General features: G+C 34.2%; 2 protein-coding genes and 1 long non-coding RNA gene across 3 annotated transcripts; 2 read left to right on the forward strand and 1 right to left on the reverse strand.

Annotated features, from left to right (window-relative positions):
* Positions 1-8,904: 8,904 nt before the first annotated feature.
* On the reverse strand, positions 8,905-14,770 carry LOC136275805 (uncharacterized). Its single transcript, XM_066085822.1, has 5 exons — positions 13,856-14,770; positions 13,626-13,751; positions 13,345-13,485; positions 13,090-13,132; positions 8,905-9,222 (listed from the first exon to the last, which is right to left on the reverse strand). The coding sequence occupies exons 1-5, from the start codon at positions 14,119-14,121 to the stop codon at positions 8,905-8,907; spliced, it is 894 nt and encodes a 297-aa protein (XP_065941894.1). The 5' UTR covers positions 14,122-14,770.
* Positions 14,771-34,283: 19,513 nt separating this feature from the next.
* LOC109617414 (uncharacterized) lies at positions 34,284-38,147 on the forward strand. The gene is made up of 5 exons (XR_010707534.1): positions 34,284-34,576; positions 35,486-35,661; positions 36,072-36,505; positions 37,164-37,571; positions 37,925-38,147. It is a non-coding gene; the product is annotated as an uncharacterized lncRNA (long non-coding RNA).
* Positions 38,148-49,903: 11,756 nt separating this feature from the next.
* Positions 49,904-58,615, forward strand: LOC105337274 (uncharacterized). Its single transcript, XM_020071045.3, has 5 exons — positions 49,904-50,161; positions 55,710-56,117; positions 56,342-56,551; positions 56,651-56,807; positions 56,953-58,615. Exons 1-5 carry the CDS (start codon positions 50,159-50,161, stop codon positions 57,165-57,167), a joined length of 993 nt encoding a protein of 330 aa, XP_019926604.3. The 5' UTR covers positions 49,904-50,158; the 3' UTR covers positions 57,168-58,615.
* Positions 58,616-72,089: the final 13,474 nt, after the last annotated feature.

Genomic DNA, 72,089 nt, shown 5'->3' on the forward strand with positions numbered 1-72,089 from the left:
CTCTTAAAATAGAGAGACGTTAACAAGCGCTCGCGAGGAAATCTTGGTCAGGCGTCCATAGACGCTACTGCGGTAATTTAATTTTGGGCGTCGAGAGACGCTAGCGCGGAAATCCTGACTGGGCGTCCACAGACGCTAGTGAGTGGGAAAGAGTTGAAAATATATTTACACTAATTTTTAACCGGGTTTTCCAACGGAAAAATCCGGTTATTAAAATGGTGAAAATGGCGGGCGGGCGGGCGGCTGCCAAAAGGGTACCCTCATTGTACGGATAACTCCTCCTACAGTTTTCAAGATAGGAAGTTGTTCTTTTGCAGATCAATTGTACATATATTAGAGGTGTGCATATTGCTAGGATTTTGATTTCCGATAATTTATCAAAAAAATACAAGCTTTTGAACTTAGTCATTTTTTGGCAAAATATTGCATATAGGGTACCCTCATTGTACGGATAACTCCTCCTACAGTTCTCAAGATAGGAAGTTGTTCTTTTGCAGATCAATTGTACATATATCAGAGGTATGCATATTGCCAGGAATTTGATTTCCGATAATTTATCGAAAAAATACCAGCTTTTGAACTTAGTCATTTTTTGGCAAAATGTTGCATATAGGGTACCCTCATTGTACGGATAACTTCTCCTACAGTTCTCAAGATAGGAAGTTGTTCTTTTGCAAATCAATTGTACATATATCAGAGGTGTGCATATTGCTAGGAATTTGATTTCCATTTATTTATCGATAAAATACCAGCTTTTGAACTTAGTCATTTTTTGGCAAAATGTTGCATATAGGGTAACCTTATTGTACGGATAACTCCTCCTACAGTTCTCAAGATAGGAAGTTGTTCTTTTGCAGATCAATTGTACATATATCAGAGGTGTGCATATTGCTAGGATTTTGATTTCCGATAATTTATGAAAAAATTATTAGCTTTTGAACTTAGCCATTTTTTGGCAAAATGTTGCATATGCATGTAGGGTACTCCATTTCACTGGATACAGGTTGACATGGATTATGGATACAGTTTACATAAAAGAAAACCCGGTTTGCTGTCACATTGACAGCTTTTCACTTGTATTACATTTTTCGAAATAAACAATATGTTCTAATGCAACATCTGGAAAAGATTTACAATCAGAATTTATTTCACTTTGACGGGATCGGTTATATTTCACCCATTTTTATGATTGCTCTGCTGCTGTCTGTCGGTCGGTCGGTCCACCAACAGTTTCCGTTCATTTTCTTAGCAGAGGATGAACACATTGTAATGAAATATGGTATACAGGTTTATTATGATAATATCTAGGTCAAGTTCGATATTGGGTACGATCGAGCCATTTTCGACAGAGTTATGGGCCTTGGACGTGTACAAATTCCAGTTATTTGCAGTTTCCGCTCATTTTCTTCGCAGGGGATGAACATATTGAAATGAAATTTAGTGTACAGGTTTATCATGATAATATCTCGGTCAAGTTCGATATTGGGTACGAGAGCGCAATTTTCGACAGATTTATGGCCCTTGGACGTAGAAAAATTCCAGTTATATGTTGTTTACCTGAATCTTTGAATTACGTGTTGTGTTAGGACTTCTGTGTAGTTTCCATTCATTAGGCATGCAGTGTGAAATTGACAAATATCTTCCTCTGCCATATCCCGTCACAGTGTGACATCGATTTTTTTTCTTCCATTTTTAGTCTTCTATACTAATTGTTCTGATAACTGTGTCAGTTACATTCACTTTCAACGTTTTAGTAGATTCAATCATCCCTAGTTGGTTTTGATGATCTTCCTGTAAAAAACAGGGTTTAGTGTTTTCCAGTTCGGAAACGGCTTTTTCAATGTTACTCAGATGTGATATTAGATTTAAGTATTCGAGAGGACGAAGGCAAATCCCCTTCTTGGTGGGTACGAGGTTTTCTCCATTCTCTGGTTTTCAGTATCTTCTTATGCCAACACAGAAACTGTCTTCTTTGACCGTTACGAATATATTTGCACCGATATGATAGTTCAGATCTTCTTGTTGGTTAGGGCTGTATTGATCAAATCAATGGAGAGAGTTAGGGTTTTAAAAAGCTGCAAGTTTAAACTGATGCCTTTCTTAGTTGGGAACTGACGATTTTCCGTTGATTTCCATTCCTGTATGTCGACTCAACGTTCACCATTGCCTAATGTACATGTTTTAATGTATCGTCAGTTTTTCTATCTAAATGAATGAACCTATACCTATACTAGAGTTAAATCAGAAATACTGTCATTTCCGAAAATTTGTCTGATTGGTTTATAACATTTAAATGATTTCATCTTATAAAACAATAACACATCAAACGGACGTTTGTCTAATGAACCATATAATAATTACATTAAACTGTATTCAAACAAGGATGTGAAATAATAAGATACAACTACACATCCTCATGAAAGGTAATCATTTCCGATTTATGTTTATAGCATTGATACATGTACACATCCTTCAAATAATTTTATTCTAAAACGTATTTTAAATGTATCTTAAATAGAAAACGTGGGTCTTTTCTGAGATTTATTTACGGAAAGTTCGAAATTTTACGTAGTTTTAATATTGTTTCATCATTAAACATTGCATGAATAATTTAATTTATATGAAACTTAAACGTTTTTCAAGTATTGGTTCGAGGATTTGTAATAAACAATTAATCCGTGTCCGAAAACGACATCGGTCCACGACCATTATCATCCATTCCCCCTTACGATCTTCATAAGGATTGTTAATTATTGTATCATCACCTTTAAATCTTACAGTCTTTTTCATGTTTGTATAATTTTCTTTTTTGAGCGAACGATGGTGTTTTATTAATCCAAAAGAATTTGGCGGAATCTTTTTTTTTTGTATTCATTTACAAAGAAAGATCTAGAATTTGACTCCTCGGATTTCAATTCAAATCTATTGTAATAACAACAAGATATCTGTGAGCCAATGCTCACTAGTAATACCCCCGCTCTGATGTGAATATGCAAAATAAACAAAGTCGACATTTAACAGAAAGCTGGCATCCGATTGGTACAGAAATATATCCCACAATATGGCATGCCTAAACAAATAGTGTGTTAAAATTTCAAGCATCTGCGATAAATAGCTGCTGAGAAATCTTTGACGAAAATTGGTTTGAAAATTTTGGCTAAAATAAACAAAGTACTCATTTAACAGGAAGATGACGTCTGATTGGTACAGAAATATATCACACAATATGGCATGCCTAAACAAACACTGTGTAAAAATTTCAAGCATCTCCGATAAATAGCTGCTGAGAAATCTTTGACGAAAATTTGTTTGAAAATTTTGTCAAAAAATAAACAAAGTCATTATTTAACAGGAAGTTGACGTCCGAGTGATACAAAAATATATCCCTAAATATGGCATGCCAAAACAAATAGTGTGTTAAAATTTCAAGCATCTGCGATAAATAGCTGCCGAGAAATCTTTGACGAAAATTGGTTTGAAAATTTTGGCTAAAAATAAACAAAGTCGTCATTTAACAGGAAGTTGACGTCTGATTGGTACAGAAATATATCCCACGATATGGCATGCCTATACAAATATTGTGTAAAAATTTCAAGCATCTGCGATAAACAGTTGCTGAGAATTCTTTGACGAAAATTGGTTTGAAAATTTTGGTTAAAAAATAAGCAAAATCGCAATTTAACAGGAAGTTGACGTCCGATTGGTACAAAAATATATCCCACGATATGGCATGCCTATACAAATATTGTGTAAAAATTTCAAGCATCTGCGATAAACAGTTGCTGAGAATTCTTTGACGAAAATTGGTTTGAAAATTTTGGTTAAAAAATAAGCAAAGTCGTCATTTAACAGGAAGTTGACGTCCGATTGGTACAAAAATATATCCCACGATATGGCATGCCTTAACAAACACTGTGTTAAAATTTCAAGCATCTGCGATAAATAGTTGCTGAGATAAATGCGACAGAAATTTTTGTTACGGACGGACAGACAGACGGACAGACAGACAGACGGACGGACGGACGGACAGACAGACAGACACACAAGGGTAAAACAGTATACCCCCTCTCCTTCGGAGCGGGGGTATAAATATATTTTCCCTTGACTTTATTATACTTCATACATATTCTCGGAATTCAGATTAATGCATTAGTTTTATGAAACATGTTCTTACGAACCAACTTATTGCAATATAAATTATACAACATCCGTCGCGAGAAGAAATGGCCCTTATAATATGTTGTCAAAATATTTTAATATGTAATTATTTGTGTATTGATGAACAAATTAAGTTGTTAAAAGAATTAAAACTTTCGTGTTATTGATCTATTCATATCCGATTTGGACTTCCTGAACTTGCTATCTTGGTATAATACACTTCCATGATCTATCGTCGTTGCCTCAAATTTGTTGGAACTTCAAATTAGCACGAAAAGACCCACTCTATATTACTACTTCCTATTTTGAAAACGGAGGAGTTATTCGTGCAATGAGGGTACCCTTTTGGCAACTGCCTGCCATTTTCACCATTTCAATAACCGGATATTTTCGTTGGAAAATCTGTTCAAAAAGGAAAAGTAACTGCAAATGATCTGAATCTTTAACTCTTGCAAAAACACAGGATGAAGCTCTGCCATTCAGTCAACTGAATAGTCTAGAAGGTGACTGAATGGCACAAATATGCCATTCAGTCACTTTTCAGTGACCTTTGTCACTTCTCAGTGACCTTTCAATTGACTGAACGGCAGAGATTCATCCTGTGAAATTATTCAATCGTACCCAACGTAGTATGTACTTAGCGCAAGCAGTCTGACTATAGTTTTTTTCCACAGTTTTTGCAATTCATGTATCGACTGGATTCAGCAGGACTAAGTTTAGTGTTGTTACATGAAGGGGTAGGACAGGCAAGGTAGGGAACACGGCGCTAATTGTTCCACTCTTGAAATCCATAGTTGGAGTGTTTCCCCAATTTCAATCATTGTCCACCTCATCGTCAAACACCAACAGCAAGGTTTCATCATAAGCAAGTTCCTACAATTTAATAAAAGTGGTGAGAAGTATCTGATTTACCTGATGATTACTGTTATTTTATTGTTATTGCCACATGGTATCACTTAAAATATCTAAAAAATATAAATTTTTGATATTAAATATAAATGTTTAAATGAATTATTTCACTTGTGTCACTATTATATACCCACCAGGGTTCGAACCTGGATCTCTTGTTAAAAAGACAAGTATGCTTTTGTTGCATCATGAGAATTTTAAGTGACAGAAAGCAAAGTAAATTTTCAAAGACCTAATTAAGCATTATTAAAGATACCATAAAACTTTCTCTCTGCTTTATGAGACATACAGTATTCTTACTATATGTCTCTAAGGGCTTGGGACATTCTAGTTAAGCAGTTAGCTAAACTAGGCAGCATTAAACGTATTTTTACAATGTCTTTTGGTTTTTTTTTTTTAATTTTGGTTTCGGTGAAGACTCTCACTTGTCATCTGAAGAGAGATCTCCTTTTGCAGTCTTGTCTGCCTTCGCTTTCCTCTTGCCATATCCTTTTTCTCTCAACTCCGTCTTCCAAGCATCATAGGATATGGCAGTCTTTGAGGGACAGTAAATGTTTCCAAAGTACTGCTGATGGCCTCCTCCTGACTTGTCCTCTCCACATTTACCACAAGAAGTGACAAGGGCCTTCCAAACATAGGGTCTTTTGAGGTTCCCTTTCTCCACTGACTGCTGTTTCATCTTCTGGTAGTGCTTGATAGAGTATGGTATTAAGAGAACCTGAGATGGCACTTGGTCTATTTTCACTGGAGGAATGTTGGCGATTGGCACGGGTTGGTCAAACACTGGTTGCTCTGGAAAAACCCTCCGTCTTCCTTTGGTGCTTTGTCCAACAGTGGATAGCTTCACAGTGAATCCATGGGGTCTGCTGTTCCAGTCTCCAAGGCCTTTAGTTTTAGCATTGGAAGAGGCAGTGACTGGGCCGCAACAGACGGGGCTCCTTGAAGTTTCAGACCCTGCTCCAATGTCTCCATCTCCCTTCTTGTCCTCTTGCTCTATACCTGCATTTTAAAAAGGAAAAAGTTAGTTCTTGCATAGCTGATACTTTGAATGATTGCAAATAAACTTTTTAACTACATATAAAAATGGCATACCATGCAGTCAGAGTGCGCTGGTTAACATCTGGCTGTTGAAGGTTTGTTTCTGCCAGTATTTTCCCATCGTGAATATCACGCACTCTGTTGTAGGCGTCCACAACTGCTTTCCACCTTGGTTGGCGTCTTCCATCCTTGGAAGTTGAGGACGGACAACCCATACAGAGCCGTGAGATGAAGGCCTCCTGATACCTGTTTGTATCTGGCCAGCTGTTTTAAGAACGGAGATTTGATCAAAATTTGATTATATTAAATTATTTTATTATTGCAACTCTAAAAATCAAAATAAAGAATAAACACATAAATAATTACCGCTTTACACTTTGCACTCCAGGTACAAGGTCCACTCTGGTTGATTTTGGGGCTTTAAATCTCACTTTGATCAACTGCTGCTTTAAGTTGTCTCTAAACTTATATGGCGCTTGGTCAAAGGGAGCAAGACTGTTCCACAACCTGATCACTTTGTCAGCATCAGCATTTGAATGACTGGTGGCTCTTTATTCCTTAAATGGTAAAGGCAATCTGCCAGCGCAGCCACATGCTGATAGCCTCCAACATTGTCAGGTCAGACGGCCTCCTATTGATAAGATTTTGATTATAGTACATGTACATATCATTTAAGGAGTCTCGGGGGAGAAAGTTCCAAAAATACGATTTTTATAAAATTGTCTACAGTGAAGGGATAGCTTATGATTGATTTATATGCAAAATTTAAAAAAAATGACCTGATGGTTTATCTGTTTACCGCACTCAAAGTTTGGTCTAATCTCTCATCCCCGCCGATTTACAATGGGTTATATAGGGAAAACGGTATCTGAACTTTAACAGACAGACGGTCGGAAGCCGGACATAAAGTGATCAGAAAAGCTCACTTGAGTTTTTAGCTGAGGTGAGCTATAAATTGCAAGAAATAGCTAATGTACAACGTACCTTGCATATGTACATGTAACATGACTAAAGACATGTACCACTGTTCTCAGCATTCCCGAGTCAGGAAAACAAAAATCTTCTTGATAACTTTGCAGCAGGATGTTACTCTTGGTTTACCAGATTTCGTAGGTTCAGATATCAAGGCATGTAATCCATCAATTCCATCTCTTTCAACTGCTAGTCTCAAGTGGAGAATTTCAAGTTTGAACGTGCAGCTTAAGTAGCTATTGCTTTGGAATTGGCCTTAGCATTAATGGCTTCTGAAAATGTTTCTAAATTTTTTTGTTCAAGTTGAAAGTCACTACAATATGAGCACGGAAAGCTGAATTGTTTAACCCTGGCTTCGTTAAGCTGACTCTTTTCCTCAATAAGCTAGAGAAGTGTTGAAGCATTATCATTGAAATTGTGAGCCATGAAACTCTGACCAGGTAGAAGTGCTTGTACAAGTGAAGTTTGGCTATAGGAACTAAGCCCTGGGTGAGTTTCTTTAAATAATCCAAAGTGTCCAAAAAACCACACACATGATTAGAGAATTCATTCCACATGTGTCGTGATTTTAGTGCGTTGTACAGAACATGACAGTCCAAACGTTTAATGTTGTGTCCAACAAACAATGGCTTCTCCGGAAAGGTGGACATGAATGAAATAAAGTCTTCCAAAGCATTGTGTGGAAGCTTATAATTAACTTCCTTACTCTGGAAGAACATTTTATTCCCTAACACGTGAATTTGCGTTTTATCTATTGCCTCCTTTGATATTGATTGGTTTGGAAAGACATGTGTTAAAGGTATTGTAATGTGTGGAGTGTGCAGCAATCTGGATTATATCAGCTGACCTACCTGTAAAGATGTTTATAATGTCATATCAATAGCAATGAATAATATACACTGAAAAGAAATTAAAACTGCTCATGCACCCTTGCACAAGCAATTTTTCAAATTTCAAAATATTCTCAAGATAAATACTTCACTCACTCAGTCCAGTTGTTTCCAGATCAAACACTACAACTGGAGCATTGGAAACAACATATAAATCAATGTTAGTTGTACATGTAATTGCAGAAATTTTCACATCAACATTCTGGTCTTCACAATCCATTCCTAAATAAATGTAATGTAACTCACAGACTTTTTACTTCCATTAGATGAATCAAATATCCAAATATTTATTTCAAAGTTTGCTCTGAGAATGCATGATGTCAACTTATTTAGAACTAGACATAGTTAAGATGGTAATACATTGTTTTACCTTGATTATTGACCTATAAAGTTGGTTCATATTATATCTCAAACTTGGTTTGAGAGATAATCTTCAGAAAAATGATATGATAGATATTATATAAGTGATCTACAATGGACAGATTGATGGACAGACATACTATAATCAATATAGATCACTCATAGAGTAATGCCCTAGTTAAACATTATGGTATGTATGGGTGTATATATTACCCATACACATACACACACACACACATTGCTAAAACTCTGAAATTGACACATAATGTGGAATCATTGCAATTCGTGGGGGTCAATTTTGGTGGATTGTTGGTTTTTTGCTTATTTGTGGAGATGTAATTTCGTGAATTCGTCAGTTTTCAGTTTCAGTAAGAAAGAATACTCTTTCTAAACTTTTTTTCGTTGAGGATGTAAATTCGTGGGGAAGGGCTAAATTATTTACTTACTGAAACAATCCGTCCTACGACTGTCGCAATCGTTTTAACTGGTAAAATTCATACCCGCACTAACGGAACTTCTAGGGCAGGCATGGGACATGCAATCAGCTTTGCTAGCCTTTGCAAGTCCTCTGGGACTTCTAGACCCCCGATCTCCTCAGAACTGTTTCCTTTGTGATAACTAGCCTCTCTGGGTCACTCATAACGATGGCATTGCTGATAAGAAGGCAGTGACCAACTACGCATTTTTTGAGATGTTCCTCATGGTTGAGCACCCCCTTAATGTTCATCGACTCGTCCGCTAAACCAACAATCCACATTTTGTTGTCTGGTTTTCTTTCATTCCTGTAGTGGAACACATCCGACACCCCGCAGACAACAACCTTTACTGGCTTGGCATAGGGAGCACTCCCATTCTTAACACTGTGCAACTTAAGAATTGAATGGAGGGTCAGCATCTATATCAATAAAGTGAAATAAAATATATAATTCGATTAAGTGAATGTCCTGTCAATTTAAGTTTTAAAAAATTGTGTATAAAAAACTGATATTCCCTTTTATAAAGTAAAGTTTTGCGGTTTTATTAGAGTCTTATTTGATCATTTTTCTTGTCCATTAGAAAATACAAGCTTATATTGCACTATTATTTTGAGCTATGATAATAAACACAGGCTTGTGATCAGAATAGTACGATTCCAGTGTTCCACTAAGTAATTTTTTTTCAGTTGCAATTTTAGTGTGCACATGATCTAATATAGTTCCATAATCAGCTGTTGGTTGGACAATTAGTTGTTTGAAAGAATAAGTTGTGCTGAAGAAGTTATTGAGAATAAAGATGTCCTGTATGTCAACATTAAAATCCCCCATTATTAATACAGGTTCTTTCAAATCAATACAAATGCTTAACTTTTTAAAGAAAAGTTTCAACTTTGATAAAGATGCTTCTATAGGGGGACAATAAATAAAACAAACATGTATTCTCGTATCTAAAAATGGTACGTTTCCAATGACTATTTCTATAATAGTATAAATGGTATACAGGTTTATCATGATAATATCTAGGTCAAATTTGATATTCGGTACGATTGAGCCATTTTCGACAGAGTTATGGCCCTTGGACGTAGAAAAATTCCAGTTATTTGCAGTTTCCGCTCATTTTTTTCGCAGAGGATAAACATATTAAAATGAAATTTAAGTATACAGGTTTATCATGATAATATCTAGGTCAAGTTCGATATTGGGTACCATCGAGCCATTTTCGACAGAGTACTGTGAAATCATTATATTTCGTGGTGGCTCAATTTTCGTGGAATTCGTAGGTACCTCTCATCCACGAATTATTATCCCCCACGAATTAATAAATTAGAGCTATAAAGTCATATTCCTCTTGAATTTCGTCCCCACGAACCAATCCACAAAAATTGGCTCCGACGAATTTTAATGATTCCACAGTAATGGTCCTTTGACTTAGAACAATTCCAGTTATATGCAGTTTCCGCTCATTTTATTCGTAGAGGATAATCATATTGAAATGAAATATGGTATACAGGTTTATCAGGATAATGTCTAGGTCAAGTATGATATTGGGTACAAACGAGCCATTTTCGACAGAGTAATGGCCCTTGGACGTAGAAAAATTCTAGTTATTTGCAGTTTCTGCTCATTTTCTACGCAGAGGATAAACATATCGAAATGAAATTTAGTATAATGGTTTATCATGATAATATCTAGGTAAAGTTCGCTATTGGGTATGATCGAGCCATTTTCGACAGAGTAATGGCCCTTGGACGTAGAAAATTCCAGTTATTTGCAGTTTCCGCTCATTTTCCTCGCATATTCAGTGATTTTTTTTTACATTTTTGATATAGGGCCTAGACCTTTACATTTTGGAAAAATCATCGACATTTTCACCATTTTGGGAAAAATTAATGATATTGTTTTTCAACCTTATTGAGTGCAAAATACAATACATACAAGAAATTAATAACCTTTCATAAATTTGCTATTAAAATAACACATTTTCATGATTCACCACATACAATTCTATATTTGTAATTATACCCCCGCTCCGAAGGAGAGGGGGTATACTGTTTTACCCTTGTGTGTCTGTCTGTCCGTCCGTCTGTCCGTCTGTCTGTCTGTCTGTCCGTCTGTCTGTCCGTCCGTAACAAAAATTTCTGTCGCATTTATCTCAGCAACTATTTATCGCAGATGCTTGAAATTTTAACACAGTGTTTGTTAAGGCATGCCATATCGTGGGATATATTTTTGTACCAATCGGACGCCAACTTCCTGTTAAATGACGACTTTGCTTATTTTTTAAGGAAAATTTTCAAACAAATTTTCGTCAAAGAATTCTCAGCAACTATTTATCGCAGATGCTTGAAATTTTAACACAGTGTTTGTTAAGGCATGCCATATCGTGGGATATATTTTTGTACCAATCGGACGCCAACTTCCTGTTAAATGACGACTTTGCTTATTTTTTAAGGAAAATTTTCAAACAAATTTTCGTCAAAGAATTCTCAGCAACTGTTTATAGCAGATGCTTGAAATTTTTACACAGTATTTGTATAGGCATGCCATATCGTGGGATATATTTTTGTACCAATCGGACGCCAACTTCCTGTTAAATGACGACTTTGCTTATTTTTTAACCAAAATTTTCAAACAAATTTTCGTCAAAGAATTCTCAGCAACTGTTTATCGCAGATGCTTGAAATTTTTACACAGTATTTGTATAGGCATGCCATATCGTGGGATATATTTTTGTACCAATCAGACGTCAACTTCCTGTTAAATGACGACTTTGCTTATTTTTTAAGGAAAATTTTCAAACAAATTTTCGTCAAAGATTTCTCAGCAAATATTTATTGCAGATGCTTGAAATTTTAACACACTATTTGTATAGGCATGCCATATCGTGGGATATATTTTTGTACCAATCGGCGTCAACTTCCTGTTAAATGACGACTTTGTTTATTTTTAGCCAAAATTTTCAAACATATTTCGTCAAAGATTTCTCAGCAAATATTTATTGCAGATGCTTGAAATTTTAACACACTATTTGTATAGGCATGCCATATCGTGGGATATATTTTTGTACCAATCGGCGTCAACTTCCTGTTAAATGACGACTTTGTTTATTTTTAGCCAAAATTTTCAAACAAATTTCCGTCAAAGATTTCTCAGCAACCATTTATCACAGATGCTTGAAATTTTAACACACTATTTGTATAGGCATGCCATATTGTGGGATATATTTTTGACTCAATCGGACGTCAAACTTCCTGTGAAATGATGACTTTGTTTATTTTTAGCCAAAATTTTCAAACAAATTTCCGTCAAAGATTTCTCAGCAGCTATTTATCGCAGATGCTTGAAATTTCAACACAGTGTTTGTTAAGGCATGCCATATCGTGGGATATATTTTTGTACCAATCGGATGCCAACTTCCTGTTAAATGACGACTTTGCTTATTTGTTAACCAAAATTTTCAAACAAATTTTCGTCAAAGAATTCTCAGCAACTGTTTATCGCAGATGCTTGAAATTTTTACACAGTATTTGTATAGGCATGCCATATCGAGGGATATATTTTTGTACCAATCGGACGCCAACTTCCTGTTAAATGACGACTTTGCTTATTTTGCATATTCACATCAGAGCGGGGGTATCACTAGTGAGCATTGGCTCACAGATATCTTGTTTTCTTTTTCTTAATCCTTCGAAGTTGTCAGCAAGTTTCTCTACATTTTCACTGCATAACCCTTGTTCCGGTGACAAATCCTCATTAAGGCAGCTGTGTTTTGTTCAGTGAGCCTATTTCTTTTTGTTGTGACAATATTTGACATGAGCGAAAATCCCCTTTCTACCAGAGCTGTTGATGATGGAATAATCAAAGCCAGGTAATAAAGATGATATATCAGAGGAAACAGTCTTTCAAGACAATATCCTGACAGAACGAACTCCTTATATATGCTTTGAAATGTTGTGCATCCTCTTCTCCTGAAAAAAAAGTATATTGCTGATATTTCTCATTGAAACCAAACACAAAAATGAAATATATATTTTGCAAATGAATAATAAATGATAATTCAATCCTAATTACATTTGAAAAATACTTTAAAAATAATTTAAAAATGTTTCCAATCATTTAATTTTGCTTTTTGCTTTTTTTTTTAAACGAAAAAAAAATTATATTAGATAATTGATTTAATAATCCATCAGCAATAAAAATTAAGCTTATGAATATTTGGATTTCAAAGATTTTGAGTGTGAATAAACATTAAATTCATTTACCGGTAAATACACATTAGTTTTTACCTTTATTTTCTTTGAGTCGAATTGATCAATATCTCCTCCAATACTAACTAAACATTGAAAAAAGAACTCAGAAAACATAACATTCCCTTCAGAACTCCTTTAGAAAAAAAAATAAGTTGAAAACAAATAAATGTTAAAAATCTTCTTTTAAAAAAAGTAGGTTAAAATCAAATAAATGTTAAAAACCTCAACTCAAGAGTAAAAAAAATATATCAAGTCAATGAAGAACAATAACTGCAGAGCATTGAAATTTACCTCAACATGAAATGGTGTCGCTTAAAATTTTCAAGCTCTGTCCTGAGGGCCACAGGGTCAAACTGTGCTCGAACCTGGACTCTGTGTCCCTGGAATGTGTCACCTTTTGCAGTTCCATAAAACTCAACTAATCTGTTTATGCTCTCCTGAAAAAAAACAACAAAGTTTAACAAAAAATTGAAACTATTTTTAAAGTATTTCTAAAATTAAAATCATGCTGTAAGACAGTAAAACCAATTTTATTATTTGGATTGGATTGGTTACAATGACAAATTAATGGCTATAATTGATTGTAATCCAATAGTTCCTGCACAGTGTCAGGTAAGTTTTGTGGATCCAGTATTCCAAATGATGGTAGGACAGAAGATCCCGTACAGAACGCATCCTCAATTTCCTGTATCAGATCAGTGGAATTCCTACAATAAAATATAATTATCAAATGTTATAAATCATTATAAAAATCCTAACCTGGTAATCATAGTAATTGCAAATAAAAGATTTTAATTAGGATTAAAAGAAAATACCTGTTTGTTCAAGGAAGGATTCTGGTGTCAATTCATGTGCTGCACCTCTCATTCTCCTTGCAAGGTTGGTTCTATCATCCACCTCTAAGAACAAATCACCACATTTCTGATACTCTGTGTCTTGTAACTGCTTTCTTTGATAGTTTTCAACCAGTAGATGAAGCAAGTCAATGGTTTCTTTGACGTGGGTTGGAAGCATTGTAAAGTTTATGTCTTTATGTTGAAGATAGAGAGAAAGCATATGTACCGACATCAGAAAATTTAACTAATTCATGTCATTGTGTCATAAAATCAAGTACTGTTCTTTCACTATCCCTTTATTTCTTATTAATAATATTTAATATTTATAAATTAATGAGAACAATGTTATGTACACTACAGTGTCTAGAATGGATTGCAATAAATATGAACTAATTAAATGTCAATGTCTATATGACAAAAGCAAAAATATGTTAACCACAAAGTCCATGGATGTTGAAGAAAGGCCACACTGTCCTTGCTCTGCTATGGAAGGTCGGGGGGTCCACCGAAATAGCAACACGCAAAAGGGGCATAACGGGCAAGACAGGGGCCTTGTGTTGATTACAAGTGCCAGAGATGTCCCATGCTTGATAAATGACATGTGGACGGGGATGACTCGAGACATGACTGTTTACCCAGTTTTCCGGTAATTGCTTCCTGGTATATACTCGTACTTGCTAACCTTGAGTACCCCCGGTGAGTCTCCTCTCCGTTGTAAGAAGGTGGAGGGGGTCCCAAGTATGGCGTACTACTTGTGAACCCCAATCATTAGCACATAGGATGCCAATTTCCCAACACATTTACACCGGCCCTCCGCCTCATTGACAGATGGGGGAAACGCACAGGCCAGACATGTCCCGAAAAGACCTCCCATTACGTCCCCCATGACCCGCCACGAACATTGATATAATGATCTCCATTACCCCCCCCCCCCCCCCCCCCCACCCACACACACACACACACACACAAACCAGAAAAGAAACAATTACATCCCCCCATGAGATGCGTTCTTTAACTCCAAAATTGTCTTGGGGGAATTTCCTGTCCGTGTTGGATAAAGATGTGAACAATCTCCCTGCCAAGTTTTTGATGTACAGTTCATTCCCTGTTCGTGACAGGTGTGTGCCGTCACGTCTAAATAATTGCGTTAACTTTGCTAAAATGTTTCGGAGTGAAATAAAAGCCCCTCCCAAATCTAATACAATTGATAGTGTGGCCTGGGTTTTTGAGGAACAGGCTGCTGGGAGAGATACAATTAGTTGTCTCAGAAGGGGGCGAGTGATGGACCACGAGTGGCAACTGTCTTGTCCTTGCTAAGTTTAAGACTTTTGATTGCTTTGGATACAAGCAAAAACTTAGTAGTGTCGTGTTGTGCCTAGTTTATGATTGAATGAAAAGGCACATAAATAGGGTTCCACTGTCTTAGCCGAGTATTTTTGAATGGACAGGTATGCAATGAATTTGAGTAATGTGTCAGTAGGTATGGGCAAGATGTCTGCGAGGTTATAGAGATCAAGGGAAAGGTGATATTTTTTGTAAGCTGTACTGTAGGCTAGTTTGAGTTGTGTGACAGTGATGTGTAAATTAATCGCAGTTGATTGGTGCGTGGGTTCCGTCACAATACTTGCAGCTGTGTTTAAACCTGCAATTTGGGTAAAAACGACATTGTTCACCGCTGTTGTACAAGTTGCAGTGGTAGTTATTGCTTAGGGTATTTGGCCGATGTTGATATTTGATGGGAGGGGTGTATGGATTTTGAGGCTGGTCAGAATTTAACTGTGACATGTCGTTACTGACAAACAGCAGCCACAATTCGGCGTTGATTTGACCCCATGGTGTGTGGGGGTCTGACGCTTTCCTCAGTCTAAATTGTTCATCGTACTTGTACCAACCAGAGGGTTTAGATGCCGCAATGTGGATATCCCGCATATACATCAACAGTTCCTGTGCTCTTGTACGATATTTCTCCAGCATAACGCTGGAAAAAAATATAAAAGCAGTTCCCTTACAGAACAGTGATGTTTGCTGCAGACTTGCTGCAAATTTGCAGCAAGTCTGCAGCAAACAAATTTGTTTGCAGGAAGAAATAAGTCATGTTCGCAGCTAGCTGCATCCTTTCTGCGAACATTGCAGCTTTTTGCAGCAAGCTTGCTGCAAATTCGCAAAAAATTGCCTCTTCGTTGAAAGCTTGCAGGAAATTTCCGCCATCAGAAATTGTTTGCAGGTAGCTTGCAGGAAACTTTAACAATCATATCTTTTTCGCAAGAAGCTTGCAGGAAACTTCAACCATCAGAAATTGTTTGCAAGAAGATTGCTAGTATCTTCTTTACTGGGTATTTCTGAAAGAAGTTTTCACAAAGATCAGGTTTATAAAGCTCATTGGGTGCTTGAATTTAAAGGCATAAACACTTTGAATAATTTAAGTAATAGGTTTTATTAACCAAATCATGTCAACTGACACAAAACACATTCATAAGGCCTAGAAAAAAGTGATTTTGCTTTCAAGCAAAAACAAATTATGGTAGGTTTTTCCCTTCAAAATGACATTGGCGCATCAATTTGTGCTTACCTGAGATATAAAATCACTATCTAGTGATGAACAGTTTAAAAAAAAAACTATAGTTCAATGTTCAAAGAGTATAAATTGTGATAAAAAAACTAAGATTTCTTTACACTATTTTAAAATGGTCAGGGAAAAAACTTCAAAATTTTAACACATACAAAAATTGAAATACATATTGTCACTGAAACAACTTTAAATAAAATTACGGTATGTGCTATAAATTATGTTTATTTCTGGGAAGCAGAAACAAACATTTTTTCTAGGCCTAATGTTATAAGTCACCTTATTAAAGAAATCTAAAGTAGAACAATTCTACTCTACCTATTTATTCATAAAACCTTCAAAATTTGTGAAAACACAAGTTTAAAACCTAATAATTATATTTAAAAAGTTTTGTAAACATATCAAAAGATATAAATTGAAGGTGAAATTAAATACTGGTTCAAACAACAGTTTAAACTGTTTTAATGACATTGATCCTGTTCTATGACTGACATGTGTACTAGGTAGTAAATGGAAAATAATTTGGAACCCTAGTTAAGTTCTAATAACAGAGTTTTGTACAAATACATGAATGATGTGTGTTTTCAGTCAGATTCTACAACATTTGGGAAATTGCAAAGAAACATTTTCTCTTTGTTGAATTTGTCTGTCATACTCAAATATACAACAACATTCAAAATTTTTGACACATCTACAACTTGAATAATATCTGTTTTCATTGCCAATTTGATATGCGATACATCAGCCTGTAAGAAGTTGTCCTCAATAATTGATTGTTCTTTACATTTTAATTCATGAACAATGGCAAACAATTCTGAATTACACAGACACAAGTCTTCAATACAATCGCAAGATTTTGCCAATACATAACTCTCTATTTGACCATAGTGTATCTACCATGTCAAAATAACTTACAGTAAATGTATTTCTCATATAAACCCTGGTGTATTCCATTGAATGTATTATTCTTCCTCTTAGTGATATTCTTTTATAAGTTAATAGCTTTACTGGTTTGAATTTGCATCCTTCAATAATTTTGCTGTATATATCATCTGTCAGAAAAGCAGTTTTACTCATGCCAATAGGAAAAGATCATGACTATGTCCCTACTACAGATTTAATACAATGGCGCTTATGAGTAAGTTTGTTTGCAAATTCTATAAGTCTCTGATCATCAAATTCTTCAATCATACTTGTCATATTCTGAAGTACATTTAAACCACACAAAGTTTTAATTCAACATTTTGCGTACCATGGAAACGTACCCTTAATATTTTCAAATGGAAAGCACGAATAGACCCAAAGAGGGCCTAATTCGGTTACACATTGTGGTAAATGCAGCAGTGAATGCATATTTAAAGTAATGTATCTTTCCCCATACAAGGAAGGAAACATGTGCACAAAATAAGACAATAGCTTAGAACTCTTCTCTATGTCTGTAGAGGTTACACTATCTGTACACAATAAAAAAAAACCTTCAACAAAACAAGCAAAATGCAACAAGTATTTCCCAGATAAAATATCATGTAGAATAGGTAATGAATAAAAAAAACATCCAAGACCTCAATTATGAGGCCTTCCAATATTTAAAATGGTCAGACAATGATATCGGAACTCTTGTGATAATAGATGGTGGTCTAATTTGCAGAAGTCTTTGATCTATAATTTCAACATAGTTAGATATTAAGAAAATTTCTTTACTGTGAGTGCTGCTGATCCACAGATTTATTAAAAGTTTACCTATTCCTAGAAGTACACCATGCATGTAATCTATTGAGGTTGACTACACAAAATCATATGACTTTAGAGTCATCAAAAATGAGGGTCCTTTTATTCAATTGACTGTTTTTCTGTTTTCTGTTGCCAGAACTGCATCTCTCAGGCAGTTTTCAGTTGTTTTTACTTCATGTTTAGGCATAGATGCATCATATGGAAAGGTGTGGACGCTTCCGCCTTTTTGTGTTCTATACGTTTCCCCTGGATGTAAGCACGACATACAACTTAACTGGCCGTTAAATTGGTTACAATTTAAAACTATGCTTTTGGCTGGTATATCAGCTGTTCCACAGATTAGAAAGCCTTTAGTGCAGATCTTCTCGCTGTCCACTTCATTGTGAATTCCATTACTTTCTAAAATTTTGAGAGATTTCATAAGCGGTTTTGTAAAAATACTCATAAATGGCTTTGACTCACCAAACGAAAGTCCGCAATGGATCATATTTTGTTTCAAAAATCTTTGTTTAAATGGAAGTTCATTAATGACTAGATAGAGGGGCCAAAGGGAAAACTTTGAACTTTTGAAAACAGGAATTCCATCAGTGTTCCATGTAAATGATACGTTTGTAGGGTTTTCTGAAATTCAGAAAACCTTTTGTATACAGCACCATCATATATGTCTTCAATTCCACTGAACTGCCTCTTTTTTCTGTTAAATCTTGATTTAATTAAATTCACAATTTCAGGCCTCTTCATTATTTTCTTTAACTGTTCTTCCAATGGTAATTCGATGAAATAGTCTTTGTTTTTAACTCCTAATTGTATTCCACAGTCTTTAGAAGGGCAACTGGTGTCATTTTCTTTCACACTTGTCATGCACTGCTTAAAAAAATAATGTTTCACTAGTGGAGAATGCATATCTGCAAAATACTTTTTAAAAGTATAGATGCTCTTTAGACCTGGATGTGAATGTAAGCAGTGTAGACTAACAAGAGATAATGTATCTGCCATTTGAGCTCCACTGATAGTATGGCAAATAGCGTAAAGAAGAAGTAATACCATACTATGATGTACACTCATAAAATGACCTGGATAAATTGGGGTATCTTTTGGGAAAATTTCCCCAGAGTCACTTGCCTGATTTTCGTCAACTTGTCCCATTAAAGGATCTTCATTATTGTCCTCAATAACGTGAATTTTATTATCTGGAATCAAGTTTTCAAATGAAAAATCATCCCCTTCACAGATTTATGTAACAACACAATTCAATAACAATTTCATAAAACTCTTTTCTTATGGGTAATTGTGGATTGGAAGGACAGTCCTCATGTTTTTCAGAGTCTGTGTTGAATTGAGTACTTGAGTGAGAGTCTATAGTTGGTAAAGAGACGGTTTCAGAACTTTCCAGTTCAGGGGGCTGTTTCTTTGTTGATTTTGGTTTTCTTGCATCACTTTTAGCATATGATTTGGGCCGAACTCTTCCAGGATTGGAGGTCTGCAAAAAAATTGATCAAAATATAAAAACTACTAAATTTTTCATTCTGACTGAAACTTGTGAACTAAAAAGTACAACCACAAAACTAACTAATGTATATTAGTTTTAATGCATAATTGAAGCTTTTATGAAACATGTTGTCATAGTGCATACAGTTATTATTTACCTTGTTTCTCCTCATCATGCTCATTTGTAGAGTACATGTAATTATTAGACTAATATTCAATCTCCTCTTCATGTACATCTCCAACGCATACCTCATCTGTACATACATTATCGTCTGTAAAAGAAAAAAATAGAAGAAGTTAAGAAATGAGTATGGCAATTATTGCCTGGTCATAAACACAGTACTAGTCTGTCTATATAAATATAAGGAAGCTACTTGTGTCTATAACTTTCACGTTTCATACTCTATATAGTAAAGTTATTCAAGAACCTATTGACTTTTGCAGACCCTTTAGGACATTTTGAATGCATAACTTAGATCAGAATCCCTTAAAAAAATGAAACTTTAACTGTTAATTTTCATTCTTCTTTGTTTTTCTCCATGTATAGATGGTGTATAAATGGTGTTTAGATTATATCTATTTGGACATATTTTATTATTTGTATCAAATTTGGTTTTTTATTTGAAAGGGGGGGGGGTGACTTCCTTGATTGATTAAGCTATTTTATCACACTTTTTTCTCAAATGTGTTATTTTCCAAGTATGCACAAAACCTCGCACATTGGTGCAGTGATGATATTCAACCTTGAACGTTTAGGAAAATAATGCATGTATAAAAATCACTCATCAAATTGCGTCTCCTTAAAAGACTTTGTACTCAAAGTTCTAAAAGTTTTGGGGCTATATAAAGCAATTGATACAGTTACTTCTTCAATGAAATATTATAAAGGAGGCCAACATGGTCAACAAGATATTGATTGGAAATAATTCGATACTGATCAGTACAATGAGAAGCAATCATACTTATCCATGCCTCAATGCACATAAGGTAGTGCAGTGTACAGTTACCCAATCAATGGAAATTCATCTTTTGCTTAAATTTATTCAAATACTGCAATGTTAGAACTTTCTTTGATTTGCGTTGTTGATTTGATAACCCCTATTACATAAATGAATAGTAAAATACTTGCGACTTTACGTCTATTTTGTACAAATAACATTTGTGCTGGGCCTGTTTATGAATAATGAAGAATGACGTAAGTTGCAAATGTTAATGTCTGAATTCTATGACGTTCGTAGGCTATTGTGCTGGTTCAAGCCTCACTAATTGTTTCCCCATCTGATATATGGTAACAATATATATTTGGAAAATGTATATATTACAATAACATACCATTATCTGCAAAAATAGGAGTCCCGTTGTTTTCCTTATCTTCATGGGTAGCCATGCTGGTTAAACCGGATGTAAATAAAAGGCTGATGGGTAATTTTGATATTTGTGATTCGAAAACAAATACCGAATGTTTAAATTTGTGTATTTTAGATAATTGGACCACTTTATATTGATTAAATCAAAGTACTGAAAGTACTGTTAGACGGTGGCGCTGTTTGAAAGTGGCAAATTACATGTATGGTAATAACTGTTGTCGAAAATCCACAGCCAGTATCTCATACATGTACTAATACTTAACGCATACTCGCACAACTGGTCGTGAGTTTCCTACATGAATAATTCTGTGGAAATCGTAGTTGTGATCATAATCCACACTTTACAAATGTTGTGTCTCTTTATCGTCATCTTTTGGGGAAAACCCATAGATTTATCACAGTAGCCCTTGTAGTATAGAAGTTTGTATCTATATGTTTGTATCTATATGTTTGTATCTATAATTATGTTTGTATCTATATCAGTTGACATTTAAACTCCGTTTTCGGTAATACATGTAATACGTATTATGTATTTTTATTACCCCAGAATGACTCATTAAATATGTGGGTTGACATCACATATTGAATGAATAAATCAAATCCAAAGCGATTTCATCACAGTACTGCCAAATTGTATAAAGAAGGGGAATTTTGGTTTTTTCCCTTTTGACCTTTGGGTTGACACCGCAAAAGGGAACAACTTTTGAAAAGTGTGGATTGGACTATTGTGCTTTAAAGATATTGTAGATTTATCAAAGTAACGAGAACAAATAAAGCTTTGGTATGATAAAATACTTATCAGGTTTTTACAAACTATTTGGGCATACATGTAGTACGTTTATTGTCCACCTCGACAGCATTTTCCCTCAATTTCTTCACGGGGAAAAAGTTGCAGTCTTGTGGACCATCACACTTGCTTTTGTCCTCATAGTCAGTTAATACATTTAGGTGTGGTTTGGTACGGAATGGTTTACAGGGACCTGTTTGATAAAACTGGTATTGCTTTTGGAATGCACGTCATCATGAAACAGAAGAGTCAATCAATATTTTATCTTCGACTTTAGTGATGGATTATTTCCATTTGCTCACAACAAAAGTGAATAAAAATTTGAAAAAAAACCCATACAATATTCAGTCGCGACAGTTTCATTAATCAGCGTTTTCAAGTACATTTGTCCTATTGTATTTAGCTATAGATTTATTCAAATCATGAATCATGAATGAATTTGGTAAAGTCGCGTGTATATTTTATCGCTTCTCAGTACACTTTAACACGCATAATTTACTTGCTACATTAAACTTTTCTAGTTATTCAAACTTAGTTTTTAAAAACACCAAACAAACAAAATCCAAGTTGAACGCATATTTTTTTGACCGAACATCTGTGTATATAAATTTCATTTTATTCTTTGCATGTACTATACAATAGATCTAAAGCTAGAGTTCGAAAATCCCGGCAATATTTCCGGAAAGCTATAGTTCTGTAGCTTAGCAGAATACTACAGTCATCTATGAAGCACATTTGTTGCCTTCATGTTTCATTATTTATCGCAAATATAGCATGGATGTATACGCTACGGCCGATGTAGCATTTCGTTGAGTGATGACACTTTCTGACTGGTGTGTATTTCGATTGCGAGTCGCAACAAACTGACGCATTTATATAGGCCCGCCTATTTGTAAATGGAAAAGCTCATAATAGAGTTGTACTCGCGAGTTAAAAATTATTTGAGAACAAAAGGGGCGATATTTACGTACATGTGTAAATAATGTTATCTGATAGTGAAAAAATCCCCCAAAACCAAAGAAAAGGTTCTCTAATAGCAGAGACGGGCGCATATGGATTGTACTTCGCTCATCAAATTGCGTTATTCAGTTTATTGTGAAAAATTCGTCAGAAACTGTTTAGTGAACAAAATTATTATATCTTACATTACCGTTCACAATGTACCATAAATGTATATGGGATATTGCACGAGTTGAACCAATTGTTTTTTTTTTCACAAAAAAGCTAGCGTTTGCTGCAAACTAGAGATACGGGAGCTGACACGCCGTGAAATCCATAAGACGTTTTACAGCATATGTCTTTAATCCCTTATTTCTTTGAAACATCGTAAATGTGGTTTGTTTTTACATGTATACATGTAAAATTGTAAAATGGCGACTCGATTTGCACGTGAATTTACAATCCGAGGTCGATCGATTAGCGTGTTTGAGAGAAAGTCAGCAGCAAGTAAAGCGTTAACATCAGTAGTAAATAATGCCTGATGAATATTGAGGTGCCTGTAATAAAATTAATGTTCCTACAGACTGAATGGGTTACAAAATTAGGTAAATAACAGGTCAGTCCAAAATTAAACACATTTGTAACGTAAATTTCAATTTTTTTGTAAGTTAAAAAAAAAACCATGTGCACTTGTAAAAGAAAGCGTGCCATTGGTCGGTTAAAGTTCAATAAAATGTAATTTATGTGATATTCATTGATATTGTCAGTGTCTGTTGTGAATTCTTTGGAATAAGCTACATAAATAAATATTCTTCCTCAACTAAAATTAATTCGTTGAAAATGACTGAATTTATCGATGATCGAAGCATAATTGCTGAAATATGAAATGGCAAACCTGTTTAAATAGTGTGTTTCTGACAATTGTTTACATCATTAAAAAAAGAAGCGATTATTGTGAGATATCTCTTAGCCAATTATCGCAGTGATATAGTTTATGCAGTCCTGATACAGAGTTTAACGTCACAAGTGGCAGTTGGTGCATAAATTATCGATACCGCGTAAGCAGACAGGGTAACGGCTCATTTAAAATAAAACACAATTTCATAAATTATTTAGATATATGTACAAAATAATTAGCAGCTATTATGCTTAAAACATCTGATAAGATTAAAATTAGTTCTCATACTGACATCGACACATAGATAAAACATTGCGTGTAACACTGCATACCTAACAGAGTTATCGTTCCTTATCCGCTAGGGTCCCCGTGAGAAATACTCTTCCGGTCAGGACCGTAGCAATAGACCGTGGCTATTTATAGCCACCGTCTAAAAATTAAAGTAAATTCTGTAAACATATTTTTATTATTTAGCTTGTATTATATGCAAACTAAAAAGGATTTTGAAGATTGATTTCGTTTTGTTAACTACCATTTCGTGTTTGTCGATAACAGCTCGACCAATCAACGATCTTGGCGCAAATATTGTATTGAGAATTCGAGACCGGCATTGTGAACGTACGTACTAGTGTCTGCGGTAATATTTCTCCCAGCTACTATAAAGTGATTCCGTAACATGTCAGGAAGAAGAAGAGTCCGACTTCCTGGAAGATTTCTAGAAGGCACAATAAGTAAGTATATAATGATTAGAGTAGAAAAAAATCTGACTTTGTGACCAGTAGACCTTTTGGACTTGTAGAAAATTGTAAAATATAGATAGATAATAGATACAAAAAATGAAGTAAAATATTTGAGACTTTAATTTTATTCTGAATAAGTCCGTAATAAAAATTGTTTAATTGCTATATTAATTAAAAAAACATGGGGGGGGGGGGGTAGGTATATAGTTTGTTTAAAAAAAAATTGGGATGGACGACTGTGTCTGACACGTACGAGCGGTGTTCCAATCATCGAATATAATTAATCGAAAATCAGCTGATTGCTGGCATAATCCAGGCGCTAGATTACAATATTTTAATTCCGATTAATGAGCTTTTTTTTTTATTTACAAGCATAATAGTTTTTAAGCTGAATATTCCAGCCACGAGTTATCTACTAGCTTATTTTTGTATTGTTATGGTGCAGATGATCAGACAGATGTATTCATACCCGGGTAACAACACTCGTTCCCAGGTATATGAACGCGTACTTTGGATTTTTACGAAATGAACTAGCTGGACCATCACAGAAAGTTGTTATTCACCCATTCGTACCATTTAATATACTAAATTGACAGACTTTGTAAATGTCCGATTATAATTGATAATTAGTAACAGTAGCTACATGTACATCATCGATTATGAAATTCTTACTGATTTTTATCACTATCTGACACCCATTGAAAAGTATGAATATATGTATATAATATATATAACGAAAGCAATATTTCGAATCACAAACCTGTGAGACCAACTTCAAAAATGCTCAGTAGGAAAGATTGTCATTTGCAAGAAAAATTGAGGAATATCCCTTGACAATGTCAAAAAATAAACCAGTTTAATACTGTTAATTTTCATTCTTCTTTGTTTTTCTCCATGTATAGATGGTGTATAAATGGTGTTTAGATTATATCTATTTGGACATATTTTATTATTTGTATCAAATTTGGTTTTTTATTTGAAAGGGGGGGGGGGGGGTGACTTCCTTGATTGATTAAGCTATTTTATCACACTTTTTTCTCAAATGTGTTATTTTCCAAGTATGCACAAAACCTCGCACATTGGTGCAGTGATGATATTCAACCTTGAACGTTTAGGAAAATAATGCATGTATAAAAATCACTCATCAAATTGCGTCTCCTTAAAAGACTTTGTACTCAAAGTTCTAAAAGTTTTGGGGCTATATAAAGCAATTGATACAGTTACTTCTTCAATGAAATATTATAAAGGAGGCCAACATGGTCAACAAGATATTGATTGGAAATAATTCGATACTGATCAGTACAATGAGAAGCAATCATACTTATCCATGCCTCAATGCACATAAGGTAGTGCAGTGTACAGTTACCCAATCAATGGAAATTCATCTTTTGCTTAAATTTATTCAAATACTGCAATGTTAGAACTTTCTTTGATTTGCGTTGTTGATTTGATAACCCCTATTACATAAATGAATAGTAAAATACTTGCGACTTTACGTCTATTTTGTACAAATAACATTTGTGCTGGGCCTGTTTATGAATAATGAAGAATGACGTAAGTTGCAAATGTTAATGTCTGAATTCTATGACGTTCGTAGGCTATTGTGCTGGTTCAAGCCTCACTAATTGTTTCCCCATCTGATATATGGTAACAATATATATTTGGAAAATGTATATATTACAATAACATACCATTATCTGCAAAAATAGGAGTCCCGTTGTTTTCCTTATCTTCATGGGTAGCCATGCTGGTTAAACCGGATGTAAATAAAAGGCTGATGGGTAATTTTGATATTTGTGATTCGAAAACAAATACCGAATGTTTAAATTTGTGTATTTTAGATAATTGGACCACTTTATATTGATTAAATCAAAGTACTGAAAGTACTGTTAGACGGTGGCGCTGTTTGAAAGTGGCAAATTACATGTATGGTAATAACTGTTGTCGAAAATCCACAGCCAGTATCTCATACATGTACTAATACTTAACGCATACTCGCACAACTGGTCGTGAGTTTCCTACATGAATAATTCTGTGGAAATCGTAGTTGTGATCATAATCCACACTTTACAAATGTTGTGTCTCTTTATCGTCATCTTTTGGGGAAAACCCATAGATTTATCACAGTAGCCCTTGTAGTATAGAAGTTTGTATCTATATGTTTGTATCTATATGTTTGTATCTATAATTATGTTTGTATCTATATCAGTTGACATTTAAACTCCGTTTTCGGTAATACATGTAATACGTATTATGTATTTTTATTACCCCAGAATGACTCATTAAATATGTGGGTTGACATCACATATTGAATGAATAAATCAAATCCAAAGCGATTTCATCACAGTACTGCCAAATTGTATAAAGAAGGGGAATTTTGGTTTTTTCCCTTTTGACCTTTGGGTTGACACCGCAAAAGGGAACAACTTTTGAAAAGTGTGGATTGGACTATTGTGCTTTAAAGATATTGTAGATTTATCAAAGTAACGAGAACAAATAAAGCTTTGGTATGATAAAATACTTATCAGGTTTTTACAAACTATTTGGGCATACATGTAGTACGTTTATTGTCCACCTCGACAGCATTTTCCCTCAATTTCTTCACGGGGAAAAAGTTGCAGTCTTGTGGACCATCACACTTGCTTTTGTCCTCATAGTCAGTTAATACATTTAGGTGTGGTTTGGTACGGAATGGTTTACAGGGACCTGTTTGATAAAACTGGTATTGCTTTTGGAATGCACGTCATCATGAAACAGAAGAGTCAATCAATATTTTATCTTCGACTTTAGTGATGGATTATTTCCATTTGCTCACAACAAAAGTGAATAAAAATTTGAAAAAAAACCCATACAATATTCAGTCGCGACAGTTTCATTAATCAGCGTTTTCAAGTACATTTGTCCTATTGTATTTAGCTATAGATTTATTCAAATCATGAATCATGAATGAATTTGGTAAAGTCGCGTGTATATTTTATCGCTTCTCAGTACACTTTAACACGCATAATTTACTTGCTACATTAAACTTTTCTAGTTATTCAAACTTAGTTTTTAAAAACACCAAACAAACAAAATCCAAGTTGAACGCATATTTTTTTGACCGAACATCTGTGTATATAAATTTCATTTTATTCTTTGCATGTACTATACAATAGATCTAAAGCTAGAGTTCGAAAATCCCGGCAATATTTCCGGAAAGCTATAGTTCTGTAGCTTAGCAGAATACTACAGTCATCTATGAAGCACATTTGTTGCCTTCATGTTTCATTATTTATCGCAAATATAGCATGGATGTATACGCTACGGCCGATGTAGCATTTCGTTGAGTGATGACACTTTCTGACTGGTGTGTATTTCGATTGCGAGTCGCAACAAACTGACGCATTTATATAGGCCCGCCTATTTGTAAATGGAAAAGCTCATAATAGAGTTGTACTCGCGAGTTAAAAATTATTTGAGAACAAAAGGGGCGATATTTACGTACATGTGTAAATAATGTTATCTGATAGTGAAAAAATCCCCCAAAACCAAAGAAAAGGTTCTCTAATAGCAGAGACGGGCGCATATGGATTGTACTTCGCTCATCAAATTGCGTTATTCAGTTTATTGTGAAAAATTCGTCAGAAACTGTTTAGTGAACAAAATTATTATATCTTACATTACCGTTCACAATGTACCATAAATGTATATGGGATATTGCACGAGTTGAACCAATTGTTTTTTTTTTCACAAAAAAGCTAGCGTTTGCTGCAAACTAGAGATACGGGAGCTGACACGCCGTGAAATCCATAAGACGTTTTACAGCATATGTCTTTAATCCCTTATTTCTTTGAAACATCGTAAATGTGGTTTGTTTTTACATGTATACATGTAAAATTGTAAAATGGCGACTCGATTTGCACGTGAATTTACAATCCGAGGTCGATCGATTAGCGTGTTTGAGAGAAAGTCAGCAGCAAGTAAAGCGTTAACATCAGTAGTAAATAATGCCTGATGAATATTGAGGTGCCTGTAATAAAATTAATGTTCCTACAGACTGAATGGGTTACAAAATTAGGTAAATAACAGGTCAGTCCAAAATTAAACACATTTGTAACGTAAATTTCAATTTTTTTGTAAGTTAAAAAAAAAACCATGTGCACTTGTAAAAGAAAGCGTGCCATTGGTCGGTTAAAGTTCAATAAAATGTAATTTATGTGATATTCATTGATATTGTCAGTGTCTGTTGTGAATTCTTTGGAATAAGCTACATAAATAAATATTCTTCCTCAACTAAAATTAATTCGTTGAAAATGACTGAATTTATCGATGATCGAAGCATAATTGCTGAAATATGAAATGGCAAACCTGTTTAAATAGTGTGTTTCTGACAATTGTTTACATCATTAAAAAAAGAAGCGATTATTGTGAGATATCTCTTAGCCAATTATCGCAGTGATATAGTTTATGCAGTCCTGATACAGAGTTTAACGTCACAAGTGGCAGTTGGTGCATAAATTATCGATACCGCGTAAGCAGACAGGGTAACGGCTCATTTAAAATAAAACACAATTTCATAAATTATTTAGATATATGTACAAAATAATTAGCAGCTATTATGCTTAAAACATCTGATAAGATTAAAATTAGTTCTCATACTGACATCGACACATAGATAAAACATTGCGTGTAACACTGCATACCTAACAGAGTTATCGTTCCTTATCCGCTAGGGTCCCCGTGAGAAATACTCTTCCGGTCAGGACCGTAGCAATAGACCGTGGCTATTTATAGCCACCGTCTAAAAATTAAAGTAAATTCTGTAAACATATTTTTATTATTTAGCTTGTATTATATGCAAACTAAAAAGGATTTTGAAGATTGATTTCGTTTTGTTAACTACCATTTCGTGTTTGTCGATAACAGCTCGACCAATCAACGATCTTGGCGCAAATATTGTATTGAGAATTCGAGACCGGCATTGTGAACGTACGTACTAGTGTCTGCGGTAATATTTCTCCCAGCTACTATAAAGTGATTCCGTAACATGTCAGGAAGAAGAAGAGTCCGACTTCCTGGAAGATTTCTAGAAGGCACAATAAGTAAGTATATAATGATTAGAGTAGAAAAAAATCTGACTTTGTGACCAGTAGACCTTTTGGACTTGTAGAAAATTGTAAAATATAGATAGATAATAGATACAAAAAATGAAGTAAAATATTTGAGACTTTAATTTTATTCTGAATAAGTCCGTAATAAAAATTGTTTAATTGCTATATTAATTAAAAAAACATGGGGGGGGGGGGGTAGGTATATAGTTTGTTTAAAAAAAAATTGGGATGGACGACTGTGTCTGACACGTACGAGCGGTGTTCCAATCATCGAATATAATTAATCGAAAATCAGCTGATTGCTGGCATAATCCAGGCGCTAGATTACAATATTTTAATTCCGATTAATGAGCTTTTTTTTTTATTTACAAGCATAATAGTTTTTAAGCTGAATATTCCAGCCACGAGTTATCTACTAGCTTATTTTTGTATTGTTATGGTGCAGATGATCAGACAGATGTATTCATACCCGGGTAACAACACTCGTTCCCAGGTATATGAACGCGTACTTTGGATTTTTACGAAATGAACTAGCTGGACCATCACAGAAAGTTGTTATTCACCCATTCGTACCATTTAATATACTAAATTGACAGACTTTGTAAATGTCCGATTATAATTGATAATTAGTAACAGTAGCTACATGTACATCATCGATTATGAAATTCTTACTGATTTTTATCACTATCTGACACCCATTGAAAAGTATGAATATATGTATATAATATATATAACGAAAGCAATATTTCGAATCACAAACCTGTGAGACCAACTTCAAAAATGCTCAGTAGGAAAGATTGTCATTTGCAAGAAAAATTGAGGAATATCCCTTGACAATGTCAAAAAATAAACCAGTTTAATACTGTTAATTTTCATTCTTCTTTGTTTTTCTCCATGTATAGATGGTGTATAAATGGTGTTTAGATTATATCTATTTGGACATATTTTATTATTTGTATCAAATTTGGTTTTTTATTTGAAAGGGGGGGGGGGGGGTGACTTCCTTGATTGATTAAGCTATTTTATCACACTTTTTTCTCAAATGTGTTATTTTCCAAGTATGCACAAAACCTCGCACATTGGTGCAGTGATGATATTCAACCTTGAACGTTTAGGAAAATAATGCATGTATAAAAATCACTCATCAAATTGCGTCTCCTTAAAAGACTTTGTACTCAAAGTTCTAAAAGTTTTGGGGCTATATAAAGCAATTGATACAGTTACTTCTTCAATGAAATATTATAAAGGAGGCCAACATGGTCAACAAGATATTGATTGGAAATAATTCGATACTGATCAGTACAATGAGAAGCAATCATACTTATCCATGCCTCAATGCACATAAGGTAGTGCAGTGTACAGTTACCCAATCAATGGAAATTCATCTTTTGCTTAAATTTATTCAAATACTGCAATGTTAGAACTTTCTTTGATTTGCGTTGTTGATTTGATAACCCCTATTACATAAATGAATAGTAAAATACTTGCGACTTTACGTCTATTTTGTACAAATAACATTTGTGCTGGGCCTGTTTATGAATAATGAAGAATGACGTAAGTTGCAAATGTTAATGTCTGAATTCTATGACGTTCGTAGGCTATTGTGCTGGTTCAAGCCTCACTAATTGTTTCCCCATCTGATATATGGTAACAATATATATTTGGAAAATGTATATATTACAATAACATACCATTATCTGCAAAAATAGGAGTCCCGTTGTTTTCCTTATCTTCATGGGTAGCCATGCTGGTTAAACCGGATGTAAATAAAAGGCTGATGGGTAATTTTGATATTTGTGATTCGAAAACAAATACCGAATGTTTAAATTTGTGTATTTTAGATAATTGGACCACTTTATATTGATTAAATCAAAGTACTGAAAGTACTGTTAGACGGTGGCGCTGTTTGAAAGTGGCAAATTACATGTATGGTAATAACTGTTGTCGAAAATCCACAGCCAGTATCTCATACATGTACTAATACTTAACGCATACTCGCACAACTGGTCGTGAGTTTCCTACATGAATAATTCTGTGGAAATCGTAGTTGTGATCATAATCCACACTTTACAAATGTTGTGTCTCTTTATCGTCATCTTTTGGGGAAAACCCATAGATTTATCACAGTAGCCCTTGTAGTATAGAAGTTTGTATCTATATGTTTGTATCTATATGTTTGTATCTATAATTATGTTTGTATCTATATCAGTTGACATTTAAACTCCGTTTTCGGTAATACATGTAATACGTATTATGTATTTTTATTACCCCAGAATGACTCATTAAATATGTGGGTTGACATCACATATTGAATGAATAAATCAAATCCAAAGCGATTTCATCACAGTACTGCCAAATTGTATAAAGAAGGGGAATTTTGGTTTTTTCCCTTTTGACCTTTGGGTTGACACCGCAAAAGGGAACAACTTTTGAAAAGTGTGGATTGGACTATTGTGCTTTAAAGATATTGTAGATTTATCAAAGTAACGAGAACAAATAAAGCTTTGGTATGATAAAATACTTATCAGGTTTTTACAAACTATTTGGGCATACATGTAGTACGTTTATTGTCCACCTCGACAGCATTTTCCCTCAATTTCTTCACGGGGAAAAAGTTGCAGTCTTGTGGACCATCACACTTGCTTTTGTCCTCATAGTCAGTTAATACATTTAGGTGTGGTTTGGTACGGAATGGTTTACAGGGACCTGTTTGATAAAACTGGTATTGCTTTTGGAATGCACGTCATCATGAAACAGAAGAGTCAATCAATATTTTATCTTCGACTTTAGTGATGGATTATTTCCATTTGCTCACAACAAAAGTGAATAAAAATTTGAAAAAAAACCCATACAATATTCAGTCGCGACAGTTTCATTAATCAGCGTTTTCAAGTACATTTGTCCTATTGTATTTAGCTATAGATTTATTCAAATCATGAATCATGAATGAATTTGGTAAAGTCGCGTGTATATTTTATCGCTTCTCAGTACACTTTAACACGCATAATTTACTTGCTACATTAAACTTTTCTAGTTATTCAAACTTAGTTTTTAAAAACACCAAACAAACAAAATCCAAGTTGAACGCATATTTTTTTGACCGAACATCTGTGTATATAAATTTCATTTTATTCTTTGCATGTACTATACAATAGATCTAAAGCTAGAGTTCGAAAATCCCGGCAATATTTCCGGAAAGCTATAGTTCTGTAGCTTAGCAGAATACTACAGTCATCTATGAAGCACATTTGTTGCCTTCATGTTTCATTATTTATCGCAAATATAGCATGGATGTATACGCTACGGCCGATGTAGCATTTCGTTGAGTGATGACACTTTCTGACTGGTGTGTATTTCGATTGCGAGTCGCAACAAACTGACGCATTTATATAGGCCCGCCTATTTGTAAATGGAAAAGCTCATAATAGAGTTGTACTCGCGAGTTAAAAATTATTTGAGAACAAAAGGGGCGATATTTACGTACATGTGTAAATAATGTTATCTGATAGTGAAAAAATCCCCCAAAACCAAAGAAAAGGTTCTCTAATAGCAGAGACGGGCGCATATGGATTGTACTTCGCTCATCAAATTGCGTTATTCAGTTTATTGTGAAAAATTCGTCAGAAACTGTTTAGTGAACAAAATTATTATATCTTACATTACCGTTCACAATGTACCATAAATGTATATGGGATATTGCACGAGTTGAACCAATTGTTTTTTTTTTCACAAAAAAGCTAGCGTTTGCTGCAAACTAGAGATACGGGAGCTGACACGCCGTGAAATCCATAAGACGTTTTACAGCATATGTCTTTAATCCCTTATTTCTTTGAAACATCGTAAATGTGGTTTGTTTTTACATGTATACATGTAAAATTGTAAAATGGCGACTCGATTTGCACGTGAATTTACAATCCGAGGTCGATCGATTAGCGTGTTTGAGAGAAAGTCAGCAGCAAGTAAAGCGTTAACATCAGTAGTAAATAATGCCTGATGAATATTGAGGTGCCTGTAATAAAATTAATGTTCCTACAGACTGAATGGGTTACAAAATTAGGTAAATAACAGGTCAGTCCAAAATTAAACACATTTGTAACGTAAATTTCAATTTTTTTGTAAGTTAAAAAAAAAACCATGTGCACTTGTAAAAGAAAGCGTGCCATTGGTCGGTTAAAGTTCAATAAAATGTAATTTATGTGATATTCATTGATATTGTCAGTGTCTGTTGTGAATTCTTTGGAATAAGCTACATAAATAAATATTCTTCCTCAACTAAAATTAATTCGTTGAAAATGACTGAATTTATCGATGATCGAAGCATAATTGCTGAAATATGAAATGGCAAACCTGTTTAAATAGTGTGTTTCTGACAATTGTTTACATCATTAAAAAAAGAAGCGATTATTGTGAGATATCTCTTAGCCAATTATCGCAGTGATATAGTTTATGCAGTCCTGATACAGAGTTTAACGTCACAAGTGGCAGTTGGTGCATAAATTATCGATACCGCGTAAGCAGACAGGGTAACGGCTCATTTAAAATAAAACACAATTTCATAAATTATTTAGATATATGTACAAAATAATTAGCAGCTATTATGCTTAAAACATCTGATAAGATTAAAATTAGTTCTCATACTGACATCGACACATAGATAAAACATTGCGTGTAACACTGCATACCTAACAGAGTTATCGTTCCTTATCCGCTAGGGTCCCCGTGAGAAATACTCTTCCGGTCAGGACCGTAGCAATAGACCGTGGCTATTTATAGCCACCGTCTAAAAATTAAAGTAAATTCTGTAAACATATTTTTATTATTTAGCTTGTATTATATGCAAACTAAAAAGGATTTTGAAGATTGATTTCGTTTTGTTAACTACCATTTCGTGTTTGTCGATAACAGCTCGACCAATCAACGATCTTGGCGCAAATATTGTATTGAGAATTCGAGACCGGCATTGTGAACGTACGTACTAGTGTCTGCGGTAATATTTCTCCCAGCTACTATAAAGTGATTCCGTAACATGTCAGGAAGAAGAAGAGTCCGACTTCCTGGAAGATTTCTAGAAGGCACAATAAGTAAGTATATAATGATTAGAGTAGAAAAAAATCTGACTTTGTGACCAGTAGACCTTTTGGACTTGTAGAAAATTGTAAAATATAGATAGATAATAGATACAAAAAATGAAGTAAAATATTTGAGACTTTAATTTTATTCTGAATAAGTCCGTAATAAAAATTGTTTAATTGCTATATTAATTAAAAAAACATGGGGGGGGGGGGGTAGGTATATAGTTTGTTTAAAAAAAATTGGGATGGACGACTGTGTCTGACACGTACGAGCGGTGTTCCAATCATCGAATATAATTAATCGAAAATCAGCTGATTGCTGGCATAATCCAGGCGCTAGATTACAATATTTTAATTCCGATTAATGAGCTTTTTTTTTTATTTACAAGCATAATAGTTTTTAAGCTGAATATTCCAGCCACGAGTTATCTACTAGCTTATTTTTGTATTGTTATGGTGCAGATGATCAGACAGATGTATTCATACCCGGGTAACAACACTCGTTCCCAGGTATATGAACGCGTACTTTGGATTTTTACGAAATGAACTAGCTGGACCATCACAGAAAGCTGTTATTCACCCATTCGTACCATTTAATATACTAAATTGACAGACTTTGTAAATGTCCGATTATAATTGATAATTAGTAACAGTAGCTACATGTACATCATCGATTATGAAATTCTTACTGATTTTTATCACTATCTGACACCCATTGAAAAGTATGAATATATGTATATAATATATATAACGAAAGCAATATTTCGAATCACAAACCTGTGAGACCAACTTCAAAAATGCTCAGTAGGAAAGATTGTCATTTGCAAGAAAAATTGAGGAATATCCCTTGACAATGTCAAAAAATAAACCAGTTTAATACTGTGAAAAATACATATTCTGTATGGTTTTCAATTTTAGTTTGGTATGTTGTCCAGTTTACTATGGACAGTCAATTAAGTGACCCTATATCAGCAGACGCTATAGAGGACGAGGATGGTCACACAGGTGAATAAAGAACGTTTAAGGTTGGCGACTCCTGCTCTGCTGTTTGGGGGATGGTGTCAACTATGAAGGGAAAATTCTGTTTGCATCTGGTATGTTGTGTGTACTCGAGATTCAGATTAATTGCAAATATGTAGCTTTTTTCTCAATAAATTGAACCCCATTAACCAAACAACCTATGTGCAGACCTTAAATGAAATTACTGTGGAATCAAAATTGTTTATGGGGGATCGATGTTTGTGGATTTCCTTGGTAGCCGTTACCCATGAATTTAAGTTCCCATGAACATTGAAATATGCATACATTCGACACAGCTGATTTATTTACCTAGATGAAATATGCAAGTTACCCAAAATTACTAACCCCATGAACCTCTCAAACTTTGATTCCCCATGAACATTGATCAAAATAAAAAAAGATGATGCCACAGTAGTTTATATAAATTTGTATACAGTATTGCCCTAACCAGATTCGTATTAAATTGTTTCAAATTAAATTGCAGAAGACAAAGAACAGTGTTCAAAATTCATAGCATCAGAAAAATAAAAGACTCAAGGAAAAAGGAAGGCTGTGGATGAACTTACAAAAAAGAAAAAAAGGTGAACAATTTCAGAATTCTGCTCTGTTAATCTGCAATTCTCAAACATTTTATTGTGTTCGAGTATAAAGAAAATTATAGTTACAGATTTGAATTTAAAGAGTTTGAAAGTTTAGTAGTTTGAATAATTTAATAAAGGTTCTGATGACAACTGTTCTTGGTTGAAACCGGTCAATAAAATAAATCTATATATGCATTCTCTGTTCATTATCTGTTTATGTCTTAAAATATATTTTTATTTAGAATTGGCAGAAAAAAAGAAAAAAAGAAATGCAAAAAAGGCAGAAACAGCCGTCAAAAATGCGGAAGAAATATTCAAAACATGCATGAGGAATGAAGTAGGTTCTAACTCAACTATTAGTACACCCCTGTCTACTGTCCCATCCACATCTTCCTCTTGCTTGACCTCCCTGTCTTCCCTACCATCCACATCCACATTTTATCCTAATACAACCCCTCTGTCTACCCAGCCATCCACAATTGCCTATAACACAACACTTTTGTCTACTTACCAATCCACACCCACATGTTCCCCCAGCATGGATCCACTGTCAACTTACCCAACACCATCTACATTTTCCCCTAACATGACATCACTGCCTATTTATCCACCCACACTGCCCCTTACTACAACACCCTTTACTTATCAACCACCATCAACCCATCCCTTCAACATGGCATGTCTGCCTGTGTACCCAACCCCACCTTCAGTTCCTTCTGACAATCCACCTGTATCTACTGCTCCTCTGCCTCCTCCATTGCCCTCCAACTCTAGCACAAATTTGGCAACATCATCTTCTTTCCAACACCAATCCTCATTTCCTTCTAATTCTGATAATATACCAATGTCTACTTACCAAAACCTTTCCTCATTCTCTCCTAACACAGTTTCTTCTTTTCAATCCCCACTTACTCCATCTTCTTCTAACCCGATTAGTTCTTCGAACCCATTACTAAACTTCTCATCATTAAAATCAAATTCTTCGCACCCATTAGATAACATTGTTCCATGTGGGAGTTGTGAGGTGAAAGAACAGAGTATCAAAGGCCTTCAGTCCTTTGCAGACCAACTCGAAAGAGATTTAAATTTCTGGAGGACTGAGGCTAGCAGATTAAAAGCTGAGCTAGGTTAATTTCTACTATTTTTTTTATATTTTATAATTTTATGTAAAAGAATTTTGAATTAAGAAATACTTCTTGTTATTTGTTATAATTAAATGTCTGCAAATGTCAGGTTCTAGATTTATGATAGAATGTTGTTTTTTTTGTTTTGTTTTTTACAAGACTTTAATTTTATTTTAAGACTTTCTGAGACAGGAAGAAGAGGAGGGAAAAGTTTTTATCTACTCCAGTTCAGACCACTATATGCCAAAAAGGGGAACAAAAATTAATAAGTGCCACTATGTAAGTAATCTTTATACTTAAAATCAAAAAGAACATGCATTTACAACAATATAGTCCATTATATACATGTATATTGATTACTTTGATCATTTCAGTTAAGGGATCTATCTAGAATTATGGTTTTATTTTTAGTTTTAGTCATACTTATGTTTTCATTTTCTCAGCAAAATAAAAATAGCATTTGCACTACATTTGAAATGTTAAGTATCATCATTCAAAGAATATTCTTAAAAACTTTAAAGAATGCAATGAGTTCAAAATCATACTGAGACGAATTTAAAGTATTCATTGTGAAACCATTTTTTAAAAAATGTATGTCCTTGTTTTTAAACTTATAGCCATTAACATTGTAGAAATTTCTAGAGAATGGCGCAACGGTCCCTGTTGAGTACACCCAGCTGGTGGAAGGGCACCAGCTGTATGTTCCTGTCACGTGGCTGAGTGATATTCAGGGAGCATTTAAGGGCAAGACAAAATCATGCGCCTTTAAGCTTATGATTAATGGTTTTTTCGAACCCCATGAGATAGTGGGCAAAACGGGATGCAAGGTGGCCGATACACCACTAGGAAAAGCCCTGATAGGTTTATTTTTTTTTTTTTTGCTTTTTTTTAATGATGATTGAGTACCAATCAAGGTATCAATTCTTGTTAATCCTAGCAAATCTTTCAGAGAGACATTTTTTTTTTATATAAACCTACTCCTTAGGTAGATCAACTTCTTCTTTTTTATCTCACCAGTTACTCTGGTGACCCATTGCTATTGGTCTTATAGTTGTATAATTTTATATATTTTTAACTTTTTCATATACTGCTAGGTAAATTTTCATCAAATTTGGAATAAAGCATGTTAAGAAAAACATGAACATAAATTTTTATTTTCATTAATGCACCCATTGTACCCTAGGGTCAAGGCAAACCCTGCCAAAATCCTCCAAAAACTTTTCAACTACTATTAGTCCTGAACATCTTATAGAAAAACTGAAGGCTTGTCTGAAAAGATTGAAAGCCCTTTACCATTACCATTTAGCATCTTTAAAGAATGCTTTCACTAGTAGTACAATTTAAGAATCCAATGTTCATATTGATTATGACTGATAAGTACTATAAATATACAAGTGTGTTTTCATTTTATTTTGTCTTCAGCCTATGCCTTTAAAACATTCATGATGGACGGAAAAGCCGCCATAAATGCAAAATCGGGACCATGGTTAGGGCCTTCAAGAAAATGCTGAGTGACAGTACTTAGATGACATTTCAATAATATCATTACATCACTAATATAGCTTTCAGATGCATCAAGGTTATGCTTTCTTTTTAAAATCTGAGACTTCTTATTGTATATTCCAAAATTATTTTGTCTTCACGGTTGTGTTAATTATATTCAGACTTCTTATTGCTTATTCCAAAATTATTATGTCGATATTCATGGTTGTGCAGTTCATATTGAGGTTCTTATATAGATTATGATTTTGTTGTATGTGTTTGTCATGTCTGGAATATAGCTGCATGACTGTAGCTCCCGGTCTGAAAAAATTCGGATGGACGACCTGGGAGCTACAGTGCCTCCCAAAGTAAAAAACTGCAATTTACGGCGCACAAAAAAATGCGCTAATTTTTTCAGGCCGGGAGCTACAGTCCTGCAGCTAGTCTGGAATAGTGTTTTGTTTTTGATGATGTAACAGCTATACATTTTTTTTTACAATGTATGAATTAAGGTCATGATGCAGTAAACTTGTTTTTACTTCTTCAGGTGATGTTTCTAGTCAGTTATGTTTAAATTCATATGTGTATACATGTATGTGTTACTACTAATCTCAGCGAGATTCGTCGAGACTGAAAAATTTTTGACGGACGTCTCTTCCGAATCTCAGACCAGTGCCACACAAAGTGATTCGGGAAAATTTGCCCCAAATTAGGCCGGTTGTTACGATAGAAATACGCTGAATTAAATCATCTGCTCGCTTCAACTTTTTACTTTGAACATCCCTTTAACTCCCTATCAACATAAAATGTTAGCTTCCTACCGTTAAAAGATTTATATCCCACAAAATATGAACTTGTTTATTTTTCAATTCATTTCCTCACTCATTCACATCTCCAATGCTGAAGAGTTCCAGTCAAGGTCACAAATAGCCTGTTTCAGAATATGTCGTACTCAAAGATTTCAACCTTATCATTTAATGAATATAACATTATAAAATTAAAAGGTTTAGTTATAAATACCGGATATTTCCTTTTTATTTATTATAAATTCCATATTTTATTTTTGAGGCAAATAACTTGACATCTAAATGCATTTATAAAGTTTCTGTTTGCGCTATTATAGTTTTCCACGCCCAATTTATGTCATCCATTTGAAATAATATTTTCTGACAAGTCGACATAATCATCTTTTAAGTCGATATAAATATTTGACAAGTCGACATAATTATTTGACAAGACGACAAAACATCAGACAAGACAACATCATTATCTGACAAGTCGACATACAATGTGAATGATAATATTGTTTAAACTAGTGGCCATATTATTTTTTCTGTCAGATAATAATGTTAACTTGTCAGATCTTTATGTCGACTTGACAGATAATTATGTTAACTTGTCAGATCTTTATGTCGACTTGTCAGATGATTGTGTAAACTTTTCAGATATTTATCTCGACTTATATGAAATAATGATGACAAGTAAATGGCAGTTAGTGGCACTAACACTCTTTTACAACAAAATATTGAGTTTCTAGTCACTATGGTTATTTTCTGACAAGTCAACATAAAGATCTGACAAGTTGACATAAATATCTGACAAGTCGACATTATCATATGAGAAGTTAACATAATTATCTGACAAGTGGTGGCAGATTTATGCCACCATAGCCTCTGGACCTGTTTACTTGACAGTCACAAGCGGACGGTTGGCATGGTGTTTACAGATTTTTTCAGAGGAAGTTTTCAACAAGGCTGTTCTTTGGCGGGAAAAAGGAAGAGGGACTTGATAGCTTGTCCGAAGAATTACCTTTACTTCCTGTCCATATTTTTGGCAAATAGTACCGAGTTTATTCCCTTTGTGATAACTTGTACAGTTCTATGTAACACCGTTAAATGTGTTTTTTCCTATATTCCGTCAATTAAGTTTGATTATTTGTATATTGCATAAAATAATCATAATACATGAGGTTGCCGCTCATTTTCTTTGCAGAGGATTAACATATTTTAAAATGAAATTTAGTATACATGTTTATCATGATAATATCAAGGTCAAGTTCGACATTGGGTATACAGGTGCTTGAGGACAGGATCGATCATAATCCAGGGGACATGAAAATTAATTTCAGTGGAGGACTTTCTGGTAAACATAATTATTAGTCAGTTTTTAATTGAATGTGTGAGAATAGAGAAGAAAATTTTTAAACATTCTATGCATTAACACAATATTGCCCCCCCCCCCCTTATCATGTCCTAAACCCCTGACCCAGGGGCGATGAATTTCAAAATTTAAGTAGAGGAGTTAGTGGACATCATAACCATGTATTCATTTTTTGCCCACATGTGTGGATGCAGAGAAGAATACTAGTATTTTTGAAGATATAAAACATTTTTACTATATGGCCTCAACCCCTGACCCAGGGGTCATGAATTTCACAATTTTGGTAGAGGTCCTCATGGACACTATAATCATACATTTAGTTTTAACAAATATATATGGTAATAGAGAAGAAGATTTTCCAAGATTTAATAATTTTTACAATATGGCCATAATGGCTACACCCCTGACACTGGGGTCATGAATTTTACAATTTTGGTAGAGGGCCTCATGGACTTTATAGCCATGCATTTAGTTTTTAAGATATATATATAAATATATGGGAGTAGAGAAGAAGATTTTCTAAAATTTAATACATTTTTACTATATGGCCATATTGGCCCCACCCTAGAGCCGGAACCCCTGAACCATGTTAATAGAATCATACAATTATCGATATAACGGATGACAGTACATGTAAAGTGGGTAAAGAAAAACTTTAATTTTCAATTCAATTCGGGCTTAGTAGTGAGCTGTATGATGAATTTGTTACAATTACTAACAACAGTCAGCTAAAGACTGTCAATGTTGCAGAGGGCAGGGACAGCAACATGAAGATTCTAAGACCCCGGGGGAGAGAGTCCAGGATCATTGATTTACACGGTTACAGTGAAGCTGCAGGAAGCCCAGAAAGTGAAACTTTGAGACTTTTACACAATAAGAAGACTTCGAGTTATAAATCGATTCATATAAGGATCATCGAACATTGAAACCAACCTGTAAATGGAGTTTAGATTGGAACTACTCTCGCGACCAAATACGAGGTCTGGCATGGATAACATCTCTCCGCTGTGTTAACTGCGTGTACCAGAGTTCTCCACGTAAGCTCTGTAAGGAGTTAAGTCCCCATTTCCAGGGAAGAAAGCGTCATGCCTCAATGTAGCCTCAATGTAGCCATGTCGGTGGATCGTATGGGGACCTGTCTGACGACCGTGGGGATGTGCAGATTGTTCCTTTCAGCTAATATCCACCTAGGGTCAGCCAGTAGTATAAAGAGGCAGCGAACAAAGTTGAGGAAAAAATACTGGAAACAATTCAACAAAGTATGAGAGGTTTCCTTCCTAAAATTCAAAAAAACACAACAAAATGCGGGCTTCCTGCAACCTCAACTATACGAGCGGGAGACGCTAGATATAACAATTTAACATTCAGCGCAGTCGGAAAAAACTCCGTTTCAGGCAGCAACTCAAGTGACATGCATTCATTTTTTAAAGAAGATTTCTCAGCAACTATTCATTGTAGGTGCTTGAAAATTTAACACACTTTTTAAAACCTGCCATAATATGGGATCTATTTTTTATCCAATAGGACGTCAACTTTCTGTCTAATGACGGCTTTATTTATTTATTGCCAAACATTCCTACCAATTTTTTGTCAAACAGTTAGTTTAAGCAATTGGTTCAAGTTAATCCACGTGTTGTGTGTTTAAAAGACACAGCTGATTGACCTGACTTTCAGTAGAGACTGAACATGACCAGAAAACGAAAACAGGCAAACAAACCTGTAAAGTTTGTACACAAGTGAAAATTCACGGTGGAATGTAAACGAGAATTGATAGGTGACCAAGTACGTTTGAAAACTTAATGTTGCAACTATCTTAGTGTCGGCGTCTTTACGAAAGTCACTATGAATTCAATTATATCGTGACGATGTTGTAGAGGGACAGAACAATTCCAATATGTGAATCAAGTTGCAAAGTAAAAAATAAAGTAAAAAAGTTTAACGAATAAATTGAAAGAAAAGAGTGAACAAGCAAGTTTGACTTTGTCCTCCCCTAGATTGAGTGTTTCAAAGAAGCGGGTTTTGAGAAGCCCTGTCTCGTTACAATTTACAAAATTCATAGGATTTCCAACTGCAGTATCAACTGTTGTTCCAGTAAAGATGGAAAAGTTTTGTGATTTTACAGCATCAAGACCACTCGAAATGCCAACGGAAGTGTGTGAATTTAAATTTTCTGATTTTTCCATGAGTAAGATACAACATTCATGTAAATAATTCATTATACTATTCATTCCTTCAATTTTTCATTCACTTTTCCATACATTAGAGGTAAAATTATAGGAAAGGAAATACCATCAGTTGTTCTTCAAGTTCAATTTAGTTTTTTTAAGTTGAATTTAGTTTTTTTAAGTCAAATAAAACTATGATTACTATATAAAACAATTGCTTTTAAAACTTAAGTGAACCATCTAGTATATAAACTAAGTTTGATATGGAATAAATTTACCGTGAATGCTGTTTGTTCAATTTAAATAAGCACTAATGTTTTGTTTTGACCTGTTCGTGATAAAATATATATATATATATACCATATGTGCGCTTAGAGATTTAATTTTCTTGACTGTAATGTCGCCAATTTTTCTGTATGGGAAAAGCGATCTTGTATCTCAGCTCGTTGGTCTTTGTGAAAGCCTGTTCCCGACTGCCATTTTCGTTGAAATGCACTGTCGTAAGAAGCAATCTATGTGAATAAAAAATGTAAATAAAAATAACTTATAAGGTGAAAGGTTTCAGAATCTAGTCATAATGCCACAGTTTGAAACATAATTTTAGTTCATTAAGATAATAATTTGTGTTTATTCTTGCCGACGCTGCATCCCCTGGTAAGAAAACTCATTCATTTCTTGTGCAAAATGACCGATCAAGGAGTGGTATGCTTCCAGATTGGCAGTCTGAAGCCGTGGGAAGGGCATCCTGATGTCCATCTTCATCTGCCTTGATTCAATGATGCTCTCCAACTTTTATACCACCTTTGATACTAAATAATAAAAGTTATAGAACATAAAACAAAAATATAATATTTATGCACATCAAGATTACAAGAAGATCTGTTCCCACCTGGCCTGAGCCTTCTCCTCTGTCGGTCATCATTGTCCAACTCTCAATGCTCACATTGACGGCATTGGTCGCCGTTGCTAACACGTACTTTTGTACGTGTCAAAAGACGCTGAGCAATTCCCACCTGAAGTCCTCCTTTTCTCTCATTAGTGTTGCTGAGGGCACCAAGTAGAGATGATTTGTGATACTTCTGATCCAATCTTCTAATACTTCAAAATCCGAACAAATACGTAATTTTCACCAAGAACTCCTTCATGAAAAAGACGAGGAAATTGCTGCTCTCTCGGTGACAACAGTTGAGGAAAAAGGAAAACAACGAGACAAGGACAATGAACTTGAAAACTTTATAGGGAAACTCTGTCACATTTAGAGATAGCAAGACAGACAGGAAGTTAGTGTTCACCCCGTAATTATGCCACTACTAACACCTTCCAGCCCCATACCCAAGACTCAAGCCTAAATGTGAGACTGTAAAACATCCGCAGTGCAATGGTGGGTCAAATTCATTGCCCTATTGAATATGCAAGGATTGACAGAACAACGAGCAGGAGCTATGCTCTTCCTTCCATTCAGCAGCAGCAACATGGTTCAATACCTTTGACGCTACAGTGAAGTCATCATTAACTGCGATGCATATGACATTCATTAACCGCTTTAAACCAGTGTCACATTATGCTACTGATCCATTTTATTTTACACAAGGAGACACAAAATCCGTTGAGGAATTTATACAACAAGTCTCCCTTTAAGCTACAGATATAAAAGTCGATTCACCAAAGATGATTGGACGCATTATGAGCGGGTTTATGCCTAATATAAGGGCATATTTTATTTGTCACAACCCCACTGCCATGGAGCATTGTTGGCAGAACACAGAGCCTGGAGTCAGGAACAACGGCCGTTTAAATTCCGAACAATGCAACCGCGAGAAACGCCGTCAGTTCTCTGGAGGAACGGGTGCAGAACGTATGAACAAACAACATAAACATAGAAAATATGGTTAACACGCCGCACTTCATGAACCACAAACCTCGGCCAAACTACCGTTCACCCCGGTAAACTCCAGTGTAACACCAGATGCATTCGCAGTATCCTCTAGCCCAACCTCCTCATATGCAATTTGCGCATTGTCCTGCGATGCATCCAGATGTCTAGGCTCATGTTCAATGGTCAGCAGCAAACGCATCCCTCCAAGACGAGTCCTGTGATTCTTTTAACAACTGTAGAGCAGAACCAAAGATAAATCACAGCAAGACAGTGCCATTGAAGGACAGTTTTCCCCTTTGTTAATTTAGCTTACAGAAAAAAGACCCTGTTCCTTTGAAGCGCTCATATTTAAAAACAAAGTTAAGAAAATTACTTGGAAATTCGATAGAATGTAGATATATGATCATGACATATTTGTATTCTTTAAAATTGCGTTCACAAAAAGCTGAACGGTCAAACTTGTTACTTAATATTTTTGTTTAGAAAAATTATCGACGGTTTTGCTGTTTAAACACCAACAGCTGAAATTTTTTTCTTTTAATTTGTTTGAAATGTGTACCAATTGAAGGCTTGATCATCCGCTTATGATTAGAACTAAAAAGAAATTTGAATTCAACATTTAAGAGCGAGTATAAAAAGAAATTAAAGACCTTGTCTTTTCTGTGTGAATTTAACCCTTCTCCGCGTTTAGCAGAGTCCTCCGTGTTCGGTAGAGCCGTAAGATGGGGATGATAACGGATGCCCTACACGGATGGCGCAAAAACTCTTAAGATTCGAGTGGTTGCAATTGGTGAAAAGACAGTCATTAAGTATGAAAAGTGACCAAACAAGATGACATCTTCAAAAAATTGGAACAGGGAGAATTTATAAATATCTAGAAGATCAAGGAAAAGCCATGAACGTCCACAATCATGATAGAAACCTATCTATTAACAAATTCATCAAAGATTTGCCAGGCCTGGTTAATCAAAACGATTTTTGGTACGGAGTGAAGCCAATCAAAGAAAGAATGTTAAAAATCAAGTATATCAGCGTAAAAGGTAAAAAATGTACGAAGAATTTGAGCCTGTTGTAACCCACTACCACTGGGAACTAAGAAACTGAGCAAAATCCAGAAAAAACTAAGAGCAAACTACCATTTGGAACTAAGAAACTGTGAGGTAAATCCAGAAAAAATACTAAAAATAAGAGATTTTGTAATCACATTTGCCCCCCTCCCTTGGAAACATCTGCGAAAAAATGAACGGAAACTACAAATAATTGAAATTTTTTAAAGTCCAAAGCACTTAACTCTAGCAAATTTTATTTCAATATGTGCATCCTACGCGAAGAAAATGAACGGAAACTTCAAATAATTGGAATTTTTCTACGTCCAAGGGGCACAACTCTGTTAAAAATTGCTCGATCGTACCCATAATCGAACTTGACTTAGATATTTTTATATTTAACCTGTAAATCAAATTTCATTTCAATATGTTCATCCTGTTGGAAGAAAACGAACGGAAACTGTTTGTGGACCGATTGACAGACAGTAGCAAAACAATATACCCTCTCTTCTTCGAAGGGGGGTATAAAATGAGCTCTTAGTGAACATAGTTAAAACTATAAATAACCATTCTGAGTGTTATCGTTCTTCGACTTGCAAGATTGACAGAAATTACGAACCATCAAGACTTGAAATGGTAGACAAATTTCACAAAAAATGATTGTGTGGTGTCATAAGTTCCAACCTCTACACATATCCAAAGGATTATGTTTCCGCTATGGAGACAAACTATGTGGAATGTTTTAATAATACTATGAATATGTTCCAAAATAAGAGGATAGCATTCGGTGACCATGCATACAGAATAAGGTCATTTTTGGCTGTCTCGTTGGAAGGAAAATTTGGACAGAGCCTTTACTTCCGTTTGGAATCCAGTGAGACTAAATGCACCACACAGTAAAAAAAGGAAAAAGGTTAATGAGGCTTCAACTCATCTTAATAGAGAGGGGATATGGAAAAGACAGATAGATCTATGATACAATTTGTACCCTGAGCTCTGTGTATTAAAAAATTAACAATTTTTAAAGGGGCATGGTCACGATTTTGTTCAAAAATTATTTTTCCCGTTTTAATTTTTACAATGCTTCAGAAAGGCATTTTTAATAGGCAACAAAAATTTGAGTGTTGAGTGTCATTTGTTGAGTTATAAGCGAGTAACAGAGCTTGAAATTCTTCGCTTTGTAAACAAAGCGTTTGTTTACATTTTGAACGTTGAAGTAAAAATTCCAGTTTTAAACCTAAAACGAATGTGTTAAACGTTAGGAACTGCTTATCTATGCTTAAAATAAATTTAAAGATTCACAAATAAGCTGCGAAAAGGTTTTTAATTGGTATATTGAACCTATGTAAACAAAAACAGGGCACGAGCCTTGTTTACATGACAAAGAATTGTGAGCCCCGTATCTTGCTTGTGACTCTACGAATGACTCTCAAATTTTATTTGATAATTAGAAATGCATTTCTAAAGCATTGTAAATAATTAAAAAATAAAAATAGAATTTGTCCAAAATTGTGACCATGCCCCTTTAAGTCTTAACATTTTCTTTAAAATTTTATGAATAAGTGTATTAATCAATCACAGCAGTGAAATCTTATCAGTTTCGTCTGCTAAAAAGGAGCCTGTGTATGTGATAGAACACGTTGCAAGTGATTTTATTTATTGGCTGTTTGAATGAATTTATTATTGATGTCATATGTTTCCATATTATACAGTGTTATTTATTATTTATTTGGTAAAGACACTTATGGGTTTCCATACATGTAAAGTAGAGAGTATTTAGATTGTTGTTAAGGTAAAAGGTTGAATTCTTTGAAGGTAGAGTGATTTTCGGGTGTTTGATTTAATTTCTCTGTTGAGAGATGTATGTTATATTTCAACCTATACAGACCTGGACTAAGACCTAAAGTAAGAGAGTTTATTTACTTTCTTAATTTGTGTGAAAGATAAATAAATTAATAATTAAAATAAAGGGTTAGAATGCTATTTATTTAAGTAATTATTTTATCAGTAATCAATTATTTATTAGGTTGATTTGTAGAGTAATTCCTACGCAAGTAATTAAATACAGTGATGTCAATTGCATAGGTTCGGATACCATATATCTGGTAAGATCTATGTTTTGTGTGACTAACATATAAATGTATGTGGTGTCAAAATTGTCTATAAACTTTTGTCTATACTTATTTTTGACATTTATATCTAAAAGTCATAATTATGCATATATATGATAAATTTACATATTGATCATTCTTAATAATAATGGTGAAATATGATTGATTGGATTTTAATTTGATCTATTTTCAGTTTCATTAAAGTAGTAAATGTGATTGAATTATGAAATGGAGCTAGTGTACTTGATATATGTGTTTGTGTTGTCTTGTGATGTGTATGTTTATGTATGTTTGTGTATGTTTCAGAACTATATTTCGTTCATCAATAGTGGAAATAAAATCTGTACAATATAGTAAAATTGTATCCAGTTGTAATCCCGTAACATGTAGGATGCAAGCGAATGCCGATGACAAGTTCTAATTGTAAACTGCTTCTGAGTTAGCCCTGTCCCTCTTGCCATATTGGCCTAGTTGCTGTAGGAGTGTACAATTTTCTTTTTATCTCTCGGCCTTTAAGTTTTTTTCGGTTAATTTCGGTTAAAAGACATGTCCTATTAGAAGAGAGCGAACGCTGATGGTAGATCCCCCCATGTAACACGACACTGAATGTAAGGCAAAAATGCACGATTGTACTATCGAACAACACAGGTACAAATTATTACGGGCCGCCGGAAGGCGGTCCGTTATTTGATACACATTTAAATATTGTTACTGCGTTTCTGCGGGATAGTTCTTTTTTATTAGAATTAATACTATGCTTATTTTTATGAATTAAAAGTCAATTTGCATGTAGAAATATGTTTTATGCCTTTTAGAAAATATCACATTTTTTCTTTTACTCGTAAATGAAAAGTAGGTCAAACTTAGTAAATTGTCGTATTTGGCGCTTTTTTATCGAGACTATAATCTATTCGGAAAATATCGGAGTTCTTCATTCTTTTCAAAACAATGCATCAGGATCGGTATGCGGGACATACTAAAGACCTAAAATATTAAAGACCAGAATGTCATTAAATTTTATATGAATGATATTTTTGAATTTCTATGTGCCGTGTCAAATAAAAAGAGTTTGTGTGTGTATTTATTATATTTCCATGTAAAATGTGGTAGAAAATTTCATGAAATGACATTATATCAATTATTTACACAAGAATATGACAGAAATGAAAATTTGAATTGACTGGAAAATTTGAACTAATAAATTTTTATTTTATTATGAGGTCCCTTGAAATCATGCTAATACATTAAGTTTTCATTCAATACAATGCAACCAAAATCACCCAAAATGGTTTGAAATAATTAATCTCCAAGAGAAAAATGATGAGTTGCACTTTGTATTAGAGTAATGTACAAATCAATGTGTTCTCCATTACTTTATACTATGGCAATGATCATACAATTTCCGTTAGAAATGCTTACAGTAACGAAATCGATTCTTTAAGATAATAGTAAAATGTTAAACTTCAAAACAAGTTGCTGAAAGTAAATTAAAATTTACCAACCAACTCTTATTTTCTTCTTGGTTGTGTGTTTTTATGTAAACAACAATTGATTCATACAACAATTATATTTTTTGCGGCCCATTTGACGCTTGCGTCAATATGATTTCTTGTTACGGGCCGCCAGGAGGCGGTCCGTTATTTGAAATACATTTAGAAAGTGTTACTGCGTTTCTGCGGGATAGTTGTTTTTTTTTTTTTTTTTAGAATTAATATTATATTTATTACTATTTGTATTAAAAGTAAATTTTCATGTATAAATTAAAAGTAAATGTTAAATGGCTTTTTTTTTTTATATTTCTTCTCGCAAATGTATAGTAGATAATGCCTGTCTGCTTTTTATCGAGACTATAATCTATTCGGAACTTTTCGGACTTTTTCATTGTTTTCAAGGCACTGTATCGGGATCGGTATTCACTTTTTTCACCAAGGCAATTTTTTCCCACGCTTCCTGTGGTACTTTTGGAGGAAGACTGTGATCTTACGATTCACAACGCACGTGGTTGCGGTTTCCACAAGCAGGAAAAATGGTGAGAAGTTTGTTAGCAAATTGCCATCAAGGCTGTGTCGAATTCCAACCTTATAATGGTGTACAATGTACTGCGATAGCTTTAGTTGCTCTGCTCATGTTTGTTAAACATATGCCTGATTTATCAGAATTATCTCCCAGTGATTTGAATCAAACTGTTGCGAACGGTACACATTTTTATGGTCATATTTTGTCCTCTGGTCGTGAGTATGGATATTTATCTCACAGAGATTTACCACCAACATTTTACTCGTGGAACGGGTTACCTGGTGAGATAGAGTATTTTTTTGACAGATATTATGGCGTTGTTAATGGCGTTGTTAATGTAGATGCTGGTGAAATGTCATTTGAACATGCTTTCTTAGAGGCTAATGGAATAACAAGTTTTCATTTGGTTACTTTTGGTGGAAATACTGTGGCAGTTTATAGTAATATATGTGACAACACTGTTTATGTTTTTGACTCGCATCAAAGAGATTCTTTAGGTTTTCCTAATGAAAATGGGAATGCTGTCATGCTTCAGTTTGAAAATTTTGAAGAATTTTTCCAATATGTAACAACGTTGTTTAGCAATATGAGGTATGAAATAACTCCGTTGCTTTTTCCTTGGTACAATTTTGATTGTAGTACAATTGCGACAAGTTCAAGAAGTTCTTTTCTCTCAAATGAAGATGAAGTGATTAACTTGTGTGAAGAGCAAAAAGAAAGGCAATATGGATATGCATGCAACAAAACAAATTCTGATTTTTCCAGTTTTAGTAGTACATGTAGTAGTAATAAAAATTTTCATACTTATTGTAAATCAAGCGAAAAAATTTGTTCGATAAAGAAAAAAAAGAGAAAGCAAGTTGCACATGAAGTTCATGTTCCTCAAAATTACTTTCATGAAAATGTCTCTTTTGAAAATAGTGAAAGATCTGCGCACAATTTGATACTGAAAGACTTGAATAGCAGTGGTGGCAGTATTAACAGTTTTGATAATGTTTCATGTTTTTTTACAATATCAGATCATTCAGATGCATATCCTACAAGACTTGATATTAATTATTTGCATGATGAAAATCATGTACAAGCTTATGAGAGTAGAATAAGAGAATGTCCAATTTTTTCATGTGCTTGTTGTGACAGATTTTTATTTCAGAACCAAACTCACAGTTTTAAGAATGCAGAGCTAAAAAACTTCACACATATAACAACTAATGGAAGTGATGTGTTGTGTCAAACTTGTCATTCTTTAATAAAGAAAAAAGAAGTTCCATATTTATGCACGGAAGCTAATTGCTTGAAAACATTTGAAATTCCTTCAGAACTGAGAACTTTGTCATTAATTGAAAAAAGATTAATTGCACTGATTCAGATATTTATGACAGTCATTATTTTACCAGGGGGTCAAATGGCTGAAAAGGGGTTAATTCTAAATTTGCCAACAAATGTGCAAGTTATTGCAAATCAACTACCCGAAGGTATTAATGATGGATGTTTTTTTGCTGTAAATTTTGAACACAAAGGTTATGTGGAATCTGAAAAATTTAAATATTTTGTTTCCCCCCAAAAAGTTAAAAAGGCACTTTTATGGTTGAAAAGAAATAACTTGCTGTATGAACACATTGCTATTTCTGAAGAAAATGAAGAATTATTGACAGATACAGAAATGGATTTTCAAGATTTTGATATGGAAAGTGCTACCCTTACACCAATAAATAGTACAATGCCTAACGACATTTCTGTAATCGGAAATGAGGGCATTATTAATGTACCTCATATTTCAGAAAAACCTGTAAGAGTGTACGAAATGGAAAGTGGTGAGGAAATGGCATTTCCATGGCTATTCCCATATGGTAAAAATGGTTTAAATTACAATAGACCTATGAAAATTTCAAAGTCGATGTATTTTAAATATAGGTTATATAACAAAAATGGAAATTTTAGGAAAGATTTGACTTATCTGTTACATTCTGCTGTCTCATATGATCTTGCCTGTCTGAAATCAGAGATAAATATAAACATGCGAATAAAGAAGGGTCAAAATAATGCTGTGTCTGTGAATGCATGTGACATTAAAAATTTGCAGAATAATGCAGAGTTAAAAGAAAATTCTTACATGTTCATGAAAAATATTCGTGGAACCGTGGCTTATTTCAGAAACCAGCTGTATAATTTACTGGCGATGTTTCGATGTTTAGGTCCACCAACACTTTTCATGACCTTATCAGCAGATGATTTGCATTGGCCAGAATTGGGAATGATGTTACATAATATTGATTTTGATGAAGCTAAACAATGGAATAGTTTTGGAAGTGGTATGAGAAGTGATCCTTTAATGACTGCAATACACTTTGAGCGCAGATTCAAGTCTTTAATGAAATATGTAATTCAGAGTGAAAAATATCTTTTAGGTAAAGTTCTTGATTACTTTGCAAGAGTAGAATTTCAAAATAGGGGAAGCCCACACATTCATATGTTTTTATGGATTGAAGATGTACCCAATGAAATTTCAAATTTAACAATTCCAACACTGGTTCGTTATATAGATAAAACAATATGTTCTGTTATTCCCAACTGTGAGCATGATGCTGAACTGTTTCAATTAGTGACTACATTACAAAGTCATTCTCATACTTCTTATTGCAGTAAAGGATTTAAGTCTTGTTGTAGATTTGGTTTTCCAAAACGAGAATGTGAAAAAACTTTTGTTGTTGGAAATTTGTCAGATAAAAATAAAGGAAAGTTTTACACAACAAAAAGAACAAGTAAAGATGTGATGATAAATTCATACAATCCTGATATATTAAGACACTGGAGAGCAAATATGGATATCCAGATGATTTGTAATGCTGAGGGTGCAGCATATTATGTGTGTAGCTATATTTGCAAGTCAGAGCCGGATGAGTTAAAAAATGCACTGGGTCAACTAATTCACAATGTCTTTAGAGAAAATCCTATTCCAAGGCATGAGCGGTTGTTGAAAATAGGACTCACAGTTTTGCGCCATAGACGATTGAGTTCCCAAGAAGCTGCTTACAGATTAAGCAATTTGAATTTGATTCATGTAACCAGGTGTTTTGTTTATCTGAATACAAGGCAACCAAGCAAAAGATACAGAATTTTGAAAAGTAGAAAAGAAATTGAAATTCTTGATGACAATTCTACAGAAGTGTTTCAAACAAATATTATTGATTATTATCATTGTCGTCCTGTGGAATTAAGTGATATTTGTTTATTCAAATTTTGTTCCTGGTACAAGAAATGTAGCAATGAAATGCCTAAGAGAGTTTCTCTGTCTCGTATTTATATTGAAAAGTATGATGTGGTTATGAAGAAATGCAAGAAACCAAGTGTTGTACGATTTCCACATTTTCCTCCATCTTCAGATGATCATTTTTATTCAATGTTACTTTTATTATTGCCACACAAATCTGAAAATGAGCTTGTTGTTCCCTATTCCAACCCTAGAGAAGCATTCATTAACAAGAGACAGTTATTCAATACAAGCATTGATTTCATTAACTTTTCATTCACGGAACAAATCGAAAATACAATACGGAAGCTGAAATTGATGTCAGAGTTGTCTTGTAACTCTTCTTCTGAAAACACCAAAAATGACACTTTGTTTTCTTTGAATAATGATCTTGTATTAGAAAAATTATTCTTTGCTGATGTGAATGAATCTGCGTCTTTAAATACAAGTAAAAATGCAACAGAAATATTTGATGATGATTTGCATATGCACAGTTTTTCATGTTCAATGTCAATTGTTGAATTTCGAGAAAGTGTGAAAAGGTTGACACCATCCCAGTTGGAGGCATTTTGTTTTGTGAAATCTAAATTTGAAAAAAATGAGTTGCCATTTCATTTATTTTTAACAGGTGGAGCTGGTGTTGGTAAAACCTTTACTACAAAAGTTATTATTGCATACATCCAATTATTTTGTGCAAGAGTTTTAAATTCGAATTGTGTTCTTGTATGTGCTCCAACTGGAACAGCTGCAAATAATATAAATGGTCGTACGATTCATTCATTGTTACGAGTTCCTGTGGCACAGTTTTTGAATTATGCTGGTTTGTCTAGTTACACATTGAAACAAGTACGTAAAGAATTTGAAAATGTCCATTCAGTTGTCATTGATGAAGTAAGTATGGTCAGTGGTGACATGTTAACATTTATTAGCAGGCGTTTGTCAGAAATAAAAGATTGTGACCTTCCATTTGGGGGATGCAATATAATTGCTGTTGGAGATTTTTTTCAGTTGCGACCTGTGAAAGGAAATTTTGCATTCAAGAATGAGTTACTTTGGCATTTATTTCAACCAATGTTTTTAAAGGAAAATAACAGACAAAATTCTGATTTATCATATTATTTCCTTTTGAATAGAGTACGTATTGGTATGCCTGTAGAAAATGATATATCCTTTCTGAAAAGTAGATTACAATATGATGAAACCAAGTTTTCTAAATTTTTACATATTTATCCCACAAGACAGCAAGTAGAAATGTATAACAATAATCAGCTTAGTAAATTGGCAAATACTATCAGAATCTATGCAGATCATTTTTATGCATCAGAGGATGATAATTTCATGGGACAAGTTTTAAGTGATCATATTTCTTCTGATGATACTATTGCTGGAGGGTTAAGAAACTTGTTGATGGTGTCTGTTGGAGCAAGAGTTATGCTTATGAGGAATATTAAAACTGAAAATGGTTTGGTTAATGGAGCTATTGGAACAATTGTGAATATTATTTTTTCAAGTGAAAACAATAAGCCATCATGTATATATGTGAAGATGATCCTAAAATTGGAAGAGTAATGATGAAACAAGAATCCTCTCTTCATAGTCCAGTTGCAATAGAACCATATGAGTATAAGTTTGTTTACAGAGGTAGACATGTTGTACGTTCACAGTTTCCTTTAATGTTATCTTGGGCGTGCACAATTCACAAAGTCCAAGGAATTTCTTTGAACTCAGCAGTTATTGATTTAGGTAGTACTGTGTTTGAATTTGGTATGGCATATGTTGCACTAAGCAGGGTAACTTCTAGCACAGGCTTGATTTTGATCAACTTTGATCCATCAAAAATAAAAGCTTCAGAAGATGTTATTGTGGAATATGAAAGGCTGAAGAATATTAATAAATAAATGGTTATTGTAAGTTTCAGTCATAACACTTTAAACAATGCTGAATTTAAGTTATTTGAAGTACATGTATTGTCATTTTTATTATTGAATTACATGAAAATTGCAAAACTTTAGTAGAATCATTTTAATTAATTGGGTACAATATTTGTGAATAACCAAAAATTTTTAAAAAACATTTTCACTTTACAAATATTTGTGCCAATTAGTTTTTCGAACAGAATTAAAATTGGGTTTTCAGAACTTTGCAGAAATTTTGTGATTATAAACATAGCATATATTAATTTTGTGTCAAATAATGCACTTTTGCATTTGCTGGTAAATGATTGAAGTCTGATTTATCAGGTTAAGATACATATATAGTGAGCTGGAATTTGTTGTTCTCGTTTGTAAAAAATGTTATAATTTCTCTCTAGTCTCAAGAATCTTCAGATGAAACATTGACAGTTACGTTAAAGGTTTTGAAGAAATCAAAAGAACTTCAATCCTATTGCAACAAAACCTCAAACAGAACCATGCACTTTTTCAACGTAATTGGTGGGAATGGCACAGAAACATACAAAATTAGAATCTATCAAAAGGCAAGGTTTGACATGATCAAGGAGGGAATGAGCTTTAAATTCCAAAATGCACTGAAGAAAACTGGGAACGAACTATGGGTAACATCAAAAAGTATAATTGCATATGCAGCATCAGTGGAAACCAGTGAAGACATACAGGTACCAAATTTACCTGAGAATGCACCACAACAAGGAGAGCGAAAACTGCTTAAGGATGCTTTGCAGTCACCAGACAAATCGGAAGTTACTGGGAAGATATTCAAGGTAATAAAAACAATACCATATTGATTCCATTACTAACAAACATAACCAAATTGCACAATTGTTTTTTTTATTGAAAACAATCTGTATATTTTCACTATTTTGATACAAAAAATATTTGCATATAAGAATTCTCTACAATGCTTTAACAAAGCATGTATACTTAAAGAATACAAAGTGTACTTATATATATTTTAAGAATTAATTCCGTACTTTTTATATTTTAGGTTTCACCATTGAAGTATCGTCAGGAAGGTAGTTTAGCAGTGAAATCAATCATGATCAAAGACACCAGCAGTGTCGCCAAAGTTTGCTTATTCAACAAGAATGCTTTGAGTCCATTTAATGTTGGGGACACTGTTAAAGTCACAAATGTTTACCCAAAAGTGTTTCAAACAAGAAAACAGCTTACAACTTGCCCAACATCTTCCTGTGAGGTAATCTTAATAATAATGTCATAAATTAAACAGATATTTATATAATTACTTCTTTTTTTTTTAAACCTGAATTTAATAAGTTCTGTTTTTATCCTTAAGTTTGTTGCTGACAACAAAGTAAACCTTAGTGATGAAGATTTTGGTTTTGCGAACCTTGATCCAGATTTTTCGGAAGAACTGGAAAATACAACACCTGAAGAAATTGTTCTTACTGACTTCACTGATGTTGATGTTTACATCTGTTGTGACAACGCAGGTAAATTCATGAGAATTTTACAGGAAGTTTCAAAATAATAAATAAGGATTTTAATGAAATAAACTAACTCTCTGTGAAAAAGGTGTACCACATAGCAAAACGAGATAAATTCTGGTAAAATAATTTTATTTATGGATTTTTTCAGCTTGTCGACAAAAAAAATATGTAGAAGGAGAGTGCCCAGTATGCCAAAGGACCAGCAGCTCCAGTAAAACATTTCGTGTAAATTTTCTGTTCAAGCGAGGAGAGAAAAAAGATCTCAAGACAACTGTATTTAAAAGCATGCTTGAAATTATTTTACAAGAAGAGTTGATAGGAGCTGATTCAAATGTTGATCATGAGGCTACCTATCAGATTTAAATCTTGCGTTAGTGCAAATAACATGTTTTACAATGTTGAAAAGTAAATAGAAAATCAACATTGAATGCCAGAAACAAATTATGAATGTTTGGGGTTTTTTTTGCAACTGGATTTTTTAAATGATATAATTTTTTTTATGATTTAATTCATAGCTTGCAATGTTAGAATGCCACTCATTTATGAGCAAGTTTTTTTATTGTCAGTACTAGGAAGTAGTTTTTTTGTGCTAGAAAGTGGCCATTATTTTTTATTTCAAAACAGTATGCTGTAGTACACGATTTGCATGATTTTGGTCATTAAGTATCTTAAGGTATCATATCACCATTAAATACCAGTAACCAAAAATGCATGTTCAAAACTGTTTTTATATTGCAACTGCATTTTTTAGCTGATGATTTCATTCATAGCTTGCATTGTTAATGTCTTTTTGCAACTTATTATAGATTAGGGTTGAGTTTTTTTACTGTTCTAGAAAATAGTCTTTTGTAAGAGAAAGTGGTTACATTTCGTGTAAATTTTCTGTTCAAGCGAGGAGAGAAAAAAGATCTCAAGACATCTGTATTTAAAAGCATGCTTGAAATTATTTTACAAGAAGAGTTGATAGTTGATGACAAAGAGGAGCTGATTCAAATGTTGATCATGAGGCTACCTATCAGATTTAAATCTTGCGTTAGTGCAAATCACATGTTTTACAATGTTGAAAAGTAAATAGAAAATCAACATTGAACACCAGAAACAAATTATGAATGTTTGGTTTTTTTTTGCAACTGGATTTTTTAAATGATACAATTTTTTTTATGATTTAATTCATAGCTTGCAATGTTAGAATGCCACTCATTTATGAGCAAGTTTTTTTATTGTCAGTACTAGGAAGTAGTTTTTTGTGCTAGAAAGTGGCCATTATTTTTTATTTCAAAACAGTATGCTGTAGTACACGATTTGCATGATTTTGGTCATTAAGTATCTTAAGGTATCATATCACCATTAAATACCAGTAACCAAAAATGCATGTTCAAAACTGTTTTTATATTGCAACTGCATTTTTTAGCTGATGATTTCATTCATAGCTTGCATTGTTAATGTCTTTTTGCAACTTATTATAGATTAGAGTTGAGTTTTTTTTACTGTTCTAGAAAATAGTCTTTTGTAAGAGAAAGTGGTTGTTCTTTTTATTTATTTCAAAACAGTACAAGTGTACACAAGATGCAAAATTTTGTTCATTGTTGGAAGCTATTGTGTTTGCTTCTTGTTAGCTAGTTTGTTTATGTATTAATTAGTACCAGTTTTTATGATCTCAATTATATTATTAACACACTTGATATTATTTTTTATTTAGTCGTTTATGTTCTGGTCAAAGTTTTTGTTGTCACTTTCTTTCGTCCAGGTTGTTACATTTTTTGTAGCCTTTTCATGTACAATAAATTTTGTTTGTTGAAAATTTGTGTTTATTTTTAATTCTTTTGAGAACCACTTGCAATTAAATAATCATGATTATCTTCATGAACTGAGTGTAGATAAGATGTATAATTCCAGTTAGGAAAAAAAATCTCCAGCTTATTTTTTACCTTAAAATTTTGCAGTTTCTATCGGATGAGCATGATCTTACTTGTACATTTAAAATATCCATTTCCATTTTATTGTGTGGCCCCTTCAAATCATATAAACTAATGCATTAAGTTTTAATTCAATACAATTAAAAAAAAATCAAATTGGTTTGAAATACCAGGGATGTATGTCCCTGGAAATACATTATGTCCAAGAGAGCAATGATGAGCTGAACTTCATACTATGTCAATGGTCATACAATTACTGTTGCAAATACTGATTTCTTAATAGTAAAATCTAAACTTCAAAACGTGCTGCTGAAAATACCATAGAAATGAGTACAACCAACTCATAATTTTCTTTTTGGTAATGTGTTTCTCAATTATGTTTTTGCGGCCCATTTGACGCTTGTGTCAATATGTTTTCTTGTTTAAATGTTGATGTACGAAATATTATCAAAGCGTACGTCAATATAACAGTTCGAAATTACACCAGGTGGTGGTCTGAACTAAACAGGAAGAAGAAGAAGAATTATTCGACTACAGAGAAGAAACGGTGAAGAAATCCCTATTACATGTACAAGTTATTTTTCCAAAAAAATGAGTCAAAGGTTAACTCGTACGCAATGCGTACACAGGTGATGTACACATTTTGTATGAGGGCTGTTCGATAATTATTGAGACATGTACTCCTACTTCTCGAGGTTTAAGGACTATGCTGGAGGCTCTTTTGAAAAAAAACCTTCTATCATTGTAATATTACAAAAGATCTAATGTTTGTTGACTCTTTCCTCGTACGGGTTATCTAATAGCCCGTGACGTCACCACGCGGGAATCTGCACGAAGTAGGTCCTACCGACTGCAGCCAGCGAGTGAAGACGTATGACGTGCTAGACTGTCAAGCTCAGCGGTTCCCACGGATTATCAGTGACAGTGGCTGAGAGATCATTTAAAAGGTAGTTCCTGGAAGAGATCATGGATAAATTTAAAAGATAAGCCTCTCGGGTTTGTTAAGTTTTTTCATTATATGACTGCGAGAGGTCTATGCAAGGCCAGTTATAGAATATGTGTGTTTCCAGGAACCCGCCAGACTATAATTTTACGCACCGACTCAAACTCAGTTTACTACAAATCCTGATCATGTGCCGCAATTAGTTCTACGAATATAGTCTAAGAAATGCCTGAGTTTACAGCTGGTGGCACAGGAGTATTAATTTCTTAATTCTCTAATATATTCTTACCAAACTTACTTACCTTGACATTGTCAACACTGCTTCAAAATGAGCTCAGACTTTCCCTTTCACATCTTGTAGGTTTACATTTATGATACGAAAGGTACATGCACCCTCAGCAAGGCGTGGGATTTAGTGAACACCAAAGTCAATCAGGTGCTTTGCAATCGTGTCGAAAAACGTTTTTATACAGTTTAAAGGCACAATATATCTATAAATATCTTTTTCTCTGAAAAAACATACCACTCATTTGTTCTGAAAACAAGGAAGAAACACAATTATTTCTGGTCGGCCATGATTCGACGTTAAGCAGGTATAAATTATTGTATCACGGCCCTGTGCATTTTCTCTCGTTTGTGGCTGTTCAATAAGTTATGATACCTTGAGGAGGCGGAGCTACCATTTGTACAATAACTTCCAGTGTCGGGAAGTTATTGTACAGCTAGCTGTACAACAACTTCCACCTTTATACATGAAAACAATATCCAAGAACATCAATTTATTAGCTTGAAAAATTGTCTTACAAGCAACAAGAAAAAAAAAAGAAAAACAAAAACAAAAAGAAACGAATTTTTAGAATTTAAGAGAATGTACAATTTCTCAAACTTTTCAAAAATTGAAAGAAATATTACAGTTTTGAAAATACTGTCCATTTTTGGCATTAGTTATGTCAGAACCAAAGGAGCGTAATGTTTTTGTTGGACGACATGGCAGGTCGGTTTCAGTTTCCATGTCGTCCTCGATCGCGCTTTCTTTTCTCCAAGGATTTTGCCACCCCAGGAATAGGTTCCAATACTGCAGACACTTTCTTAAGAATATCGTCCCACGGTTGTTTGTATTTTCTTACTGCCTTTTCTGAGCGATGACCAGTCCTCCTCATTATCTCTTGTTCGTCCACCCCTGCCATGTATAATTGTGTTGCGCAGGTGCGTTTACCTGAGTGGTTACTGTAATTTCCCTCCAATCCAGCTTTTTTGCAGATCACTTTCATCATTGATTTCAGTTTGTTCACACCGACCAGTTGGTTTCCATATTTTGGCGGGCTTCCTTGCAACGGGCGTCGATAGAATGACCCTGCATTATCCAGACCATCCAAATACATTTTATAGTAGTCCGCGATACAACGCTCAACTAAGATGGAAGAAAAAGCAAAATTCTTTGAAACATAATCAAAATAAGTAACATGTAATATCGATAAATGAGTTCATAGTTAATCAGATCATATCGAAACCTCAATTTCTTTACACAATCTTTCAACACGTGCAGATATACAAACTCCCCGGGGTTGGTGTCCCATACTAGATAGTTGTTTTTGTCGGGGAGGGGGGGGGGTCGAGGCCTTCTCTTTGCAACTTCTACTGTCAATTTTAAAATTCTCTAGGGGGTAGAGGGTCGGGTCAAAACAAAAATAGGGCATTTACCACTACATGTATACAACTATTTTACTATTTATAAATGAGTCATTGATTTACTTAGATAAATGGATTATTTTTAATGTTAACTTACCAGCTGAACTGTGATGTCGTATGCGCTTATTTGTAAGCTGCATTTGCGCCAAACCGCCCTTGTACGTCTTGCTAGCACGCCCGATGAATTCTACATATTTTCCGGAGTTGTCAGTCCCAAGAACAAACTGACTACACTCAAGTTCGTGATGTTCGTCATGTCCACGTAAACCAAAGAGTTTGCAGTTGAAATAGAACATGGTATGCTGAAGAGTTTCCGAATCTTTATCGCCGAATATTCCTTTGTTCCACATGCTTTCTTTATATAAAATTTGGCGGCATTTTAGTCACGGAATATTCCGAAGGTCTTCGGCTACAATGAATTAACTAGATGCTGAAGCGGGAAAATTCACCGGAATTTTACGAATGTTGTCGATCAGTTCGCGGGCAATGTAACGGATATTTTTTTTTTCGCGGGCATATAATTCGAAAGATTTGATTGGTCCTTGATACAAGCCAGTTAAAGTACATTTCATCTCGTAAATCATGGATACCCAAGAGGGCGGAGACTCGTTTGCTTCGCAAACTCGTCACCGCCCTCTTGGGTATCCATGATATACTCGACGAAATGTACTTTAACTATAACTTATGTTATTGTAACCAATATGAATTGACTTTATTTAAATAAACTCAAAATCTAACGCGAATGAATATTAACTGCAGTGATTTCCCTAGGCCGATTTTTTGCATAGAGGTATAGGCCCCCGCCATGCATCACACAGTGCCGCCATGCTTTCCGCTATGCATACTTACATGTATTATAAGCAAAAAATCTTTTCCCAATTATTTCAGATCCTAACAGTGATAAGTAAATGTAAAGTTGTCGTTGTTTCGTTCAATTTTCATAAAACGTTTGCACCCGCAGAGAGCGTCGCTAACTTCGATCGACATCGATCTTAGCAAGGGGGGAATTATTTAACGGTTAAAGAACTGAACTTATGATTGAGATATATTGAAACTGGGATTATAAATCGGTAACAAATGCATAAATAGAGGGGCAATTACTACTTGTTTTAATACAATGTGCCTTCTTCGACACCTCCGCCATTATCGAATGTTGGGGATTTTCCAAGATGTAAAAATAGCACAATGTTCCCTCGATGGAGTTACAGTACAGCTCACGAGTATCCCGACAAAAACACCGACCACCGTGTTTGAAAGTCCACGCTGAGCGTGGAAGTGTCGGTACCTTTGATCTATTGTTCTCTGTTACGGCCACAGAACGAGAAAAAACACGGTGCGACACGGTGCACCGCGATGCAACACGGACAATAACACGGTGTAACACGCGGTATTTACCTGTGAAAAAAAGGAGGATTTAGGAATAAAACTTATAAAGAATAAAATATTTATTGATGTACGTAAGAGAATCAAAGTCAAAGACAAAGAAATAGAAATAAATAAAATTTTTATGCACGCAATTTTCAGACGTATGCGATTGACACGGTTGATTTTTGTTAATATTAAAAATCGATATCGCCCACATAAAGGTTTGATCAATTAAAACACTGACACTTTCTTTTCCGTTTTAAAATTCAAATAAACGGTTCCATAAGTTTTTGTTTCAGTCCGTTTTTAAACGTAGTAGTAATCGTAGTTACTGTAGTTTGGCAGTTTCAATAGTGCATAGAACCATAACTGTGATCTTTTCTCACGTATACTCTATTCAACGATAACAAATCTAACGGGCTGTTGATAACAAATGTACTTTCTCTAAATAATATAATTATACAGCTTTATATCTAATATATTTTCAAATTTTCTTTCTTTTATATATATGTGTGATGTACTTGTCCATGTAGTACCGCACGGTACATATTCATAGCGCTAAGAATCCGTGGATCGGTACTTGATAATTTTTTATTTCATCATTATAGCAACTTGAGTTTAGGAATTATTTGTGTTCCAAGAAACTACTCAGTATTGCAATAATTACTGTTTGATTGTTTAATGATCGTCATATAAGAGAGAGAGAGAGAGAGAGAATACCAGTATTATTTAATATAAGTACATTTTACTTGTAATTCAGTGTAATAAGTTAGATTTATAGTTTCAATTATATTGAACCCTTTTCCCTTAAATTGCGATAGAATAAATGCAGTCAGGGTCCACGTGCTATCCCTGTCAATCAAATCAGCCCGCGAGATAGACCACGTGCTCCTTCCATGATATGGAAAAAAATGTCGTTCTATTGTTTTTTTAAGTCCGCAAAATAGAAAAATGTTTAACAATGAAGTATTCAGTGTTTGAAATGTTAAGTTTCTTCATTCTTATACTGCATGCATGAGGGTTGGAATATTAAGTTGTAAAATCTCTCTCTCTCTCTCTCTCTCTCTGTGTATGTGTACTTTTGTGCAATCATTTTAGAATTATAAGAGTTCTGTTTGCATGAATTTAATTCATTTATTTTAGATCCATGGTTTTAATAACGATTTCAACACAATGACTAAAAGTTTGTAAAGTTCACGATGTAATAAGATTTTTCGTTAAATTTTCGACGCTATTTCACATCAGTAAAGTTGTGTTTATTCTAAATGCTTGCAAAAAGTTACCGGTATTATCTCATTCATCTTTTTAATCAATCAGGGTTTTTTTGTACATACATGTATGTGTACCCGGTAAATAATTTCTTATCGCAAGTTAATATTTTGTGAAATTCCCGCATTTATAGAGTTGCTGAATTGTTCCCCGGATCCACGCGCCGATAGTCTTACGTGTAGTTGTTTGTGTACATATCTACAGACAATTTTGTTTGTTTGTTAGAGATTAGGTAAAATCATTGAACTAACAAAGTAGAAGTAAGATATATTCAGACCATACACACGACGGGTTGTGATGAGTTACTTAACAGGTGTTCGCGGAAAGGTGTGAATAACGGCATCTCGAGTACACCTGTTCAGACGTCCAAATATACACACAGTTAGTTGTAAATTCCAATGACACCTAACAAGACAGAAAACAACACCTGTTGTGTATAGAACCCAAGATGAAAGACTATGCTGTATATCTGATCAGCTTCCGTACATCGCACGAGTGATTTTTTCATGTGAAATGACGAGGCCATACCGAACTATACGGAAATAAAGTTGAAAATTATTTTATGAAATGCGGGTATATTTTTAATACATGTACAATGCTTGAATATGATTTAACAAGAGTTTGTACATGCATTTATCTATAATCTAAAATATAAAAGTGATTTTTTGTTTATTTATTGCTACATAAATAGCTGAAGTCCAAATTATTCGAGTCACCGGTAATATGGGGTTGTTATTTACTATAGCACATCAACAGCACATGTTTTTAGAAAAACATGGTCTGAAATGTTTTCATTTCTCATTTTTAATTGGTTTAAAGTAAGGCAGTAAATTAATTAATAAATCAGAAAGTGTTTACAGATAACAGAAATAAGACGTTTAAGCTCCCGACATTTTAATAGGATCGTCAGTTACAACATCACGTGTGTTAAGAAAAAAAACAAGATGAATTAAATTGATTTGAATTTTGATTATATATTAAATGATTATTAAATATTTTTGGTGAATTTATTTCAAATTATTTAAGAACTAATGAATTAAAAGGTACCCATTTATGTCGAGTTTTCAGATCACAAAAAATTAACTTCACGTTGACAGCCTCGACAACTTTCTAGGTCCGTGCAACTTAAGTCGACATTCTTTTTTTTTTAAATATGAAAAGGATGTATATGTTTCAACCCTTGTTTAGCCATAATTTCTTTATTTCTAAACATACACTATATCTATCAACGTCTCAGGTAACGATATCCACGGAGTAACACAGTGGCCACGGAGTTACACAGGTGGCCACGGTGCGACACGGTGCTTTTTCTTGAATTTTCCAATACACATACACGGTGTCACACCGTGTGCACGGTGCGACACAGACCGTTTTCCACCGTGTTTTTTACACAGTGGGTGTCGGGATACTCGTGAGCTGTACTGTACCTTGGTTGTGCTATGATTGAACTGTTTATTTGTCGTAAAAATATTTGGAACTTGAGATCAAATGTACTCAAATAAGAAAATATACAGCTTGATTACAAGTCATATACGGAAGCGATGTCACATAACTATAACATAGAGACATCGTATAGTATGCCTCTGAAAATGACTGTGTACACATGTCATGTGAAGAGAGACTGACTGGAAAGTTATAGTGCAGTAATTAATTTTAAATTTGGTGTCAAAACAAGTTTGCTGTAATTGCATAGTTCTGCCTTTTTTCTTGCCCCTCCCCCCTCCAAAGAGTGTATCTCTGTACAAAGGGAAAAAAATAAGAACTGCCTTGTGAATCTATATTTCTTATAAAAGCTTGTGAAGGTCAGCCGCTTAAAAAAGAAGAAAAAAACCCAGAAAAATATGAATAAATATACATTTATGAAATACAAATAAAATGAAATAATACTTGTTGGTGTAGATTTCATGAGAATTCATTTTTATAGTATATAACATGCAGTACATTTCATCATTTGGTTATATTATTTTTACGCGCAGTGATTTCGCGCTGGCTGTGGCGCTGTTACGTTGCACCGTGCACCAACTCTCGCGCAAGTTCATAGTGCGTAGGAATACAAGGTATACTAATATTTGAGAGCATGTTGGTTTTAAGTGTTTTTGTGTCTAAATTATATCGTTAAATGAATTTACAGTTAATGTACTTCAGTCGTTGGATAAAAGAAAGAAACAAATTGTCTCATATTGGAGTTTGAGTCTGACATCATCATAATTATTTTATGCAGTCTATGATTTTCCTAAAAGCAATGGTGGTTTCAACCAATTGATAAATGAGGCATCTAGATTTTAATCCTGTCTGTTTCGGTCACTAAGGTTCGACCAATTAACAAATGGGGCAAGTTGATATCGGTCCTGTAAGTTTCTATAGATCTATGAATGACATGTAGCTAGTTACTTTCTAAAGAGCTATAAATAAACTAAAGTTGCCGTAAGAAATAGAGGGAATCATACTCGATCCATGTAAATTTAGTCATATCAAACCCGTAAGCCATTATGGCCCTTCAGGCCTTTGATTTTTATATCGGTGTGGTTATTTGTTAAAATAGTCCAATGCAAATATGTTCAGCTTTCAATAAATTGATGTTGATGAGTCACTCTCAGAGGTGATTTTGATTTTTAATAACTTATTATACCCGCACTTTCTAAAGAAAGTTCGGGTATATTGTTGTTACCCTGTTCCGTCCGTCCGTCCGTCCGTCTGTCCGTCCGTCCGTCCGTCTGTCACGTTTTACTTTCTCAAACTGCTCTTACATCTTATAAACCAGCAAACTGAACTCTTGGAGTTTGATTTGGGGTATCATGTTGTTTTGTAAAAAGGTTTCCAAAATTCTCTGTTAGTCCTGGGGGTCAAATAATTGGTAAAAAATGACGTTTTTTCACAAAAAACCTTCTTCCTCGAACTCCTCCTACATTTTCAAAAGTACACAAATCATCTTTTGGAATATGTTTTAGGGTATCCTATAGATGCGCAATAAGGTTTCGGAATTTTCAATTTTCTCCTGGGGGTCATTTAATGGCTAAAAAATGACGTTTTTTTTTACAAAAAAAATGGTTTAAAAAACGTCATTTTTTTTAAGCAGTAGCCAAATGATCTTCTAGAATATGATTGGGGGTGTCATATTGAGGCATGATCAGGTTCCAGAATTTTGGAATATGTTTTAGGGTATCCTATAGATGCGCAATAAGGTTTCGGAATTTTCAATTTTCTCCTGGGGGTCATTTAATGGCTAAAAAATGACGTTTTTTTTACAAAAAAACTGGTTTAAAAAACGTCATTTTTTTAAGCAGTAGCCAAATGATCTTCTAGAATATGATTGGGGGTGTCATATTGAGGCATGATCAGGTTCCAGAATTTTTTTTTTTAATTAAGGGGATCAGTGGGCAACAAAAAATGACGTTTTTTGGCAAAAAAAATATGGTTCCCAGAACTCCTCTTACAACTTTTGGAGTAGCTACGTCATCTCTTGGGATATATTTGGGGCTGTCCTATAGATGTCCAATAAGGTTTTAAAAATTTAAATTTCATCCTGGGAGTCAAATAGTAGCAGAAAATTGACGTTTATCTCTAAAAAAACAAACATTGATCCAAGAGCTCCTCTTATGATTTAATGGATAGACAATCATATCTTGGGATATGATAGGGACTGTTCTATAGATGTGCAGTAAGGTTTTCAAAATTTAAATTTCATCCAGGGAGTCAAAATGTAGCAGAATATTGACGTTTATCACTTTAAAAAAAAACATAGATCCTAGAACTCCTTTTATGATTTAATGGATAGACACATCATATCTTGGGATATGAAAGGAACTGTTCCATAGATGTGCATTACGGTTTTGAAAAATTAAATTTAACCCTGAGGCCCATTACCTACCGGTACATACCTTTTGATGCCCTTTAAGGATTAAGAATATATATGGTTAAGGGGTGGGGATCTCAACCGTTTTCGAGATATTCGTGCACTTCCTGTTCAAGGGGGGTCATGACCACCCCCGGGGCCCATGACCTACATACCGTTTGATGCCCCTTGACACAAGGAACAAGAATATATATGGTTTAAGGGTAGGGATCTCAACTGTTTTGAAGATATTAAGGGACTTGCTGTTTGAGGGCGTCAGGACCACCCACAGGGCCCATGACCTACATAACATTTGATGCCCCTTGACATCAGAAACATGAATATATATGGTTTAGGGGTCATGATTATAACAGTTTCTGAGATATATGGTAATTTCAAATTCCTGGGGGGTGGGGATGACCCCAGGGGTCAGATCTAATAAACCCTACATATTGCCAGTAACAGCCAATATATGATTATGAAAACCCTATATTATTATCTTTGTCCGTTTTCAAGTTACCATTTACAATAGAGTCTATGATTCTTCCTACAAGGTTCAATGTTAGACCCCACACCCTTTTGACACCCCCCCCCCTCCCCGAAAAGTGGTTGTCTAACCCAAAATGAGAAAAATCAAACCAGGGTGCACAACTACATTTTCAGGCCTATCATATCCTAGAGTTTTGTACAATTATGTTCAGCCATCTCTGAGAAACAAGTTCAGAGCGGGAAAGAAGAAAAAGAAGACGAAGAATATATACATGTATTAAGAACTGTACAAAAACAATAAGTCTCCAAACTTCATTCAGGAGACTTAATAATTAATAAAGATTAAATAGAGATAGGATCATCAAACATCAATAATTTAAAGATAAATGACAATTTCTGATTCTAAGGGGGTCAGGATGACCCCTTAGGGTCATGACTTACATGCCATAATGATCTGATGCGCCTGCATGACCTAAGGAGGAATAATATCTTTGGATTAAGGTGGGGATCTCAATGGTTTTTATGATATTTGATAATTTCAGGAAGAGCACTTGGGATCATGACCTACATACCATCTTAAATGCCTTGAACAAAGAAACAATAATATAATATGTACATGATATATGATTCAATTTAAGAACCCAGATATGGATCAATCATCTGTTTTGTAATACTTCCTATGTATATATACATGTACATGTATTAGTTTGTGTTTTGTTCTATACTATTCATGTTCATGACTGTAGTATGGCTTAGTCTTATTTTAAATTACATTAAAAAATTGTCAAATATATGACTTGGAACCCCAACTCCCAAACAAACTCAAATATAAACTGTTCTCTCTCTCTCCCCCCCCCCCCTTCCTTGCCGAATAATCTATTAAAATCAAAATATAATTTGGGTGTCTAAAAACTTTTATAAACTGGTAAAAAATGTTATTCTTAAAAAAAATTACATTACACCTTGCATAATTGACAAATGATCTATTGAGATACGATCAGAGGTCATATTTCTACCTTGGGATCAATAAGTAGTATTCATTGACAAGTTAAAATTAATTAATAACAATAAATGATTCAAATTATAAATGTTTATACTCCACATTCATCCCCCCCCCCCCCCAATCTAACCTGCTTATAAAGATTCAGTCTTCTTAATACATTCTTACATGTGTACAGTAGCAAATTTTAAATCATTTCTTGATTGCTTTTTCTCTCGTGATTCACATTAACATTTTGGAAATTGCTTAATTCAATTTTTAAGATTTATAAACAAAATGTTATATGCATCACTGCCATGTGTATTCACCTATTTGGGGCAATTGTAAAGTCTCCAAAACAAAGCAGTGATATCATTAGGCTAGGAATTACCCACATGGATCAAACACTACTGTATAACATATGAATAAGATAAAATACATTATTATTTCTAGTTCTAAAATGTCAGGGTGTCTCCAAGGGGGCATAATCTTACAATACAATTTTACGCGCAATGACACAAATTAAAGAGCAAAAATAAATTAAAAGGTTTAGGGATGAGGATCTCAGATCTCAGAAGTTAACAAAATATACAGTGTATCATATCATTTCCCATTTCATAAAGGCGGGGGTTGGGGGGGGGGGGATGGGGGGGGGGGTTAAAGACAACACCTGGGGTTCATTAATGTACTTTACACCAGTTGATGCATCATAATGACTTTAGAAGATATTTTGTATTTTCCTGTTTCGTCAGGGGTCAGAACAGTCCCATAAGGTCATGACCTACATTGTATTTGATGCATTATAATACATTAAGAAAGAAATACTCCTTCCTTCCTATTATTACTCATATAAAAAATATAAGTGTCTACACTTACTTACATATATATAATACACACATTTAATAAGAAATTGTTTATACAGGGTCAATATGGGGTCAACTCAACAGTGCATGCAGTCTGACAAATGAAAAAAATAACTTTTGCAACTAAAATGACAGAAACTTTACAAATGCGATAGGATAGGTAACGATGATAAGCTTATTTAAATATTAAAAGATGATGATACAGTATGCTGTCAAAGGGAGATTACATTTAGAAAGTGAAAGTAGAACTTATATACATGTGTATGTATGCTGGCAGGAATCCCATGCTGGCATCTTATTATATTGTGCTACTGCTACTACATGTATTATGCTTACCTAAATTGGTCAACATCATAATGATAATCCAATTAAAACACAATAATGAATTCCTTTAGCTGATCTTAACTACCGTAATCCTTTTCTGCATACGGAAAACACAGACATGTATGTATGGGTGTTGCTAAAACGCGGAACGGAAAACGGAACGGAATGGAAAATATCATCACGTTTATCGCTTAAAAAGGGTATAGACTGGCCAGAAACGATTTACTTTGTATCTTTTATTTATATCTAATGAATGATTATCAACATGTTGCTATCTTATTAATATTCATATGAATGTCTATCAATTATAGCATTGTATTCATTCGGCTTTAGTTGAGTACGAAACGGAAAAATCAAATGTATACGAATTGTGAAACATTAACATGATTAAACGAGCAAATTAGCTATAACTTTTTACTTATTTCTCTTATATGGTATTGCTGGCATATTAGCGTAACGTACGCAGTTAGTGAAAGCGTTTAATGCGTGTTTTGAGTATTTTTATATTATTTTCAAATATGATGTACATGTATATACTTACATCAAAATTGAATTTTCGGTGTTCTAGACGATCTTTTATCATACAGACGATACAGTATCATTGAGATGGAAGAAAAAAAATGTAGGTCTGACGACATTAAAAAATTAAAATACAGTAAACATTAAAATACCCGGTAATTTGTGAAACTAGTAATTTGTGAAACTAGTATTTTTAGCAATGCAATTTTGTTTACGTTTGCATTACAAAGCATGCAGTTGTTTATTCCAGCAGCTATATACATATGATCCGAATAGAGAGCTCTAGACGTTGCCTGTTTTGATTTTCCGATTATATATTGGGACTATAGTCTGTCGATCCCAAAATATTCATGCAGCACATTTGGACGATTTATAATGGAAAATGTTGACATCTTTTCTCCATTTGGAAGTCACTCAGAAGACCTTGCACAATTTTTCAACACTATCATCCGGGTCTGTTAAAATGCAAAACCCCGTAGACTTCTTTATTTTTAGCCGTGTATTTATACCAGCTGATAAGCTAGAGAGGACGTTTTAAAGAAAGAATAATGAGAATGTTTAATGCTTCTAAAAGAGAATCGCTTGAACCCTGAGGTATATATAAATATACAGCAAAAAGTGAATTGAGGATATTTTGGGACAGAATATAGTGGTCAATGCATGTACTGTTAATTTTGAGGAAATAAATATTCTTGAATAAATAGTCTAATATTGCTAATCTTTCAAAAAAAATTAAAAAGGTACATAAAGTATATTGTTTTAGCATGATTAACAAATCTATGAGGTAAATAACATTAGATAAGATTTTCTGTTTTCCTTCCGTTCCGTTTTCCGTTCCGCGTTTTAGCAACACCCATGTATGTATACACGTGAACCCATCTAATCGAAGAGCTGGGTAAAACTAGTACCCGCTAATGAGACATGCAAACCTGTGTTGTGCACGTAACTTCAGACAAAGATCAGTCATTTGTAACATGCATGTATTTTTATGACCTATTCTTCAAATCCACTTGCACTATTTTATTAGGTAAATAACAGCTTTAAGGTGGTGCAGGACACCTGCATATTGTGATGTACATGTATACTTCCTATTGAGA

This window comes from Magallana gigas, chromosome 1, assembly GCF_963853765.1.
Source record: "Magallana gigas chromosome 1, xbMagGiga1.1, whole genome shotgun sequence".
In the NCBI taxonomy this organism is placed as follows: Eukaryota; Metazoa; Mollusca; class Bivalvia; order Ostreida; family Ostreidae; genus Magallana; species Magallana gigas.

Bases quoted from the DNA above. Each gene is read 5' to 3' on its own strand.
- LOC105337274 (XM_020071045.3), top strand. The intron at 56,118-56,341 runs GTAATAAAAACA...TTTATATTTTAG, and splicing joins TTACTGGGAAGATATTCAAG to GTTTCACCATTGAAGTATCG. The intron at 56,552-56,650 runs GTAATCTTAATA...TTTATCCTTAAG, and splicing joins GCCCAACATCTTCCTGTGAG to TTTGTTGCTGACAACAAAGT.
- LOC136275805 (XM_066085822.1), bottom strand. From the start codon at position 14,121: ATGTCGGTACATATGCTTTCTCTCTATCTTCAACATAAAGACATAAAC. The intron at 13,486-13,625 runs GCCATTAATTTG...TTTTCAGGAGAG, and splicing joins TTGGATTACAATCAATTATA to CATAAACAGATTAGTTGAGT. The intron at 9,223-13,089 runs GTAAAAACTAAT...TTATTGATATAG, and splicing joins TCGACTCAAAGAAAATAAAG to ATGCTGACCCTCCATTCAAT.